General features: G+C 46.8%; 1 protein-coding gene and 1 pseudogene across 2 annotated transcripts; both read left to right on the forward strand.

Moving 5' to 3' along the window:
* The first annotated feature begins 12,930 nt into the window (after positions 1-12,930).
* Positions 12,931-26,997, forward strand: LOC123183085 (pentatricopeptide repeat-containing protein At5g56310). 2 transcript variants are annotated; one of them, XM_044595820.1, is made up of 11 exons: positions 12,931-14,698; positions 15,382-15,561; positions 15,672-15,876; positions 15,978-16,130; positions 16,237-16,609; positions 16,932-22,196; positions 22,324-22,381; positions 22,465-24,008; positions 24,378-26,232; positions 26,325-26,503; positions 26,594-26,997. In XM_044595820.1, the coding sequence occupies exon 1, from the start codon at positions 12,974-12,976 to the stop codon at positions 14,402-14,404; it is 1,431 nt and encodes a 476-aa protein (XP_044451755.1). In that variant the 5' UTR covers positions 12,931-12,973; the 3' UTR covers positions 14,405-14,698; positions 15,382-15,561; positions 15,672-15,876; positions 15,978-16,130; positions 16,237-16,609; positions 16,932-22,196; positions 22,324-22,381; positions 22,465-24,008; positions 24,378-26,232; positions 26,325-26,503; positions 26,594-26,997. The 2 variants fall into 2 exon arrangements, with proteins under 2 accessions (XP_044451755.1, XP_044451754.1); XM_044595819.1 differs by lacking the exon at positions 15,672-15,876 and having other exon boundaries at positions 16,262-16,609.
* A 41,581-nt stretch (positions 26,998-68,578) lies between these two features.
* Positions 68,579-72,089, forward strand: part of LOC123160933 (probable inactive poly [ADP-ribose] polymerase SRO3) — a 5,210-nt pseudogene continuing 1,699 nt past the window's right edge.

Genomic DNA, 72,089 nt, shown 5'->3' on the forward strand with positions numbered 1-72,089 from the left:
ATTTTTCTTCTTCTCTCCTCTATTCCTTTCTTCTTCTCCTCTTTTTTTTCTTCTTATTTTTCTTCGATCTTCTCCTCTATTCCTTTTCTTCTTCTTCTCTTTTTATTTCTTCTTCGTTTTCTTATGTTTTATCGGGTCTGTCGTCGTCGATATACCCCTCTCCCGATAACTTCAACACGAGGGGGGTCGATATACCCCCTCCCCGATAATATTATTTTCCCATGTACGTATGTCGTCTTTGTCGATATAACCCCCTCCCGATAACTTCAACACGTGGGGGGGTCAATATACCCCCTCCCCGATAACATTATTTTCCCATGTATGTATGTCGTCGTTGTCGATATATATAACTCCCTCCCAGATAAATTCGACATGATGGACGGTCGATATTTATACCCCCTCTCGACCGGGAGCACCCCCCGGCCCTCTCGCTCGACCAAAACTCTCGAGGACACCCAAACCCTAGAAAAAAACGATGTCGGTCTCCTACCCCCTCCCGCCGCGCCCCTACCCTTGAAGCGTTGCCGAGGCCACTCCAAACCCGGAATAAGCTAGGTCTACGTTTGCACTAATATATCCACCTGCTGTCATGTTTGTGTAATAATTGCCATGTTGTAATATTTGCAGAAACAATGGAGCACGGACGAGACGAGCAAGCAGAAGAGGTGTTGGGGGACATAATCTTAGACGGAGGTGATATCTTGTTGTATCTTAACGACAATGATGGTCTGGAAGAACAGGGTGAAGAAGCAGGCTACGGTCTGGATGTATCGGATGTTTGCTTTATAATATAAAGCGGGGGGAAACCCTTTATCGTAATTTCTCTGTTTTGATGTATATTAAGATAGCTATATTTATGCGGAATTTTACTCTTCGCTATATGTTGTTTGCAGGCAGGCAAATGCTATGGAAGAAGCCAAATTAAAATATCATGTATGTTCTCCACATTTTTCTCAAATGGTGTTTATGTTGGGATTTCCTGTTTTTAGTATATGAATGCTTATGGTGTGATTGGGTTGTTTGTAGAGGCATCACTTGCAGATAGTTGGATGAAAGTATCAGATGCGTGTTACTACATTTTTCCTGTATTATGCTCCGTTGATGTGCTAAAATGTTATGCAGCTACTAGATTTGACTGATTTTGTTATGTTGTGCATGCATCCATTGTTACATGTCCCAGGTTAACAAGAAACATTGTATCCCGATTTGTTTTTAACTAGGATGTGCCCTCCCATGGCACGATCTCTAAGTAACCTCCCTCTTTTTTGATCTATTTTACTTAGAAATCTGGATGTATACACAAAAAAAGGGGTACTGAAGTCACATAAACCCCTAGCTAGAAAAAAGAAGTTGCTGAAATTTTGCAATGATCTGTATTTTTTTCATGCTTCCGGTGGACAGATTATAAACATTGCGTGCTAGCTGGTAAACAAAGTAACTCAACCAATTTTGAAGTGTTGTGTTACTTGGTGCAATCTAACTCTTAAATTTTTACTAATTTTTCTTCTTACTGAAGATTAGTTCCCACACATGTAATAATGTGGAGGAATATGCAAATTTATGTTTGTGAGGCAAGCCATATACATATTTTACTGGTAATCATCATGGCTCGCTTCCTTCCGTCACTGGAATTCCAAAATTATTCCTCAATGCTTTAGTCTATGTAAATGCTACATGTAGATTTAAGTTTAATATAATATACCATGGACGCATAAAATAGATTATTCTGTAATTCCATCATTTGCATGGTCGAGGACAGATAACTGAAATTGTTCCAAAAATTATTTTCCTTTTTGCGTAACTGAAAATATGAAAATTATGGTTTGTTTAAGACAATGGCTTAAGTTTCCAGCTCAAATCATTTGTAGTCATACTGGAGAGTTCCCTGCTGTCACGAGCTTACACAAAATTTAGGATGTAGGAGTACAATTCATCAAGAGATAAAAAAGTAAAGAGGTATCAGTAGTAGCAGCCAGCTGAAGCGTCAGCTTGGTCAGGAGAAGGAGCATAGTTCCAATCCATAATATTAGTCACAAGAGGGAGCTCTCAGATGAAACATGTAAGATACAACTAAAAACTATAGATATATTTAGAAGGCCGAACCTTACGATTCTATCTACGACTAATGACATTTGTTTACCTACTGTTGTGAGATGAATCAAAACAAATGCACATGTGCGTTCTGATGAAGATTTTGCACAATCAAGGCATGGGTAATCGCTAGGTGGTGATGTTTCAGTTGAAGCTTTGCAAGGATGTCTACGGGTTATTATAACCATATGATCCATAAATTTGATTGTTCGTCTATTCTTCAAACTTTGAATGATATAAGTAGGAGGATTAATCTTTCATGTGTACCACTACAGTAATATCATTCTAATGTATAACTGTCAAAAGAGAATCATTTGTTTATTATTTTGCTGATCCTTTTAGGAGAGTTGGTTTGTGAATTAAAACATCAATTTTAGGCAATAGTTCCCGCAGCAACGCGCGGGAAATCATCTAGTTTCCTGAAATATGACATACATATTGCAGTAGAAACTATCTCTCGTCGTTACACGTTTCAGAAGAAACAAAGGAACAATCTTCTATAAGAGCAACTCTAGCAGACCTGCAAAACACGCAGACCCGCAAAATTTCAGCGAGTATGCGGGCTCGGCCCAATTTTCCGGCCAGAACAGAGCCTGCATACTCGCCCGGCCCGCAAATTTTTTTGCCGCGGCCTGCAAACCGCACGCCCTGACCGCTATATCTACGGTTCCGCGGCTCGTTTGCTGGTCCAAACCCTATCTCCCGCCGCCGCCGAGCCACGCGATTCCCCACCCCCTTCTCCACATTCCTCGCCACCGGCGACCACCGCCCCGCCTCCAGCCGCCATGTGGGGGCGCATGTGGAGCTCCGGACGCAGCTCCGCAGCAGATCCGGCGGCGGAAGGGACCCGGAGCGCGAGCGGCGCGTCCGTTCGGACGGCGCGAGGAAGCGCGGGGCCCGGAAGTGGACCAACCGCGGCCTGTCGCCGCCGGCGAGCTTCCAGCGGAGCGAGACGGAGGAGTAGGGCCGCCGGCGCGCGTCCTTCTCCTCCGCGAGGTCTTCATACGCCGGGAGCTCCTCCTCCTCCGGCGCGGGCCTTCTCGCCGTGAAGAGGGAGTGGTCGCAGGACGAGGAGGAACCGGACGAATTCGACTTCGTCCCCGTGAAGGAGGAGCCCGAGGAGCCCGCTCCGCTCGGCCGCCGCGGAGTCGTCGGGCCGGAAGACTACGTCGACGCCGTTGCGGCCGCCATCGCCGAGCGTATCGTGCGCGAGGAGGCGGAGCGCCGGCGCCACGCCGAGGAGCTCGAAGACCTCCAGTGGAGGCAGGCGGTCGCCGCCAACCTCGCCGCCAGGGAGAAGGCCGAGGAGTGGCGCCGCATCCGCGAGGAGCAGGCAGCGAAGTACGTCGACCTGTGCAGCTCCGGCCAGGAGGATTGAGCGTCCTTCTCCTCCACGGCGTCGTCCATTTGCCGCGACCTCGCCGCCGTCAGATCCGACCCCCCTCTAGTACTAGTATTAACGTAGTATGTAGTATGAACTATGTTTGTAGTGTGCTGATCATGTAAAATCTATGTATTATGTGATGAACTACTCGCGTCAACGAGGTGCAATTTCTCCCGCAAAAGTGTTTTTCCAAATTATGCAGTTTTAGATACGGTTTCTGTTCGGCCGCCCTAGTTTTCGACCTGCAAACGCGATCTTCGTGAAACCGCAAACGCATTTTGCGGGTCAACTTTTTGCGGGTTCTGCTAGACTTGCTCTAAACTGGGCAACCAGTAATTGCTGTTGCTACTTTACTATCTTCCATGGACCCATAAGCGATGGCCAGTGCAAATAAAGAACATACTGCATCGTTAGATTCAAAAAAAAAAATCGATATTTCTTGAATTTTTCAAATAATAATAATAATAATAAATTTCCAAATATTCTTAGAAACATGAACAATTTCTGAAATCCCGAACAGTTGTCTAAAATGCGAACACTTTTTCAAAAAGTTCGTACTTTTTTGGAAAAATACGAACAAATTTGAAACGCGGACATTTTTTCCAATTTCACAAATATATTTTGAAAACATGAAACTTTTTATAAAAAAGACATGCATTTTTTGAATTTTTTAAAATGGGAACATGTTTTGAACATTCAGAACAATTTTACTATATGTGTATTTTTTAAACTTGAATATTATTTTGAATTGGTGAATGTTTCACTAAAGCAATAATATTTTTTGAATTTGGAGCATTTTCTAAAATGCAACTTAAAAAAATATTGAATACTTTTGGAAAAACAAACATTTTTTAATAAATGGAAAATATTGAATACTTTTGGAAAAACAAACATTTTTTAATAAATGGGAACATTTTTTTATTTTAAGAAACTGAGGGTCTTTTTCCAGCTAGCTCATGTACCAATCAATCAATCCTTAGCTCAGCTTAATCCATCCATCCTTCAACCAGCTTATTACTACATGTAGTCTCGCACACGTATATAAATTGGTATAACTGTATGTAAAGGAGCAATGTGGGAGTATTTTAAATATTTGTGCTTTGAATTTCTGAACTAATTTCACTTTACACTACTAGAATCTGGTTCCACTTTACACTACTAGAATATGGATTTGTGCCGAGTTTTGAAACTTTGCTGAGTTTTTTTTCCTATCAAACACTCGACAAAGTTTCTATCTGCCGAGTTTGATTCAAAACTGGACTCGACAGTGATAAACAACTCTACAAACTTCATACTTTGCCTAGTTCCAACGAAAAATGACCCGGCGAGCAAAATAAACTCGGCAGAATATCAAGTTTGTCGAGTTCGTGACAGAAAAAACTCGACAAAGCCTGATAGTTAGGCCTCCCTATCGAGCAGACGACGGAGCCGTGATGACGGTTTTTATTTGCTGAGATTCGCCTAACGGAGACTCGCAACATTCTTTTATTTTCTATTTTTAAAATGGAAATTCCAGGGGTCACAGCTTTGCCGAGTTTCGGCTAGAAGAGACTCGACAATACTTTTCTTTTTCCCACTTTTTTATATGGAATTCCAGAGGTCATGGCTTTTGTCGAGTGCCCCATTGAATGAACTCCGCAAATATCCTCCAGTTCAAGGCAGGGTTTAATATAAGGTAAATCATGGGCGCGATTTAATAAACATTTATTTACATAATTATATTAACATAGGCAGGTAAATTGCAAGCTAACATGCTAAAAAATTTATATCTCATTGTAAAGCACGGACATTGTCCTAGTAAATAAAAAATCTCTAGCAGACCTTGAGTATTTTTAGATGTCCACGCCCTCATGTACGACAAAAGAAATCCCACATTGAGCAACCCCCGGTTTAGTCGAAGAAAAATAGAATATCTCCAAGTTGTTATCCATCCTCCATCGCCACGAAAAAAGACCAACCAAATCTCTTTGGACCGTAGCATCAAACGAAATCACCCTGTCAAAAAAAAAAGAGATGAAGAGCAAAAAATACAAACTCAGAAAAGACATACTAGAAATCCGACTTGCAAAAGAAAAAAAATGCACACAACAAAAGAGAGAGGATGAGGCCAATTAATTAATACCTCAGTACCAAAATATAGAATGTTTTTGATTTTGCATAAGGCATAAAAGCATCTTATATTTTGTTATGGATGGAGTAGCTACCTAGCCTACCTACGAGAAACACAAAATACACTAGATCCCCTTCATCGGTTAGTGTGCGCCAAAGGATGAGGTTTTTTCTTTTCTACAAATTGAAACCAGACCTGCATACAAATTACTGATAATGAGTACCCCACATAACACATAATCTGAAGGGGAAAACATACAAATTACTGATAATAAATCATCTTAATTTACTTAAAAAGAAAACATACAAACATACATTGACACTTTGCTAAGTTGTTTTTCTATCAAACACTCGGCAATGTTTCTATATGCCGAGTTTAATTCAAAATTGGAGTCGACAGGGATAAGCAACTCAGACAAACTTCATACTTTGCTTAGTTCCAATGAAAAACGACTCGACAAACAAAATAAACTCGGCAGAATCTCAAGTTTGTCGAGTTCTTGACAAAAAAAAACTCGACAAAGCCTGACAGTTAGGCCTCCCTGTTGAGCAGGCGACGGAGCCGTGATGATGGATTTTATTTGCCGAGATTCGGCTAACGGAGACTCGCAAACATTTTCTCTTTCGTATTTTTAAAAATGGGAATTCCAGGGGTCACAGCTTTGCTGAGTTTCGGCTAGACGAGACTCCGCAATACTTTTATTTATTTTTTAACTTTTTTATATGGAATTCCAGAGGTCATGGCTTTGCCGAGTGCCCGCTAGAATGAACTCCGCAAATATCCTCAAGTTCAAGGCAGGATTTAATATAAGGTAAATCATGGACACTATTTAATAAATATTTATTTACATAATCACATTAACATAGGCAGGTAAATTGCAAGTTAACGTAGTAGAATATTTACAACGGGGCAAGGCTTTTGGTGGCCGAGCATCAGGCAGGCCGCAATCCCGGTCGTCTGTATGGGCCTTGGGATCTGGAATGCGTCAGTGGATGATGGCAGATCAGCGCCAGGCCTACTCACATGTATACGGTCCGGGATACAGCTAGTTGCCGCATAGACGTATTCTGTTGGGCCCATCGCCCGCACCTGTCCGTCTGCGTAGGAAGACTCGATGGCCTGTACCCACAAAGCTGCCCCATGGCTTTTCCTTCGAATCAGCACAAGAAGGAGAATCTCGTCGTCCACCTCTCCCCAAACATTACCCCGTGCTCCTCTACCGTGCAGTGAGCACGGCAGGGACGCTACAGTACCATGCCTTTGGGCATCTATCAGCTGTTAGATGTAGTATAAATAACTCAGATCTATTTGCTACAGTGCGCAAACATTGCAAATGCTACAGAACCGAAACTGTACATTCCGCTACAGTGTGCAAACAGTAATTTCGGCTACAGTCACCCTGCCGTGCCTTGTGTGTTTACACTGTCCCGGGGTACTGTAGCATCCCTGCCGTGTCCGCTGCACGGTAGAGGAGCCGGTTTCCGGGATAAACCCCAGCCACAGAACAGATTTTGCCTCTCTGCCCTCTTCTCTCCCCCCTCGGGCGACGGCGGCGGGGTGCTGTCCGGCGAGATGTCCACCAACAGCGTCAACTGCATCTACTTTTTTTTCCTTAGGTCACCGTGTGTGCCTAATCCCCGTTCCAGATTGAATAAAGTTGACTGAGGGAGCTTGATTTGTACAGGTTCAGGCTCTCCGGAGCAATCGTCCTGTTCCACTCCAGCGGCCAAATCACCCGGATCTCACGTCATCTTCCACTCCGGTGGCGGCTCAACTCCAATCTGCACAACACCGGATCGTCCACGGATCTGGACGGGAAAAATCATTTTCTTCGTTGTTTCGGTCGGTGAGGCTGTATCACACGTCAATTACTTGTGCTTTTCTCCTAGCTATTGTTCATCAGTTTCAGATTTGAACTTTTTTGGTGATTTTTATTTTGTTCCATATATTCCTTTGGTACGGATGATCTAGCTGTATGGCTCGATCGAGATGCATATCACTTTTCTTGTTGAGTCCAAAATAGATTGCTCTCCTTTATTTTCTTGTAATCCCTTTCCATCTATATATTCCTTTTGTTCCTTCTGTACAGATGCGTTTTTCTTTTGTTTGCTTGTAATCCCCTTTAATTTGTCCGGACTGGATAGGTCTCTTCTCATCTTGTTGTTGTGCAGATCTGAATTTGCAGTGATGTATTTTTAGACAATATAGATAATTTTTTTATTCATACCCATGCTTATGTGCCAGACTGGCTTAATTTTTCTGATTTCTTAGATTCCTCTAACTTGGATAATCGATGGTTAATCGTAATGGAACTTGATAGTGGATTTGATGTTCTGATCTTGATGTGCTAATCCAAGGTTGATAATTATTTCATTCCTACCACTGATTTTAGTTTGTTTTGTTGACCCCTTTCCCAATACAGTCATAGACTTGAGCAACGTTGATGGTCAAATCCCTTGCCGGAAACGCTGGTTGGGGAGCTACAAGTGGCTGGACAAGAAGGTATTTCAGATTAAAATGTTCTGATCCAAAAAACCTTTAATTCAGAACATAGTATGCATGTGTCGGCCTTGTTCTTGGTCAGATTTTGAATACAACCACATTTCACTCCCGAAATCAGTATCATACAAAATCAAATTCCGTGGCTTCTGTGCCCCTTGTGCAAGAAACATTCTATGGGTTAGATATTTAGAAAAAATATGATGATGCATGGATGGGTTTTCTTTATTCACAAAATTAATTTTACATCTCTGAATGCATTGCCTGATTGGCTTGTTCTTTGTTCACTGGATAACTTACTTGGGAGCATCCTCTAATGAAGCGATTTTTTGTTCTGTTCTTGATCGGAACCATGCTGATATGGTTTGTATCCTGAACCCTGTTCTTGATCGGAACCATGCTAATATTGTAATATTGTAATCCTGAACCCTGAAGTTTCCTACTGTTGTGATCTTGTAATATTGCCTTCTGGCCAAATCAGCAAAATCCCTGGTTGAAGCTGCGCAAGCTCTGTTTCTTTGGCTGTTGTTCCCTGTCAGCAATCCATTCGACTCGGGTATATGTTTTGTTCCCTGTCAGCAATCCATTCGACTCGGGTATATGTTTTGTTCCCTGTCAGCAATCCATTCGACTCGGGTATATGTTTGCAATTATTGTAATGGATTTGTACCATCTGTGAACCAGGAATGTCAAATTGTTAAGGTGGGTGATGGGTATTACAATTATGCATGATTGCTACTTCTGTGCGTAGAACTTGATCTGTGTACTAGTCAAAACCAACACATGTTGTGTACGTGTTAGCTTTACAGGAAGAAAGTGCAATTGTCTTTTTTTTTTTTTGAGGAAGCAAGAAAGTGCAATTGTCGATGAGAGTAATATGTCGAGAAGGGAGATGGCCCAGTAGTCTAATGATTTCTGAAACGGAGTGTTCGAATCATCTTCGTCTGACAACCTATTGTTAATTGCTTTTCCCAACCGCGACCATCCATTCTTGGTGTACAAATCAATGGTTCGACTAAGGTTTTGGATTGGTCGTTTGATTAAGAAATTGGTTCGTCTACTTGGATAGAAGTTTGAGTTGCTGTAGCTACGTGCTAGTGAACTTACCACACTGAAAAGTGCAACGCCCTATGCAATGCTGATCAAACTGTGGTGTGGTGACATGACAACACAACACGGCTTAAAGTGCACCGGCCTGCGCAAAGCTGTTCACACCGGCCCTGGCGCTGTTTCACTTTCCGTCCCCACTGACGCGGTTTAAATCATTGTTTGGCGCTCTAACCGGCTTAATTAAGCTAAGTTATGCAGCCTGCCATGAATCTATTGGTGTGCCAATGACGAAGCTGTAGCATGTCAGATTGTCAGCACACATTTTCTTAGCAAATGAAACATCAACATATATAAACCATTAGCAGTTTATCACTAAACATGACGCTAAGCTATTTCGTGCAGAACACAGATAGAACCCAAGTGCCAAGTTACTCGTGATGCTTTTTAGAGCAAAAAACATTGTAGCACTTGCTAATCCCCATAGACAGTAGTATTAGCATGAAACAAAATAAAAGTAATCAGTGGAAGGTGGGCTATGGTGAACAAACTTGTGTCTTCCCCATGCACATGCAGCGGCGCGGCCACCATTGGCATTTTTCGATTTACAACCTATTATAACACATAGATATTGTCCTAGTAAATAAAAATAATCTAGAAGGCCTTGAGTATTTTTGGACGTCCACACCCTCATGTACGACAAAAGAAATCCCACGTTGAGCCGCCCCGGTTTATGATGGTCGAAGAAAAATAGAACAACTTTACGTTGTTATCTCATGCTGCAGGTGTTTCTTTTTTCACACACACTTGTAAGTTCATTCATATTCATAATAACAGGGACTAATTGCATCCACCCCACTTAATCATCTTAGTGGAAACCCGTTGGACAACACAAAGATAAGTGAGCTATCCCATTCAACCCGCTGGAACCACCTCACCACTTACACAGTTTTCCAAAAAAAAAAGACAAACCAACGACCGCGCTGTGAGCTCTCGCGGGCATAGGGTTCGAGCCGCCGCCCCTCTGCCTGGCCGCCGGCGGCGCGCTGCTCCTCCAGCCACCCCTCTTCTCCCTCACCCGCAAAAAAAAAAAGCTCGCCGGACCGATTCGTGCCAGCCCCGCTCACCTGAGCTCCGCCTCTGCAAGTGTCGACTCCCCTCCAACGCCCTCTGCCCCTCATGGCATCTCTCTCCACTCTTCTCCTCCATCCAAGATTTGGTGGTTCGACTCATATCCCAGTGAGTTTGCGTTTGCACACTGCATTGGTGTAAATGCTATATGCAAGAAAGGTGAACTGAAGATCCAAAGCTTTGTAGTTAAAATGATAGTTAGGTAGTACAAGGAAACAGGGCAGCCTGCAGCATGTTACATGTTCGTGTTCCTCTGAATAATACTAGTATTAGACAAGGACAGATTTCACTACATGTTAGTACTTGAGTGTTTGAAACAGCCAACGAAGTACTACTGTTTCACATGCTTTCAGGTGGATACTGAAATGTGCTCTCATCCGCTGTTTTGCTAGGCCTTTTTTTGTTCTCTTTCTTACTACAGTCGTTGATAAGATAATTTACAAGTACCTCAGCATGCTTTTCAGGGGCTCATAGATATATACTGATATATGTGCTTGTCTTACTCACAATGTATTTATTAAATTCTATCGTACAAGATGTTCCAATTCTCCTTAATTATTTTTACTTACAAGTACCGGACTGTTCTTACAAAGAAGACTATAGTTTGGGGGCAGAAAAGTGTTTATTTTCCTAGGTAGCAGCTTACAACTAGCTTGTTCATCCATTGAATAAATAGCTGTTGTCCATCTTGGTTGATGTGATTTTATTGCAGGAGTGAGCTTAGCAAGAGAGTGAATACTTTCTTGTTTTTCTGCTGCCTTTTCTTGTCCATCTTCTTATTCTTAATATAATATAATATAATATAAGCTTTTCTTGATAAGAAAATAGCACTCTACTTGATTGTATACTTGCAGGGCTCTTCAAAATGCATTCCAGAGGATTCAACATCTTGGAGATATTCGAAACGGGAAGAGAAAAAATGGCTCATGTCCACCATATTTAGAGCATTTAGCCTTCTGATGTGTTCACAAATTTTCTGTCATGTGGTGTTTATTAATGAAGTGATGTTCACTTCTGAAGCAAAAATGGTGTTGCAGTCTGGTTGCATGTAGCCTGAACCAAAGCTATATTCTTTTCAGGTGATTTCTAACTTGCAACTACAATTCACATATGCATGTTGTATACAGCCACGGTTCATATATGCATGTTGGGTACACCCTCTGTTTAAATTTGGACGTACTTTGTGAGTAGAATCTATTTTGTATATCTGCACATATACGTCACATATCTACATGTTGTATACCTTTGGGAAGTGGGAACCCACTTGATCCCACTTAACCCACGTAAGTTTTACTGGGTTGTTGGTTATAACCCACCAAAACCTGTTAGATTAAGTGAGATGTGGTGGGACTCCCGCTATCAATCCCATCTGCAGCCTGATTGTTCCATCATCGCCATGAAAAAAGAACAACCACATCTCTTTGGACCGTAGCTTCAACAAAATCACCCTGTCAAAAAACAAGATGAAGAACAAGAAGCATAAACTCAAAAAAGACATACTAGAAATCTGACTTGCAAAAAAAAATACACAACAAAAAAGAGAGGATGAGGCCAATTAACTACTACCTCCGCACCAAAATATAAGATGTTTTTGGTTTTGCATAAGGCATAAAAACATCTTATAGTTTGCTATGGATGAAGTAGCTACCTTGCCTACCTACGAGGAACACAAAAATACATTAATCCCCTTCGTCAGTTAGTGTGCATCAAAGGATGAGGTTTTTTCAGTTCTACAATATGTGCACCAAAGGATAAGGTTTTTTTAGTTCTATACAAATTGAAACCTGGCCTGCATACAAATTACTGATGATGAGTGCCCCCACATAACACATAATCTGAAGGGGAAAACATAGCTAAACGCACAATCCCACATACAAATTACTGATAATGAGTACCCCACATACAAATTACTTGGCCGAAAACATTGAGCTCCACGGGTATGCTGAACTATGAATCAAGACGATATTGTGAAATTAGTGCAAGCATGATCGAGCAATCCCCCGCACAAGCAAAAGGATCTAACGAGCGGCGACTAAATGGATGCAGGGAATGAAACCAAAAATATTGTCCGAAAAAATACTCAGATGAGAGCTGCAGGGTTGGGGAAATAGCTCGTTGTGCCTCCCGCCTGGCCGACGTCGATGACTGACTCTGACCTCATTGGCGAAACACCCGGTGGCGGGACGAAAAAACTCCACCGACCTCCTCTCCGTACCACTCTCTCTCCTTCCTCTTGCTGCTCCGCGACAACTAGCCTTCCTCTTCCTAGGGCTGCTCGCCGGCATCTTCCCGCTCTTCATAACATCACGCCAGCCCCTCGCCGCTACTCGCCAGCGACGGTGACTCTGCTCCGCCGCCTCCGCCTCTCCCCCCTCCCTTCTCCATTACAGAAATGATTTCTTTACACGGGTCGCCGATCAACCACCTTGGTCAAAACTGATTCGGGTACAGACCAACACCAGCTACGTCCCGACACGCGCCACATGAGACAAACAGAACGAGGAGCGCTAAGATTCGTGTACATCCGACGGCCATAAAAAACAGCCTGAAGTGAAAATAGAAACAGCCGTTTGATTCTTTTTTCAGCGTGGGAAACGTCTGAAATTTAGAAGTAGGAAAACTGCAAAACAATTCATGCGTGGATAAATGAAATATTCTCTAAAACGAGGTGCGGGCTACTTGCTCTGAACTTCGCATTCAAACAGGCGCAAATGGCCGCGTCATCTCTCCGCGGCGGCGGCGCCGCCGGCGCCGTAATCCGTGGCCGCGGCCACGTCAGCCTCTCCCTGCTGGCGGACCGCTGCTCCACCCTCCGCGGCCTGACCGTCGTCCACGCGGCCATGCTCGTCTCCGGCCGCATCGCCAACGACGCCTTCGCGGCTTCCCGCCTCCTGGACGCCTACGCCTCGCTCTCCCCTCCGGCCACCGTGCTCCGCCTCCTCTCCTCCCTCCCTTACGCCCCCAACTCATTCATGCTCAACACCTCCCTCCGCGCCCTCGCCTCCTCCCCCGACCCCGCCTCCGTCCTCGCCTTCTTCTCCCACCTCCGCCACTCCGCCGGCTCCTCCTACTCCCCCGGCAGGCACACCTTCCCCTTCCTCCTCAAGGCCTCCGCTCGCCTCGCTCTTCCTGTCTCCACGCAGATCCACGCGCTCGTCGTCAAGCACGGGCTCGATCGTGACACCTACGTTGCCAACGGCCTTGTCCGCGCCTACTCGGTGGCTGGACTCATTGGTGTCGCGCGGAAGGTGTTTGATGAATTGCCCGAGCGAAGCGTGGTGGTGTATACCACCATGGTCTCTGGCTATGCGCAGAATGGGCGGTACCAGGACGCCATGGGAGCCTTTGATGAGATGCTCAATGAGGGGTTCGAGCCTGGTGCAGTGGTGCTTGCATCGGTGCTGTCGGCCTGCGCACGGTCAGAGTCTGGTGGGCTCGTGATGGGGCGGCGTGTGCATGATATCATGGAGAGGAGGGGGATGGCGGCCCCTGCGGGGGTGATCCTTGGCACAGCATTAGTCGACATGTATGGAAAGAATGGGGCGATCGAGGAGGCTGTAACGGTGTTTAAGGGGATGCCGGAGCGGCATACAGCTACGTGGAACGCCCTGATCTCAGTGTTGGCGCACCATGGGCATGGCAAGGATGCGCTGGCGATGTTCGAGCAGATGCGCCGGGAGGGTGTGCCGCCGAATGCAACCACACTTGTCGGGGTTCTGTCAGCATACTGCCACACAGGGCTGCTCGACGAGGCCCGCAGAGTGTTCGCATCTATGGAGGACTTTGGGGTGACTCCGAGCATCCAACACTATGGGTGCATGGTTGACCTCCTCGGCCGAAGTGGACTTCTATTGGAGGCCGAAGAGATGATACGTGGGATGACATGCAAGGCTGATACTATGATCTGGGGGGCTTTGCTTACAGCCTGCAAGAGCCACGGCGACATTGATATCGCGGAACGGGCTGTGCAAGAGATGCTGAAACTGGACCCCAACAACCATGGCGTGTATGTGGTGCTGTCCAACATATATGCAGATGCTGGGAGGTGGCAGGACGTGGATAAACTTAGGAAAGTGATGAAGGATGCACGGTTGTCAAAGATACCCGGATCGAGCGCTGTTGCTGGCTGCAGTGCCGGCTGACCATGGCAGTGACGGAAGACGTGTGGGTTTCATTGCAGCTCAGTGCTGATCAGGAAGTTGCTTGCTGTTCATGAACAGATTGACTGCCAGTATTTTATCAACATCGTGAACTCAACCAACTTTTGCATCAGGGGGCTAGCAATACTAATTCTTTTTGGTGAGATACAGATGAGTTATTCACCGTTGGGACCAAATTCAGCATTACAGCAGCAAGCCATCGCCACATGCCATGAAAAATGGAATAGTGCATCAGAGAAGCCCCATAGAACTGCTTTTATTGCAAATAAGACCATCGTGAGTCACTAGATACACAATGATGGATAGTTTCTAGCACATCTTTTAATTTAATTAATTCCTTCCTACAATATGGAAATGTTCAGATCTTGCCATGTGTCCATAAAGAACAAGACAGGATGCAGGTTTATGTTTCCATGTATTGGAACAATGAAGAGAACTATGAAGCTGTAGATGTATTTTTTTTTAGTTTCTTTTGCAGATTGTTGGTTGATGCAATATTTAATTTGTATTCTGATTGATTGTCTCCAAATGATGGTAATATATTTTGGGCCATAGGTGAAGAGCATCTTTTGCCCAGTTTGTATATTCTCATCGAGTGCATTCACCATTGTACTGGTATAGTTATTTGTTCAGATGTATGCATTTTGTTGGTGTGATCCAGCATTCCTTAAAAGGGGTACGTATAGTGTCCTGCCATGCTAGATATTTGAGGTTTGGCTTTAATAAAAAACTTGGTTCTTTTAGTCAAATGCTCAATTTATTAGGTACAGTAATTGATTGTAGATAAACATAGCAATATTGATGCTCTGTTGTAGATTATTTCCCCCTTTTCTATTGCAGTAAGCACAGAGTGATATTTTGCTACAATTTTCCCTTTCTTCTTGCCTAGCCAGATGCTAATGCCTTCCTTGCAATGTGTACTCATCTTATAGCTAACTTTGCATGTCTTTTTTTGCCAGACGCTATTTTGTTTTGCCACTTCACTCCTGTCAAGCATAACACTGTCTTGGCGGAAGACGGCAAACCAGATGAATGCATATCATTCTAGAATCGAGAGCGACCAGTGAGCTTTTCAATATGATCGTTGGTTGACAATGAGCTATTTAACTGAAGTGGAAACATTTCCCGTTTTTCACAAGGTAATGTCACGATGCCAGCTCCTATGAAAATAAGGTCGATCAATACATCAATACGTCAATCTCAACTACACTACTTCTGCTGTATATCTGGACTCTTTTGGTCAATGCAGATGATGTAAGTCTGCACCATGACAGATACTTTGGCATTATGCCGTATGAAAAACATGCTTCTTCCATCCGGAACATGTGTGGTTATATTCAGATCATTGCTGCTATTGATATGCCTGAGTTGAATGGTGTACTTACACTCTTCCCCAAAGATGCCCCTGACAACAGGCATGCGCATATCATTGTCCCAGTAGGCTGGAGATCACAGTATACCTGCTCAGCTAAAGTTCCACAGGATTTTTCTCTTTGTGATGTGCATCAGCTAGATAACGTTGTACTTCTCTAACCCTCTTAACCTCCTGTTGCAGGACCCTGCGTTTGTATCTGCAGACGAAGTGCACCGGTTTTTTCACCCTGCCAGGTGACAAAGTATCTATGGAAACCAACGATGTGCTGTTGTCTCTCACCCTGCCAGCTAACAAAAGGTTGGTGCTGTGGAAACATTTCCAGCTCTCCACAAGGTAATGTCACTATGGCAGCTCCTATGAAAAATATTCTGTGATATGTGCTTCACTCTCAGTTACACGACTTCTGTTCTATATTTAGACTATTTCGTCATTAATGCAGCTGATTCAAGTCTGCACCATGACAGATACTTTGGCACTGCACCAAAGGAAAACATGCTTCTTCCATCCAGAGCCTGGGTGGTTATGTTCAGATCAACGCTGCTATTCATATGCTCGTCTTGAATGGTATATTTACACTCTTTTCCAAGATGCCCTCGACAACAGGCATGCGTAGATCATTGTTCCAGTTGGTTGGAGATCACAGTGGACCTGTTCAAGTAACCAGCCGCCCACAGAATTTTTCTCTTTGTGATGTTCATCAACAAATAACACTGTACCAAAGAAGTTCCACGGTTTGCCACCCTGCCGGCTGACAAAGTATCTATTTAAACAAAAGAAGTGCCGTCGCCTCTCACCCTGCCAGCTAAGAAAAGGTTGGTACTGTTCTCACTAAATAAGATAGATGTTGTTAGCCATGCTGACTGCGGATTTTTCTGCGTCATGGATTGCAGTCATAGATCTTGGCTCAGTAAACTGGCCTGGCAACAGTGAACAAATAGAAAACTTAGGTTGTTTCTCTGGTCCAGATTAGGTACATGTCGCATCAATGAAGTACTTTTGATTGATTGGTAACAAATTGGAACACATTAGGGATCAAGCATAAAAATACTTGGTAGCTTACAATAGGATGGGAGTACAAAAAGCACAATATCATTACACGGTTTCTTCATGGGTTTGCTTCTGTTCATGTTTCAGGATGCCTGCGTGATTGAGGAGAGCCCAAACATGAGCAAGGAATTCTCCTCCTTGCTCAAGCCGTTCCATGTGCACCTTGACACTGTCTGATGCCACGATATGGATGATGGTCTCGGCCCAGAATTCGGCCATCACCTTCCAGCGGAGAAACATCATCTTCTATCTTCTCCAGCTCTTTCCCCAGCTTCAAGCCTTTAACGAAGATGGTATCTAAAATGCTATTATTGGTGGAAGTGGAACTGAGGATTTGTATCCTCGGGGCTGTTGCTGCTTAATATGCGGATTGTGGTATCGTCATCGTTGTTGCTTCTGGAACCATGGAGGACAGTATCTTCATTGTTGCTGCTTTTGGAATCATTGACGACCTAGAGCAATCTATCCCTACTCGGCTTCCGCCTACAAAGCATCTGTCTTAGTTCCAGTTGCAGGCAACTGAAGTGAAACAGTGTGTCCGTAGAGTTCCCAGGAAGCAAATCTGGGAGGAAGTTCATCAAATGTGCACAATATCTGGATAAAAGTGACCGCAACTTGCTGGTAGTTATCTGTGTGGAGCTTTCTTTCCTTCAAAGACTCAGTGTTGCAGTATTCGAGGCCCCACTGCCCTGACTGGCTTCATTGCTAGCCTTGACTCGCCCCACTCCCCTGGCATCCTTTGCTCGCCGCCACCACCGCTACCACCGGCGGCCTCGAAGCCATCTGCCACGGAGAAGCTGGCAAGATGCAGTGGCCGCTGCCAAGCCCTCTGCAGGTCTACTGACGATGGACATGGTCAAGCTTGTCTTGCTGAAGAAATCTTGTGAACCCATCGATGAATCGACCGCCACCTCTGCTGCCCTGAAGAAGTACGGAGATTTGTACCAGCAGCCAGTCACGGCCTTGATGGACGCCGCCAACCCTGCTCGCAAGATGGGGAAGAAAGTTGATGTGACTGCGTCTTGAACCAAGGGTCCCCATGAAGATCAAGGATGAGGCTGCCCTTTGGGCTGGCGCCGGTGGGATGTCCACTGATTCGCTCACGAACATTGTAACTGCCTCCTAGGAGGATTGGAACCCAAACTCTCTCTTTCCAATGCAATGAAAAAAAAGAAAAGAAAAGAAAGCTGATGCGGCTGATGGGGAAGAAGCTCTGCTTGGGGAGGCTCTGGCAGTGGCTTGATCGGCTGCCTCTGCTAGTCTCCAGCGCCCCCACTGTTACCAATGTTAGATCTTCCACTTCGTTATCAGCTGCCCTCTGTTGGTCCCTGTCTCCGTTCCGCGTCACCCCCGTTCCTTGCTTAGTGTTGCTGCACCTCTGTATGCTGTGTTTGTGTCTTCAGAATTCAGATACTGGTGTCTGTTCACTACTGTTTGCAATGCCGGCTATCCCTTGGGCTGTTTGTTTGCCATTCGCGCAGACTGTTGTCCAACTGCTTTGCAACGCCCCCACCGCGATGATCCCTGCAATGTATATACAACTTATTAATTGGAACGTCAGAGGGTTAAACAACCTGGCTAGAAGGAGAGCGATTCAAAAATTTATTGCTGACCACAACTGCAACTTGGTCTGCCTCCAGGAGACTAAGTTGGCTGACCTCTCCCCTGCTCTGGTCACTGAGATCCCTGGCAGCAAGTTCTCTGCCAATGTCATTTTCAAACCGGTATTGGCATCCGAGGGGGCATCTTGGTGGCATGCCCTGATGATTTTGCTATTGTTCAGGACCACTTGACCTCAGGGACCAATTTCATCACAGGAACAATAACTGATAAATCTGCAATGCATCCTGGACAATTACTGCCGTCTATGGTCCTCAAGAGGATGCTGAGAAAGTTGCCTTCATTAACGAGCTCAAAAATATCAAGCAGCTTGTGCAGGCCGAATGGATGTTGCTCGGCGATTTCAACCTGTTAGCAAGCTGTCTGACAATAGCAATAACAGTGTCAATCTCAGAACGATGGGTCGTCTTAGGCGTGCAATTGAAGACTTGGAGCTCAGAGAGATGCCCCTCTCGGGGAGAAAATACACCTGGTCAAATGAGAGAGGAGAGTACTGTGCACACCAAAAGTGACAGAATCCTCTTCAGAAAGGATTGTGGGATCAACCATCTGCAGTATCACCTGATTCCTGCTTCGACAACAATCTCTTGCCACTGACCCATTATTCTCAAGAAGATGCACATTGGGCATTACAGGGGATTCATATTTGAGGCCTACTGGGCAAGTCTTAATGGTTTCAAAGATGTGGTCCAAAAGGCTTGGTGCAAGCCTGTTTTTTCAACTGGCGCTGTCAAGAATCTGCATATCAAGCTATCTAGGACCGCAAGAGTACTGAAGCAATGGAGTAACAGTCATGGACGAGAGCAGAGATTTAAGGAGAAGCTTGCAACAGAGGTGATTTTCCAATTGGATATTGCTCAGGAGGACAGGGAGTTGACTCATGTTGAAAGAGCATTTCACACCACCCTCAAAAACAGATTGCTTGGGTTTGCAGCAATTGACAGAGCTCGTTGGAGACAAAGATCAAGGGTTATCTGGATCAAATCTGGTGATGCTAATACCAGGTTATTCTACTTAAGGGCAAATGGGTGAAGGAGAAAAAAAATCACATGCCAGTGCTCTCCAATGACCATAGAATTCAGGTCAATGACCACCCTGAGAAAGCTCAAATTCTTCTGAACCATTTCAACTCTCTCCTGGGTGAACCTACTCCAAGTGTGTTGGGCCTCAATCTGGACTCTCTACAACTTCCCACTGCTAATCTGTTGCACCTAATGAGTTCTCCATGAATGAACTTAAGTTTACCTTTTTGCTTTGCCCGCTGAGAAAGCTCCTGGACCTGAATGCTGCATTGGGATTTTTTATAAGATCTGCTCTACTATTTGTCGGCATGGATCTGTTGAATGTTATTAACCAGTTGAGATTGCTCCAAGGTGATCATTGGCACTTATTAAACTCCGCAAACATTGCCCTCATCCCAAAGAAGGGGGCATATGTCTCTGCTGCTGATTACAGCCCATAAGCCGCATGCATAGTGTGGCTAAGATCCTAGGGAAGATGATTGCTACCAGGCCTGCTCTTGCCTTGCAATCTCTGGTGTCAAGCTGTCAAAGCGCATTTATCAAGAAGAGATCTATTCAAGACAACTTCCTGTTTTGTTAGAAACATTGTAAAGGAAGCCCACTGCAAGAAGAAACCCCTGCTGTTCCTCAAACTCTTCTTTGCCAAGGCTTTTGAAAACGTTCATTGAGATTATCTCCTTAACCTGCTCCAGGCTTTAGTTTCAGTGCTAGATGGAGGGATCTGATCTCCTCGTCACCTGCTACTTACACCTTTGGAGTGATCCTTAATGGAACCCCTGGGAAACCTTTCCATCACAGACGTGGGCTGCGACAGGGAGATCCGCTTGCCCCAATGCTCTTCATTCTAGCCCTCGAGCCACTGCAGTGAATCTTTGCCAAGGCTACTGAATGTAGACTTCTTTCGCCCGTCATGCATACAGCATCGAAGATGAGAGCCAGTTTCTATGTGGATAATGCTGCCTTCTTTTTAAACCCTTGCAAAAATGAAGTCAACAATGTCTCTGCTATCCTGAATTTTTTTTTGGATCAGCCTCTGGCCTCAAGATAAACCTAGCTAAATGCGTGGCCTTTCCGATCAGCTACCAGAGACTGGATCTCGGAGATATTCTCTCTGGATTTGGTGGTAAACTGGGGTCCTTCCCCTGTAGCTACCTGGCTCTCCCTCTTGGCACTATAGATCCCGCACAGGTTTAATTGTCAGCCTCTGCTGGATAAGTATTCGACCAGACTCAAACCATGGAAAGGCAAGCTTATGTCCCGCGAAGGACGCCTGGTCCTGGTCAATGCGATACTCTTGGCCCTTTCTACTTACTTTCTCACTTCTTTCATCCCTTCAAAGTGGTTGATCGAAAGGATTGATAAGGCCAGACGCAACTTCCTTCCTCTGGTGGTGTGAAGAGAGTGCCGATGGCAGTAAATGCCTTGTCAATTGGACAAAAGTATGTTCCCCGAAGGATTATGGTGGTCTTGGCATCAAGGATCTTGATCTGCACAGCCACGCCTTGTGACTGAGGTGGCTATGGTAGAGCTGGGACAACTCTGATCGACCATGGAAAGGTTTCCCAGTTCCTTGCAATGAGACTGACAGGCGCCTTTTTGCTGCTTGCACCGCTATCAACATCAAAACTGGCACACTAAAAGACCTTAAAAACCTCTCGGTCCGAGATGGAATTACGAATGCCAGATGGATGAGAGGCCTTCAGAAAATAAATTCTGAGCGCAATTTAACTCTTCCATCAGGATAGGAGCAGTTGTTCTCACTGGTCACCTGGGTGATGGCTAGGACGTTATAACCTGGAACCTCACTGCTAATAACTGCTACTCTGCTGGTTCTGCCTACAGCACTCAATTCCTTGGAAAGATCAAGGACCCTAGACTGCACAAGGTTTGGTCTGTGAAATCTGAAGGAAAAGTGTGCCTTTTCATTTGGCTGCTTCTCCAAAACAGGCTTTGGATGTCAGATAGATTAAGGGACGGGATGGCCACATGCTGTGGTGTGCCCTATGTGCGATCAGGTTGGTGTGGAAGTGCAGTTCACTTGACGCCGATTTGCCCTTTTGCCAAGCAAGTTTGGTGCGTTTTGGTTACTTCGCACGCAGCTGCTGCAGATGCTGCAACGATCAGTACCTCTATCTTCAACTGGTGGCACAAAACCTCAAGATCCACCAAGAACATCTCAGGTCACGGCCATCGTCTATGTTGCCTGGAATCTATGGAAAGAGAGAAACAGATGCATCTTCAAAAATGAGACTATCTTGGTTGAGGGGGTTGTAGCCCTGATTAGGGTTTAGGGTTGAGTAGGCATACCGCGAGTAGTCTGCTGCTGCCCTCTGATTGTTTTTCCTTTTTCTTGCAACCTCTACTCTGTACAATTTTTCCCTCTACTATATTGAATTGGCAGAGCTCCCGCTGTTGCCCGTAAAAAAAAAGTGCCAAATAAGCATAACTATGGTCTGACTCAGATTCTTTATTGTCCATGAGAACTCTCCAAGGACACCATTACACTCCAATGTTGTTTCTCCATTAGTTAAGAGGACCACAGATGCAAGATATCTGCAAACAAGAAACTATCTCGCTCTTGACCAGGCCAGGAACTACTTTGAACGTTTTACTCTTGAGTTTTCTTGGGAACTTAAGATTCAAGATGTAGTCGACAGGGTAACAGAGCAGAGAACCAAGATTGGCATGCAAGCAGCCTTCAATTACAGAGGTCTGTCCAATCTTATTTTGCCAATATCCAAACACATTAATGTTTGCCAAGAAAGTTTCCACTTTTCCAATATCTGGCCAGGTTAAACCTTATAAGAAACCAAATAATGAGTGGAACAAATTTGCAGGTTCCTCCCGGCGATAACTGCAAGCAAGCAAAATGGTGGCCCAGTCTGATAGTATCAGGTAAAATATAGCCTGTAGTACTTCTGCCAAAAGTAGAGCTCCCATAACCACACCTGTGATAGTAATATCAACCTCTCTTGCAGCAAATTCAATCACAGGGTCGTGTGTCTTCACTACAGGGGGATCTCCAAGCAGAGATAATCCGCCGATAGATATGAACATCACCTTGAGAGCCGCCATAATAAGGAAAGATCTCTCCATGTGACACAGCACTCCATATTTCGTGAAGAAGTCATACAAGAATCCCAGATCCATCTCGATGATATGAAATGCTCTGCTGTGGTTGTGGACTCCATCCTCTCCCGACAGCAAACCTTCGAGAACAAACCTGCGCGTCTCTGAAAGGGCGGCTTCAGAGCATTCCATCCCAAAGAGCTGGTGCTTGAGCAGGTGAGACAGAGCAAACAAGAGGCATACATCTTTCAGTCATGCGTCATGTAAATCCATGTCCTGGATTGTTGTCTGTTTTTACTTGGGTTCTGCAGGCTGTTCTCTTGGTACCTCTCCCCTGATCAACTTGGTGAAAAGACCGGACAATGTATCGGTAGGCCTTCATTGTAGCTGGATCAAAATATTCTTGAGCACCTCTGGCATGAACCTGATCCCTCATGTAGTCAACCACAACTTTGCTGGGTGAAGAGTTTGTGACCATCCGACCAGTAATTACTCTAACCAGATTGTTTAAGATTGCTAGGTCAAACAGAACAATAAAGGAGGGCAAGTAAATTGTTGATGCGATGGTTCTGGATAGTATGCCCCGTTGATGTGCTGGATAACGCTACAAGTAGCAAAAAGCAGCTGGAATATGATGGCGAAGTAGAAGCAGTACTGGAGCAGCTCGAAGAGGTAGCACCTCCACTTGCTGTTGTCGTCGAGGTCATAGGCGGTGACGGAGTTGGTGCAGCCGGAGACCAGCAGCAGGATCACAGCCCAGGCGTGGTACAGCCCGTTCTTAACTGGCGATGACATCATCAGGCCAAGCGTGTAGGTGATTATGGGGAAGGAGAGCGTGTAGGCCAGCGCTTGACATCATCAGGGCATCTTGGACGAGCCAGGAGCCAAGGATGAGCTACAGGAACAGCAGGATGGCTTCCAATGCCACGAAGGTTTCTATCCAGGTGACTATCTGTCCTGGGTCTTCGAGGTTGGAAGACATTGCCTTCTGCGCCCTCGTCGCGTCCTGCGGCTGGTCAGGACGATCCATGGTGTTTGGCATCGTGAAGTTAACCAACTTTTGTACCAGGGGGTTAGCAATACTAATTCATTTTGGTGAGATACAGAAGAGTTATTTACAGTTGGGACCAATCTCAGCATTACAGGCTACAGCAGCAAGCCATCGTCGTACGTGTCACAAAAAAAAAACCTCCCAGAAATCAAAGGAAGGGAGGGTCTATGCACGCGAACCATGAGCTCATCATCATTTCCAGCAGATACGGCTGCTAGCAATTAGCAAAGCAGTTCGTATTTATGGCATATGTTCAATCTGCATCATATCGTCCAGCAGAAGCTCCCCCTCCAGCTGCGATTTGTTGTCTTCAATATCTTCTGATAATTACATCGGAGTCATAAGATCGATCCATCATGCAACCATTTGCGGATAAAGGATAAAATGTACCTTGAAGTCCATGTAAGGAGCATTCTTCTCTAACCACTGCTTGTCCATCACAACAAGAAAAGCAACACAGTAGAGCAGATCTAGTATATTACATGTCAGTAAACCTGTAAATCAGATATTGGCTTTCTGTTGTTCCTCTGCAAGTTTGTTTTGATTACATGTATGCATGGTTTACGCCTAGGGTCACAAAAAAATTCATTGACATGATTTCTGCATATGGTTAAAAAGGTCTTAAAAATTCCGCGGAAACTTTTGCCAGAACTGATGTGCATGCCTTTTGGCCAAATACTATTTTGATTATTTACATGTAAAGTGTTCATACTCTTTTCTGTATACTCTTATCTTTTATGTTGTTTCTTTCTAACATCATCACTTCAGCAGAAGATGCCGTGCATCATGTAATGTAGCAACACGAAGAAGGCCACCATCAAGGCGAAGCTGCAAACACACAGAGCAGGTCTCGACTCCAAACCTATTTGTTATTTATTCACAGATCCCATAAACATTTTCTTAGTAATTTGAGATTTGTAAATATAATGCCTTAGTTTACAAGTCTGTTGCAAGAGGATGTGTAGGTGTAGCATCCTTTTTGTTTTCAATGTTTGACTTCATTCTCATATGGCTTTGGTTCTTAGATTATGCTTACAACTCAAGCCGGTTTCACCTGAATTTATCATACAACGTGGAACTAATTAGAGCTGAGTTCTTGATGCTTACTTTGTGCAACTGAAGAATAAAATAACTTAAGTTCCATCTGTGTCCCTGCTCCTTTTTGCAACGTTTGGTTTTGTTCTCTTCAACATTATTTGCTTCAACACGATATCAGTTTAGCTAAATGATTGGATCAGAGTAAAAATGGAGTTACAGCAATGGTCCGTGATGTCCTTTTCTGCCATGTTGGTTCCATGTATTTTGTTACATTCCTTTTGTTAGAATTCTGCATGCTCTTTTGCTTTGTTGTGAAAATTCTAGCTGTGTTGTGGGCCTGTGGCATAAGCCTTTCTTATGGGATGTGGTGAAGTTTCTGCTCCTCTGGAAGGTATCGTGTTATTTCCAGTGAGGTGCATACATTGACAGTAGTTTTGACAAGTAATGGCTTTTTATAATTATTCATATGGTAATTGCTAGGAACTTTGAGCTTCCAGTTCTAAGAGAGGCATTTGTATTTACTTAATTTAGCCTTCAATTTGTTTCGCTTCATTGCAAGAAATTTCTGATGCAAAAATGGATTTCCTCCTACATTTTCCTCAGCAGCCGCCACACTTTCTTTTGAGTTGCGACAATCGAAAAGTGCATCAGAGAAGCCCCCCATAAGTGCTCTTATTGCAAATAAGACCATTGTGCGTCATTAGATACACAATGATGGATAGTTTCTAGCACATCTTGGAATATAGTTATTATTTTCCTGCCTACAATAGAGTGGCATTTGTCCATGAAGAACAGAGTGCGTGTAGCGCAAGATAGGATGTACGTGTATGTTTTGATGTACGGAAACAATGAAGAAAACCATGAAGCTGTAGATGTATAATTTTTTTGGTTTTTCAAGATTATTGGTTGATGCAAATATTTAGTTTGTGTTCCGATGGATTGTCTCCAAATGTTGCTAATATTTTATGGACTATAGGCAAAGAACATCTTATGCCTAGCCCGTACATTCTCATCGACTATATTCACCGTTGTACTGGTATATGTTGTTTATTTAGATGTATGCATTTTGTTGGCATGATCCAACATTCCTAGAAAAGGGTAAGTATAGTGTCCTGTCATGCTAGATGCTTGCTGTTTGGCTTTAATCAAGAACTTTATTTTTTTACTTTGCTGCTCAATTTTTTAGGTACAGTAATGGCTTGTAGATAAACATAACGATATTGGTTATCTGTTGTTGATTCTTCCCCCCTTTTCTGTTGCAGTAAGCACAAAATTTTTGCTACGATTTCCCTTTCTTCCTGTCTTTGCAATGTTAATCGAGATTTTGTATTAATGAGCCTTGTCTAACGCTAATGCCTTCTTGCAATGTGTAGTTGCCATGATAGCTAACTTTGCATATCTTTTTGTGCCTGCTTGCAAGCCGGCCTCACTCCTGTCAAGCATATCACTGTCTTGGGGGAAGACTGCAACCCTGAAAAATGCATATCAGTCTAAGTCAAGAGCGGTCAATGAGCTTTTCAATATGGTCATTGGTTGACAACGGAGTAGCTATTGAACTGAATTAGAAACATTTCCAGTTCTCCACAAGGTAATGTCACTATGCCAGCTCCTATGAAATACGTGCTTCACTCTCCAGTACACTACTTATGTTGTATATTTGGACTCCTCTGGTCAACGCAGCTGATGCAGGTCTGCACCATGACAGATACTTTGGCATTGTGCGGAGCCTGGGTGGTTATATGCATACCATCGCTACTATTCATATGCCTGCGTTGAATGGTGTACTTACACTCTTCTCCAAAGGTGTCTCTGACAACAGGCATGTGTAGATCTAGAATTGTTCCAGTGGACCTGTTCAGGTAAACAGCCGGCCCGCAGGAATTCTCTTTGTGATGTTCATCAACAATATAATGTTGTACTTCTCTAACCCTCTTAACCTCCTGTTGCAGGACCCTGTATTTGTATCTGCAGACACCAAAAGGCACCCCGGTTTGTCACCCAGATAGGTGAAAAAGTACTAATGTAAACCAAATAAGTGCCATCATCTGTCACCCACTCACCCTGCTAGCTAACAAAAGGTTGGCACTGCTCCCACTAAAGAATGCGGATTATTCTGTGTCATGGACTGCGGCTGTAGATCTTTGTTCAGTAAACTGGCGTGACAATGGTGAACAAAAGAAAAACTTAGGTTAATGCTCTGGTCCAGATTAGGTACATGACCCACCAGTGAAGTACTTTTAATTGATTGGCAACAGCTTTTCAGGCACATTAGGGATAACACTTGCTAGCTTACAATAGGATGGGTGTACAAAAAGCACACTATCATTACACAGTTTCTTCAGGGGTTTGCTTCTGTTCACGTCTCAGAATGCATTTGTGATTGAGGAGAGCCTAGACATGAGTAAGGAACTCTCCTCCTTGCGCAAGCCGTTCCATGTGCACCTTGACACTGTCTGATGGCGCGATATAGATGATGGTCTCGGCTCAGAATTCGGCTACCACCTTCCAGCGGAGAACCTCATTTTTCTATCTTCTCCTCCAGCTCCTTCCTCAGCTTCAAGCCTTTAACGAATATATGGTAATCTTCGATGCTATTATTTGTGGAAGTGGAACTGTGGGGTTTGTATCCTCGGGGTTGTTGCCGCTTGATATGCTTCTGGAACCGTGGAGAGCAGTATGTTCATTGCTGCTACCTTCAGAATCATCGACAACTTTGAGCAATCTATCCATACTCGGCATCCCCTTCGAAGCATCTGTCTTACTTCCCATTGCACGCAACTGAAGAGAAACATTGTGTCCGTAGAGTTCCCAGGAAGCAAATCTGGGATGAAGGACATCAAATATGCGCAATATTTGGATAAGGTGACCGCAACTTGCTGATTGTTATCTGCGTGGAGCTTTTCTTCCTTCAAAGAGCAATGACTCCGATTCTGAACTGTACTGCATGAGAACTCTCCAAGGACATCATTACGCTCCAATGCTACGTACTTCTCCATTAGTTAGAGGACCGGTCCGCGTGGAGGACTGCATATGTGCTAGGTCGGGCTTGCAGTAGTGCAATAGGCCTTGGCTGCAAGTGGGTCCAAGAGACATGATAAAATGGATCAGCTTTTCTACATAGAGGGATCGAACAGAATATATTATTAGGCTGATGGCTTCTTCTTCCTTGGTTCGCTGCCTACCCCGACTTTCTGCTATTCCCAGTCTAAGCTCCATCTATTCCCCAATTACCTATCTACTCTCTATCTTGTATCCAAGTACTTGTGCTATTCTACACAGTGAGAGACAGGTTCGTGACAATTGATATTTAGAGCCACCGTTCCTTGCACTCTTCCAGCTTTGATCTGTAATTCCGACGAGAGGTTGGCAGTAGAACCCGTTCTGCTGCTGTAATACTGATCTTTCTGAGGTCAGATTGGTTGGAATTTGCTACTGAACAGGCTTCTGCACACCAGGTGTTTGATGAAATGTTGAACAACCGAGAGGCAACCATGAACTCTTTGCGTTACTGCAACCCATGTGCTCTACCCGTGCTTCACCAAGTGTTTGAGCCTCAAAGTTTGAGGTGTATGGGTATCATCTATCATGTGGTGGAGTTGTGCGTTTTTCAGGGAGCTGCTCGGGTGGAGGCAGTTGTCCAGCTCTGATCACGGCATGAGGCGACCCAAGCACGTGATGCCCTGACTGGCCGGGTCATCTACAATGGGTTTTGTTTCCTTGATGTTGACTATGCGTTGCTGTCCTGCACCGCCACTCCAGCAGTGCTCGAGGTCCACAACGAGGTGTCACTCACGCCAAGCAGCACGAGTGCCGCGACAAGGGCGTGCTCACCCCAGCAACAAGCTGGAGGTCACCCCCCAAGGCTAACCTCACCAAGGCAGCAAGCCACGACTGGGTGCCTGCGCCGGAGAGTATGCTCGAGGGTACTTCCGTGGTCGGCTTCAACCGCTTCGACTACTTCGGCACTCACCTCCGACAAGGAGGAGAAGACAGCCATGGAGATTATGCCGGAGATCAAGGCCACGCTTGACCGTGTGTTCTCAAAGGCTCCTCTGATCCTGACCGCGTCTTGGTCTACCGTTAACTCTGCTCCTCCACAGGCAGGCTTGGTTCCTCAACAAACTGGCACGACAAGTGTTCACGCCACACATGGTTTTGGTGGTATGGTATATAGGCGCCAAAACCATGTTGCCTGGGTTCGTTAGTGGCGCCACTGAGACTATCACTACAACGGCTGCGTTCGACATTGGCGTCATCGACATCATCAAGCTGTACGTCGCTGTGTTGAACAAGACTTTTCCGCCCTAGGTACTTACTATGGTCAATACCACCTCTGATGGACTTGCAGAAGAGCTACTACCACTGCCGTGGCCGCCGTTCGGGGGTAAAGGTGGGCCAATGCATCTGAAGGAGTCTTGCATGCATGCAGTCTGAAGGTGTCGTCGAGGATGAAGTCGACACCATGCACGCCAAGTTGGACATCACGACTCTGCCGTCAAGCAAGCACGTCGTGCACCCATCCAGTACATGCTTCGCTACCAGTCACTGACATGGGAAACAAACTTCAAGTGGATAATGGCTTGGCTTCTGATCCTGGAAGGAAGCTTCAGTCAAGTTTCCCAGTTTTGGTAGCAATTCTACCTGTTACTTCTGAGGTAGTATGTGTGTTGCCTGATGGGTTAGAGAATCATGATATTATACATGTAGCCAACACCCGCACTGGTTCTCCAAGATTGGTACTTGTGGTATTCTCATCAATTGTCAGTAATACAACATGCTATTGCTTGATGCCTTGGGGAGATTGTGGCATGGGAAGTTGGTGCTACTTGGTTGTACAAGGGCAGGGGTATGACCAATACAGTGGAGAGAAAGCTTAAGGTGTCAAGTTTATGGAAGTAGTAGTGCTCAGCAAGCTAATAGAAGGAGTTATTGAGTGGCTTTCAAGCAAGGAAAAAGGACCGCTGAGTATCTATCTTGGTTAGCTGCAGGGATTTATTTGCATATCCAGGCATGATGTGCTATTATGGGTCAGGTGCCAGTACAGAAATAAATGAGAGAATTCTGGAGCTGCAGCCAGATATGTATGTTCACAGAAAAAAGGATCTCATGGATTGTTTTTCTTTCACCTTGCCATGGGATCTGGTACATTTCAGCACATCATCTGCCAGACCTTGTGGCCCAACTTTTGGTTTGATCATGAGCAGAACCTTGATGTGTCGGTGGCGATTCTGGGACTTTTACTGCTATTGCAAGAACAAGATGGACTTGATCTTGCTACTGTTCATGAACCACTTGGTAGCTATCATTGCTTGCTGAGACATGTTTCAAGTTCTTGGAGATACAAGTACAATGGACCCCAGCGACTTCCTGCCTGTTCCTGAAATTTGTTCAGAACACAACAGTAGAGATAAAGAAAAGCAAATGGGATGGGCTTCAGATGCTGATAAGAAGACTGACTTGCATTATCCTTCAGGTTGTGGTCTCTATGGTTACTTGGCTAGTAATATATGGGAGTGAGTTGTTTGCAAGGTGTCCAGCTGATACTGTACTAGCAAGAAAATTATGTCACTGCTGGCCACCACTTTCTCCAGGGACGTACTATGCTACATGAGCTGATTAAATGGTTACTCGCTGGACCTTTCTATCTGACCAGCCAGTTGCTCTCTATATGTGTCTGACAGTAGTGTGGAACGTATAATTGTGCTCCGAATGTGTCCTGGACCACCATTTGGGTTGAAGTGGTGCTTTTGGCCTTTCCTTCCTGGGTGTCTGCATCCCAACTGTGTTCCGACAATTCAATTCTCACATCATCCTGATCAAGTTGGGTGCCTGGATAGTTTGTCTCTCGGCTTGATATGGGATCTGGGAGGCTCTTCAGGTCGAGCGGCTTGGGGGCATGCCTGTTTTCAAGGGGGAGGGAATCTCAGGGACCGGTGTCTGTGGAGAACTGCATATGTGCTAGGTCGGGCCTGCAATGGGCCTTGGTTGCAAATGGGTCAAGGAGACATGATAAAAAGGACGCCTTCTTCTTCCTCGGCTCCCTCCTTCCCCTCCCTCGTGGCAAGACACGTCTTTCTCCAATTTGCTTTGTTGGCAGTAATGGTACTGCTGAGGTTGAACTGGTCTTTGATAGGATGGGAAGAGAAATTATTGGTAAGTCTCTCATGACCACCCTTAGATGCGAACAGTGAGGCAACATGCCTCTGGATCAGGTTATTGAATCTGCACGGGGAAATCAGTCTACCCCGAGGGAGCCTGCTGCTCTTATCTCAAAGTAAGTACTGGTTTGTTGTGTCTGTTACGACTTACGACCAAGAGCATCGATCCAGAATCCTCAAAGCCATCCTACCAAGTTCATAGGATTGACACACATTATGGTAAGCAGTCTCATTCCTTGACCCTCCGCCGTAAAAACGGGCTTGCTGTTACTTCCTCCAGCAAGTCTGCAGACAGTGGTCTATGTTTGAAATAATTCTTTAGGATTAACATAATAGGATCTTGATCTCTAAATTAGAACACCTCTTATGTAGAAGATTTAGGAACTAACCGTGATTGTCTTGATCCATTAGCAGGCGGCATGGAGTACACACGCCAGGAGACCATGGCGTGGCACGACCGCCTTCATGCATACCATCAGCAGAGGGATCACCAGATGCAGCACGCTTTTCAGAAAATGGCGGCCGGCAGGTGTCCTCAATGGCCATCAGCAGAGGGTCCTCCAGCACAACCAACGTTGCTGACCTTTGAGGAGTTTGTGGCACAGAACGCTGGCCCCTCGCCGGTTAGTTCATCCCCAATCTATTCACTCAAAGCATATCATGCCTTTCAACACAGTCATATATCCCGTTAATATGTCTTTTCAACATCCAGGGAACCGGTGGATCAACCGTTGGCGGTGGTCTTCGCAGCACTCCCGAGTCACGGAGCCCGACCACTCCGATCCACGGAGGCGGAGGCGGAGGCGGTCTTGGTGGTACCGCTGCCGCTAGCAATGACGACCTGGGCTTCGGCGGTCTTGGCGGTGACGACCTCCGCGGTGCTCGACGTCCTGGCGCTTAAGCCTTTGGGTCACATTGTGGCGGTTCTCGATGCTAGGATACTTATATGCTTGTGATGTTTCTTATCTTATTGTTGTTTGTGATGTTTCTTATGATGTGTGATGATGAATTTGTTGTGTGATGCTGCTCCTTATTGTTACGTGATGCTGCTTCTTATATATGCTGTGTATATTCAAATGAATTGAGCTGAAAAGGAACAGGAAAAAGAAAAAAAAACTGGACAGAAACTATGCCGACGGCCTGGCCGTCAGCATAGGCCTGGCGTGAGCTCCCAGTGGCCGACACGTGGCAGGTCTATGCCGACGGCCTAGCCGTCGGCTTAGTTTGCAACTATGCCGACGGCTAGGCTGTCGGCATAGACCTGCCCCAGGAGCGCCCAGTTTCTGACACGTGGCATGTCTATGCCGACGGCCTAGCCGTCGGCATAGTTTCAAACTAAGCCGACGGCTAGGCCGTCGGCATAGACCTGCCCCAGGAGCAACGGCTTCTCGCCACGTGGTGAGAAGCCATTGGTCAACACTTGACGGCGGCCGCCGTTAGGCGATGACGTTGCCGACGGCCAGGGCCGTCGGCATAGATGTACGGCCACCGTCGGGATAGGGGCTATGCCGACGGCCTTTCTATGCCGACGGGCATCCTGGCTACGCCGACGGATATGTTGCCGACGGCCCTATGCCGACGGGGGCCGTCGGCATAGGCCTGTCCCGACGGCTAGTCAGGGCTATGCCGACGGCCCTAGCCGTCGACATAGGGTACGATTCCGGTAGTGGCACCCTGTAAGTCCCTTCGAAGCAGTTTGTGCAGTTGCCGCGTTCTGGACTGCTGCAACTCAGGCCCGACCCAGTCGATCAAGTCTTGGTGCACGAAGGATAAAACACACAGGATATCGATCCAGTAGGGAGGGAATGGAACAGATCATGCTTGGCCTTGGCGCCTTCTTCTTATCTCTCTGATTTTTCTGCTCCTCTATCTTTTTTCTTAGAAAAGGAGGATGACCCCTGACCTCTGCATCTGGGAGATGCATGCGGCCATTTTATTGATTATTCTCGAGGACCTTACAAAGTAGAACAACAATATGCTTGAATCCGCCATTTTGACAACATTTGCCGCTACTCCTATCCATATGATGAAGGGGTGCAAGCCGGGCCACAAGCCACATACTCATACCTCTCACCTAAGCCTAACATCCTTGGCGCCCCGGGCTTGCCCGGCGGCTGCCTCAGGCGGCGGCGAGGAGATGGGGCGAGGTGGGGAGGGGGACGCGGCGGCGCGGCTAGGGGTTCCCTCGCCGCCGCTGAGGTAGGCGACGCGGGGGTCACGAGGGGGTCGCGAGAGCAGTTGGTGGTGTGCGTCGTGGGATCTACGAGGGGGTCGCGAAAGGCTTCTCGATTTGGTGGTTGCCAACTCTACCTTGATATGTGCTCTTCACATCCTTGATTCTCTTCTCTGGATTGTAGTCCCTTCGTGATCCATGGTTTGGTGAATTAGTTCATACACCAGGAGCACTTGTATCCATTCATTCGTATTGTTCGGTTTTGATTTGTAACGACTTGATCCAGGGGTTGTGGGTTGTGACAATTGGTATTCAGAGCTGTTCAATCCACCCATTGTTTTCTCCAAATCCCAGAAATTTTCCACCAGATTTCGTGTCCCTTTCCACCGCTCACCACTTGTTCGACGAAATGGAAAGCCACTATGATCCGACCCAGAGTTGCATTTTGCAGGTCACCGTTACCAATACCAACCTTAAGTACTCGTTGACGGAGAAGGCATTAGGCCGGCTCTTTGATGTGTATGGGGTGAACGAGTTGTGCATGTTGCAACATCCCACACATCTAGAGGTGTTCATGGAGTTCCATTCATGGTACGAGGCAAGCCAAGTATGGGGTACCTTGCATGGGCGGTGCATCTATCATAGTTGTTGCCTTCTGCACATACAACATGCCCCTCCGTCCATCAGCGTCATCGCACTCTCCAACTTGCAGTCCGTCGCATGGACTTCGATTGTATGAAGATGGCACCTTCCTACCTCTGTACAGGCTGCAGTGCAAGGAGCATCGCCACTGCCCATCACCGAGCTCTATGGAGATGCCCAAGTGTCAACAGACATGGCCCTTGTTGATCCTGATCATGGCCCATGTCGGCGGCAACAATCATTGCTCAAAATCCGAGTGGCAAGGAAGCACACCTGGGTGATCATCACATGAATGGAAGAGCTTCCATGTCAGATGAAATTAAGCAGCAGCTGGGTGCGGTTATACCAATATGATGGACCAAATGGGTTGAGTGCCAAACCAAGTTGGACCACACCCGGAACCTTCTCCATCTTTTCCATCCATTACTTTGCTCGGCTGCAGTGGAGAAGAGCGTCAAGTTGGTGCATGTGAAGTGTTTGACGGGATTTCAAAGGTCAAAAACAATGTTGGTGCCACTCTCGTCCACTCCGCATGTTGCAAACTCAATCATCACCACAGCGTGCCAAGAAAAAGTGCAGAAACCAGCTGCAGATAGTCGTATTTGGGCTAGTCCACTTGTCCACGTGAGTTCACCGAAATGCCACATGAGCAGCTGCCCAAGTCCAATTCAAGGAACGAATGCAAATGGGTTGTGCAACGGACACGCAGTGGCTGTGTAGACTGACATGGTGGGAGTCAGTACTAGATAGCCGGGCACCATCTCCTGGGTCATCTCGGAAGTGTGGACAGCCGTGCACCACTGGAATGTCCCACCTTTGATTGGTTGGTCGTGCATGTGTGCATGGAGTACGTACGTAGCCCATCGAGCCTCCTTGCACGCGTCCAGCGAAGCGGACCCCCACCCTGTAAGAGTTGTAGAAGCACAACAGAGTCAAGTCTTCCAACTGAACTGCCGATGAGACACAACCAGCGTGAAGCCCGGCCGGCGTCGCCGCACTTGTGGTGGTGGCGGTGGCATGGCGGCCTCCGCCTCAGGTCGCTCACGCGGCGTAGGCTGGTGGCCATGAGGCACGTCATCGTCACGCAGCTCAGCTCGACGGAGGACGGATGAAGTTGACGAAGGAGGGAGCCTCGTACGGTTCACCGTCGGACGCATCGATCCACTCTTTAGCTGTGCCTACTTACTCATGGTGGAAGGCAACGAATGAAGACGGCGACCTCAAAGCTGAGAACATGCAGCTAGCATGCGGCCGTGCCTGTTGCAACTACACCACCGTTACGTCGATTAACAATCTCAAGCACCAACACGAGGTAGCCCCATCTCCATGGAACAAAACCAGTTTGGATTAAAAATGAGTGAGGCATGTATACCAAGAGACAAGAGTTTAAAATTTTGTTAGGGGAGAAACTCAGTATATAATAATTTAGAAAAAGAAGGTGGATGTCAACAATGGTGTTTCCCTTGGCTTCGCTAGATTACCTTGGCTTGTCGTGTAGAAAACAAAAACCCGCGGATGACAGTAAAAGGAAAAAACAATGCGCGTTTGGTGAAACAAAAGGCCCGTGTTATAAAATACTCCGTTGTGCTAATACTCTTCGTCTCCTCTTCGGCGTGATCTTCTTTGACGGCTTTCATAACAACTTTTGGTGGAGAAGTGTGAGTCCATGTTTCCATACAAAGTTGCCTACATATAATAAATAAATTTCATGCATTAAAAATAGGACCAATGTCATACACAATTGAAGAAAAACATCATTTTTCACCTCCTTGTGATTGGATCAGGGTTGCATTGTAGGACAGTACATGAAGATCTCACTCCAAGTGGGCTATCAAGAGATGATTTACTACACCAAAAGGCATTTTTAATAATATATAAAACATTGAACATTTGTAGAGATATTACAGAGAAGCAAACAAAGTTACCTAATCATCATAGGGCGAGGGCTGGCTGGTGGGACAGCCAATGAGGTCGTCGCTCCAAGAAGGCTACCAAGAGATGTTTGACTACAAAATATGCAGTGCATAAGGAGAAAACATTTCACATGTGTAGAGTTACTGAAGAGAAGCAAAATTAATTTACCTCCTCGTCCTAGGCGAGGAATGACTTGTGGGACAAGCAACGGAGACATCTAGGGCTGGCTATGATTCTCAACTCCAGGGCCGACTACACTTCAGTGTCGACTATCTATGAGTCTCAACCTCGGAACGACTCGTCGACTCATCGACTCGTACCTTGGTGATCGGACCAGGGAGCTCATGAGGGTCCGTTTCAGGTTAGCCTTTTATGTTCACATACAAAAACCTGATGGGATATTCATGATTGCCATGCTTGCTGCTTGATTAATCAGTGGACAATATCTTACCATCGCATAGATTAATATGCAACAAGAGGTCTCACATTATAGTTTCTTATCGTATATTTGGGGGGTGGGGGAGCATTGCCCCCCACCCCCAAATGCCCCATATTAGACCTCTAATTAGTGCCTGGTGTCTGTCTTGTTGCCCCATATTAGTAGTACCATTCATACTGAATTTGCCTTTCATGTTTCCTGCCGTGTGTTTCAATTTTTTATGTATAGATTGTAGGCACATGGTTTGTGAGCACTGAAAGCATTTGAATATGTTTTAAATTTTTACCTCTTTTCCCCATAAAATGTTTCAAATTTAAATGTGTATTATTGTCACCTTTTTTTCTCTTCTTATATGTAGCTGCCTGGACATGGCTGAAGCTGGAGCTGAATGGATTGAGTGTTTTGAACCGGGTGTGTACTTGAAGCTCAAGCAGCTCAGTGATGGGACACGGGACGTGAAGCTTATTCGTTTCAGGTAATGCATCCTACTCCTAACCTTTTATGTTCACATACAATTTTTTTTGTTATGATTTATTGTTTGCTCATCAAATGTGATTCTTTGATTGTCGTGTTTCCATCATATATTGTCCTTTTCTAGTCATGTTCACGTTGTTCGTATTAAGTTGTTTATTTTAGTTTAGTATATCTAAAAATGAGATATTACATAGATTAATATGCAACAAGAGGTCTGACATTATAGTTTCTTATCGTAAATTTGGGGGGTGGGGGGAGCATTGCCCCCCACCCCCCAAATGCCCCATATTAGACCTCTAATTAGTGCCTGGTGTCTGTCTTGTTGCCCCATATTAGTAGTACCATTCATACTGAATTTGCCTTTCATGTTTCCTGCCGTGTGTTTCAAATTTTTATGTATAGATTGTAGGTACATGGTTTGTGAGCACTGAAAGCATTTGAATATGTTTCAAATTTTTAACATGTTTCAAATTTAAATGTGTATTATTGTCACCTTTTTTTCTCTTCTTATATGTAGCTACCTGAACATGGCTGAAGCTGGAGCTGAATGGACGGAATGTTTTGAACCGGGTGTGTACTTGAAGCTCAAGCAGCTCAGTGATGGGACACGGGACGTGAAGCTTATCCGTTTCAGGTAATGCGTCCTACTCCTAACCTTTTATGTTCACATACAATATTTTGTTATGATTTATTGTTTGCTCATCAAATGTGATTCTTTGATTCCGTGTTTTCATAATATATTGTCCTTTTCTAGTCATGTTCATGTTGTTCGTATTAAGTTGTTTATTTTAGTTTAGTATATCTAAAAATGATATATTACATATGGATTTTTGCTACTAGACTTCACCGTTGTAGTATACCACTTTCTTCGTCTGGAATGCTCTCTTGGACACATACCACATTTACATTGTTCCAATCGATGTCGTACGCATGAACTTTGTACATGCATGTATTGTTTGGTACTTCTCAGTCTACCACTTCATGTTATGATGTACTCTGTCACTGACAACCAATTTATGACTGTTTCTGCTGGTCTCCATATTGCTCATGTCAAAGTTTTGTTATACTACTAATCCATTTCATGTTTCTAATATTTAAATCTGAAGAAAAAACTGGCGTTCTAATTTCCCTATGTCACTTCATACTGTATGATATCGAATGGTATCAATTTGGTAAGTTTGTTTTGATTTTTTTCCATTCCATATGATATTAGGTTGAATCATATAAATCCAATCAAAAAGATGTCTGTATCACTCGATGCAGAAGCTGATGGCATTGCCCTCTTGTAAAAAAAAATCTGTTCACTAATTTCCACATAAAAAATAATGTACACACTTTAGCTATTTATGGATGCTATATGATCACACTTATTTCATATAAAAAATTTCTTATATAAAAACGGTTGTGCCTAATAAGAATATATTTTGATATATAATATGTCCTGAATTGAGCTTGTAAAAAAATATTTTTTCTATTTCTAATTACATATATCAAATAGAGTTGTATTTATAAACCTAGATTAGAATGTTTAGTTATTTATGGACTATTTTTGTATGAAAACCGGCTTGCTACTTTCCTTGAGTTTTTATTCAAAGTCTTCTTCTGAGGGAAAAAACACTGGTGGAGTTATTTCTGTGTCTCTAGTCTGCAGTATGTCTCGTAGTTCCTTTTAGTCTCAAGCGTCGTGGGTAATGTACTTGATGTAAGTTGACAATGTTGTTATCGAGGTGCCTTTGGTTTGATAGATGTTCTCATTATTCCTTGGATCACCCGGTGATAAGATCATGGTGGTTTTTTTTAGGATCACCAACGTATCAAAACTTACTGAGTAGTACATTCAATTGTCACTAACTCACTAAGCTCCGTCGGGACAGCTGCCACATGGAAGAAATCTCCAGCTGAAGCCACCCTTTCTGCAAGGTTGTGTGCAAGCATATTCCAATCTCTGCTAATCCATCCAACCTGATGTGATCTGAAGGAACCCAAAATTTCCTTAATGTCAGCAATGATTGGAAAGAGGCTCTTCTGGTTTTTTGCCCCAAGGGACAGGGCCTTGACTAGGGGGACAGTCAGATTCCACTAGGATCGACCTGTTGAACAGTTTCGACGGTTCCCGCAGGCCGCACGTACGCCAGAGCCAGTCCCTCCGCTTCTTCCACCGTCTGGCATTGGTCGATCTTGCGTCCCATCAAGAAGGAAGGTACCCCATGATCATTCCTTGCAACAGCCCCACACACATTCGCACCCGATACAACATCAAAGGCAGCGTCGGTATTCAACTTCACTGAACCGCTTGGGGGAGGGAGCCATTTTCCTGGATTCTGTATCGGCGGGCACACTCTCTGATCCCCAAACAGATTCCTGCAGCAGATATCCTCATCAGATTCAGTGCAGCTTTGTGATCTTCTGATCTCCTTCTCATACTTAATCAGAAAAGAGAGAGGCCGCAATAGATTCCTTCCCATTACTGTGTACTATATTATCTCTTAGGAACCATGAGCGCCATAGCGGAGCAGTGATTTGTATCGGCCATCTGCATCACAAGGATTGAGGATGCCTTGGAGCCAGTCCTTGCTAGTATACCAGAGTTCATTTTCCTTGGGAAGCTCCCAGTTTTCTCGCATTGCATGGCGAAGAGCTTTACTCTTTGTGCACACTATCACGACATGATGCTCCTCCTCATCCATATTCCCACAAATATTACAGGTATTGTTCGCTTGCACTTGTTCACTTTGATAGCCAAAGTGTTTGTGGCCACTCTCCAAACAAAATCTTAATTTTCTCTGGCAGTTTTGCTTTCCAGATCAGGTCCCACATGCTTCGGTCATCGACGTTTGATGAGGAGCTACAAGTTTGAGGTCCTGTTCTTCTTTCATTCATAGCAAGCTTGTAAGCACTTCTTACCGTAAACACTCCGTCTTTTCCACATGCCAAGCCACACAATCCTCAACCTCCCCTCTTGGTATCCTTACCTTAATGATTTCTGCAGCATCACACGGGTTAAAAATCTGATCTATGAGCTCTTGGTTCCACCGTTTGGTGTCCTGATCAATGAGTTGGTTAACCCATCAACCTCGACCTGCGTGTGTAAGTTGCAACTTTGAGTCCCTCATTACGCGGTGGCGAAGGTGCCAAGCCAGATGCGCGACTTCTTGCGGGGCTCCCGAATCTCCGACACCCACTCGCCCCAGCTCCGCATGCGCACCCCGCGGTACGTCGGGTGCCGCCCGTCGTTGCGCGGCCGCTTCTTCTTGGACGACGCGGTGGTGGTCGTCGGGGACGGTGGCGAGGCCAGGGCCTCCACCGAGGACGAGGTGGTGGTCTCGGAGCCAGGGAGGACACCCGGTCGTGGCGGAACCCGGCATGACGACCCGTCGGCGTGTGGAAGTACGGGCGCAGGCCGCGCGCCCCGGCACCGCACCCGTGCGTGCGCTCGTCCATGGCGGAGGCGCCTGACAGGGAGGAGCTAGACGAGGCCGGGTGCGGAGGCGCGGAGAAGCGCGCGGACGCCGGCTGGCAAGGGAGCGGACGGGACGAAGTGGCGCGGGCACGGCCGGGACGACGTGGGCGTGGCCGGGGCGGAGGAGGAGCGCGCGGCGGCCGGGCGGAGCGGCGCGGGCGCGGCCGTGGAGTGGGGACTTGCCGGTCGCCGCTCGTCGGAGTCCTCTCCCCGTCGGCCGTCTGGACAGAACGGAGGAGCGAGCCCGGCTGCACCAGCGAGCAGGCCGGCTTCCGGGGGAGGGGCGGGAGTTGCCGCCGAGCTCGCGCAGCTGCACCTCCGGGACGCCTCCAAGCTCGCGCTGCCGCAGCTGCAGTCCACCTCTGGATCGTCTCCAAGCTCGCGTCGACAGGGAGGGAGGGGCAGCACGCTGGACGGCGGCGAGCGGCGCCGTGGCGAGGGCGGCGAGCAGCAAGAGGCCGTGCACCTGTCCGCGGCGCCGTGGCGAGGGCGGCGAGCAGCAGGAGGGCCGCGAGACATGGCGAGGGCGTGCGGACGAGTGGATAATTTTTCACCCCAAGACTAAATGTTTCGCCGGCAGCCCCCCTCCCCCCCAAGCGGCGAAAAAATGCCTCCTGAAGGGCTCAAAGAAGCTAGCTTTGACGGATTTAGGTGTGATTTATCTAGAAAAGGAAAACTGTACGAGGCAAGCCAACGGCAAGAAAGACAAACAGGATGACGCCGGACTGTTGGAAGCTGGCATGCTGGATCCATGGCGGGCTGGTGCTTTGCAGATGAACCGACACTACCGGAAAACGGGCCTACCCCGACGGCCAAACCTATGCCTACGGCTGCCGTCGGCCTAGTTGGAGCTATGCCGACAGCCCACACCTGGCCGTCGGCGTAGCCTAGCCGTCGGGTTACACCGATCTACGCCGACGGCAGCCGTCGACACAGAACGGCCGTCGACCTAGATGCAGAGATGCCGACAGCAGCCGTCGGCATAAATCAGCCGTCGGTATACCTGTGGGCCCGGCGACCCCGCCCGTGACAAGCGGCTAACGCCGTCAAACCTATGCCGACGGTCGGGACGGGCGGCCGTCGGCATATCTCCGCATGCCACGTCACCGATCCGCGGCTAAGGTATGCCGACGGCAGCTGTCGGCATAGGTGCCACGTCACCGATCCGCGGCACGGCGCCCACCAAAACCCTGCCGTCTCTATGCCGACGGCATAGCTATTTTTTTTACATGCGTTTTTTTGCATATGTTTTTATGCTTTTTTTACATATGTTTTTATGCTTTTTTTTAATATGTTTTTATGATTTTTTATGTATTATATGAATATATATGTAGTTTGTAATTTTTTCCATATATTTTGAATATATATATATATATATAGTTTGCATTTTTTTCGAGCACATTAATAATGTGCCGTCATGTTCTTTTGAATACAGGACCTTATATTTTATTAAAATCAAAAACAGCTATGCGACAGAAGTTTAGTGGCGCTTGCAAACGCCCGGCACCCGTCTCCGGAGTGTGACCCCCTCACATCCGCGGTGTGGCCCCCTCACGGGCGGCGCCGCCGCCAGCATCTGGAGGGCGGAAACAGCCGCATCGGGTCTATACGGAGGGGACGTTGCTCCCAAGTGTTTCTATGGGATGACCTACCACAACCGGGTGGTGTTGTGGCATGTCCGAAGAGGCGGCAGGCATCTCCGGGGCGTGGCCCCCCTAACGGACGGCGCCGCCGCCGGCACCTAGAGGGGGAAAACGGACGCATCGCGTCTACACGGAGAGGATGTAGCTGTCGGTTTGGCCCGGATGTTGCTCCCAGGTGTCCCTCTGAGCTGACCTGACACAACCGGGTGGAGAGGTCCACTGGTCAAAGCCCGTCCGTGGAAAGTCAAAGGGCTAGATCCCGTGGTCAAACGCTACAGGGTTAGGCGGGACGGGGGCCCTGGGGGGGGGGGGTAGCAATGCCACCGGAGCGTCGCCCCGGGCCCTCATACATGCGGGGTGGTGTGGTGGCATGTCCGAAGAGGCGGCACGCGTCTCCGGGGTGTGGCCCCCCTCACGGACGGCGATGACACGGTAGTAGACGTTTTGCGGTAACGATGCGGCGTGAATATTATTAAATACTCGGAGCGCGATTAAATCATGAGTTTTTTACACGACGTGGGCACATGTGCTATAGCACCGATGGTAATTTTCCATAATTTTTCGTGATGGAGAAGTATCTGAACACTTCCCTCTACGCGGATTACTCTTCGCGCGTCTACGACTGTGGCCGGCGGCCTCCGGGGGCTAGCATGCCGCCAAATCTTGCGTAAGCGGCTTCTCACAAGTCTGAAGGTGTTGTGGCGGTTGCAAACGCCCGACACGCGTCTCCGGGGCGTGGCCTCCCAGCTCACAGACGGCGCCGCCGGCGGCACCTGGAGGAGGGAAACGGACGCGTCGGGTCTATACGGAGGGGATGTAGCTGTGGGTTTGGCCCGGATGTTGCTCCCAGGTGTCCCTCTGTGCTGACCTGACACAACCGGGTGGAGAGGTCCACTGGTCAAAGCCCGCCCGTGGGAAGTCAAAGGGCTAGATCTCGTGGTCAACCGCACCAGGGTTAGGCGGGACGGGGGCCCTGGGGGGTAGCAATGCCAACGGAGCGTCGCACCGGCCCCTCATACATGCGGGGTGGTGTTGTGGCATGTCCGAAGAGGCGTCTCCGGGGTGTGGCCCCCCCTCACAGACAGCGATGACACAGTAGTAGACGTTCTGCGGTAACGGTGCGGCGTGAAAATTACTAAATACTCGGATCGTGATAAAATAATGAGTTTTTTACACAACGTGGGCACATGTGCTATAGGACCGATGATAATTTTTCATAATTTTTCGTGATGGAGAAGTATCCGAACAATTCCCTCTACGCAGATTGCCCCTCGCATGTCTACGACTATGGCCGGCGGCCTCCGTGGGCTAGCATGCCGCCAATCTTGCATACGCGGCTTCTCACAAGTCTGAAGGTGTTGTGGCGGTTGCAAACGCCCGGCACGCGTCTCCGGGGCGTGGCCTCCCAGCTCACGGACGGCGCCGCCGGCGGCACCTGGATGGGGGAAACGGACGCGTCGGGTCTACACGGAGGGGATGTAGCTGTGGGTTTGGCCCGGATGTTGCTCCCAGCACTAGTAGAAAACAGGGCTTTGGTCACAGGGCGGTATTCACATTAGTCCCGGTTCAGTCACGAACCGGGACGAATGTGTCCCGGTTCGTGCGGCTAAGGCATTAGTCCCGGTTCACCTGGGCCCTTTAGTCCCGGTTGGTGCCACGAACCGGGACTAAAGGGTGCGATGCCCATTAGTCCCGGTTGGTGACCTTTAGTCCCGGTTGGTGCCACCAACCGGTACCAATGGGCTTTGAGGCATTAGTACCGGTTCATGGCACGAACTGGTACTAAAGGTCCCATTTTCAAACTCTACCCCCCCCCTTGGACCGCCTTTTCAGTTTTAGAAAAAACAAAAGAAAATGATGGAAATGTCAAAAAAATAAAATAAAATAAGTTTCCCATGTGATATGTGGTCTAATTGTTGGGAAAATTTACAAATATGAATTTCGACTTTATTTGCAAAATCTCTCTGGAATTTGTAAAATGGGCATAACTTTTGCATACGAACTCGGATGAAAAAGTTTTTTATATGAAAAATCATCTACTCAATTTTTTGCATTTTGTTACTGTTTTTTTTGCATAGATGGATATGTGATGAATGGATATATGCATGTACAGATTGATGGTCAAGTTTGTGATAGATGGATGCATTGATGGATATTGGTCAAGTTTGTGAATTTGGACACTTAGTTTAAAATATGGATAGATGATATTGGTCAAGTTTTTTAATATGTGCATGTATAGATTGATGGATATTGGTCAAGTTTTGCATTTGTAGACACTTAGTTTAAAATATGGATGAATTGATGGATATTAGTTAGTTTTGTGTTTGGTCAAGTTAGTGTTAGATGGAAGCAATTCGAGGCACTTGGTTTCTAAAATACTTAATGAAGCTTTTTTATACAATTTGACAGGTTGTTTCATGTTCATTCATAATGTTGTGCCAATGCTTAATGTGAGGTGATGACCTAAATTTTTATCACTCGGTGGAATTAACAGGATTTGTGGTGTTCCATCTTCGTGGAGTGATCGTCGACGTTGGAGGTGTTTGTCCACGATCGTCCCTCCTTTGATCGACTACATCCTCTACATCGGAGGGTGAACAACAATTCCATGACCTCGTCCAGTTTTTTTCCATGTCACTAGATTAAATTTTCACATTAAGTTGCGTAACCTAGACGTCTCCTGTCCGAAAGGGTTGCATCGATAAATATGCATTCAATTGCATATTTATCATCGCATCTCTTTCGGATTGTCCAACGCTTTCCACGGACAGCCCGAGGATGTGTAGATTGGGTACGTTGTTCATGCTCTACCCCGTTCCGAGACAGGATTTCGGCGGCGCCTCCCTGTTGTTCTCCGGATGCACATTCTCTCGGCATTTTGCCCAGCGTGTATTTGGAGAACAGCGGGGAGGTGCTGCCGAAATTTTGTCTCGAAATGGGGTAGAGCATGGACAACGTACTCAATCTACACATTCTCGGGTGGGATTAGGACCCATCTTTACCTATTAGAACCCCGTTAAACATTTTCAAAATCCTCAAAAACCTAACAGAAAAAAGTTACGGGGCTTTTAAGATCTAGAGTGGAAAATATCGAAAAAACTTCAAACTTACTAGTGGCGCACCATTTGCTAGGTGCGCCACTAGTAACAGAAAAAAATATAGTTTCAACTTTTTTTTGGAAAAAATGTGGTCAAATCTGGTCAAACTGTGGTCAAACTGTGGTCAAACAATGGTCAAACTAATTATTCTAGAATATTAGTGTTACTAAATAATTATTTCAGTTATTTTGAATTTTGGTCAAATCTGGTCAAACTGTGGTCAAACAATGGTCAAACTAATTATTCTAGAATATTAGTGTTACTAAATAATTATTGCAGTTATTTTGAATTTTGGTCAAATCTGGTCAAACTGTGGTCAAACTAATTATTCAAGAAATATTAGTGTTACTAAATAATTATTGTTTTTTAAAACAATAGTTTCAAACTCAAACAGTGAAATGTGCTCAAGCAAAATTCCTGAGGGTTAATAGGATTGACATCTTACTATTGTCAGGAAAACAACAAGTGCTAACTTGGAAACGAGGGAGAATAGAACCCGGAAGTTAAGCGTGCTCAGGCTGGGGGAGTGGGAGGATGGGTGACCGTTCGGGAAGTTAGATGATTTGGAATGATGAGGGGTGATTAGAGATTAGAGGATAAATTGAGCAGTGATGAGGGGTGATGATTAGAGGTTAAAAAAATTCAGAAATTTGAAAATAAAAAAAAAATTCAAAAAAAATCATAAAATTTCCTTTAGTCCCGGTTCGTGTAAGAACCGGGACTAAAGGGGAGAGGCATTAGTAACGACCCTTTAGTCCCGGTTCAAAAACCGGGACTAAAGAGCCTTACCAACCGGGACAAAAGCCCCTTTTTCTACTAGTGCAGTTGTCCCTCTCTGCTGACCTGACACAACCGGGTGGAGAGGTCCACTAGTCAAAGCCCGTCCGTGCAAAGTCAAAGGGCTAGATCCCGTGGTCAAATGCTACAGGGTTAGGCGGGACGGGGGCCCTGGGGGGTAGCAATGCCACCGGAGCGTCGCACCAGCCCCTCATGCATGCGGGGTGGTGTTGTGGCATGTCCGAATAGCGGCACGCGTCTCCGGGGTGTGCCCCTCTCACGGACGGTGATGACACAGTAGTAGACGTTCTGCGGTAACGGTGCGGCGTGAAAATTATTAAATACTCAGATCGCGATAAAATCATGACTTTTTTACACGATGTGGGCACATGTGCTATAGGAACGATGGTAAATTTTTCATAATTTTTGATGATGGAGAAGTATCCGAACAATTCCCTCTACGCGGATTGCCCCTCGCATGTATACGACTATGGCCGGCGGCCTCCGTGGGCTAGCTTGCCGCCAATCTTGCGTATGCGGCTTGTCACAAGTCTGAAGGTGTTGTGGCGGTTGCAAACGCCCGGCACGCGTCTCCGGGGCGTGGCCTCCCAGCTCACGGACGGCGCCGCCGGCGGCACCTGGATGGGGGAAACGGACGCGTCGGGTCTACACGGAGGGGATGTAGCTGTGGGTTTGGCCCGGATGTTGCTCCCAGGTGTCCCTCTGTGCTGACCTGACACAACGGGGTGGAGAGGTCCACTGGTCAAAGCCCGTCCGTGCAAAGTCAAAGGGCTAGATCCCGTGGTCAAATGCTACAGGGTTAGGTAGGACGGGGGCCCTGGGGGGTAGCAATGCCACCGGAGCATCGTACCGGCCCCTCATGCATGCGGAGTGGTGTTGTGGCATGTCCGAAGAGCGGCACGCGTCTCCGGGGTGTGGCCCCCCTCACGGACGGTGATGACACAGTAGTAGACGTTCTGCGGTAACGGTGCGGCGTGAAAATTATTAAATACTCGGATCGCGATAAAATCATGACTTTTTTACACGACGTGGGCACATGTGCTATAGGAACGATGGTAATTTTTTCATAATTATTGGTGATGGAGAAGTATCCGAACAATTTCCTCTACGCGGATTGCCCCTCGCATGTATACGAATATGGCAGGCGGCCTCCGTGGGCTAGCTTGCCGCCAATCTTGCGTATGCGGCTTCTCACAAGTCTGAAGGTGTTGTGGCGGTTGCAAACGCCCGGCACGCGTCTCCGGGGCGTGGCCTCCCAGCTCACGGACGGCGCCGCCGGCGGCACCTGGATGGGAGAAACGGACGCGTCGGGTCTACACGGAGGGGATGTAGCTGTGGGTTTGGCCCGGATGTTGCTCCCAGGTGTCCCTCTGTGCTGACCTGACACAACGGGGTGGAGAGGTCCACTGGTCAAAGCCCGTCCGTGCAAAGTCAAAGGGCTAGATCCCGTGGTCAAATGCTACAGGGTTAGGTAGGACGGGGGCCCTGGGGGGTAGCAATGCCACCGGAGCATCGTACCGGCCCCTCATGCATGCGGGGTGGTGTTGTGGCATGTCCGAAGAGCGGCACGCGTCTCCGGGGTGTGGCCCCCCTCACGGACGGTGATGACACAGTAGTAGACGTTCTGCGGTAACGGTGCGGCGTGAAAATTATTAAATACTCGGATCGCGATAAAATCATGACTTTTTTACACGACGTGGGCACATGTGCTATAGGAACGATGGTAATTTTTTCATAATTATTGGTGACGGAGAAGTATCCGAACAATTCCCTCTACGCGGATTGCCCCTCGCATGTCTACGACTATGGCCGGCGGCCTCCGTGGGCTAGCATGTCGCCAGTCTTGCGTATGCGGCTTCTCACAAGTCTGAAGGTGTTGTGGCGGTTGCAAACGCCCGGCACGCGTCTCCGGGGCGTGGCCTCCCAGCTCACGGACGGCGCCGCCGGCGGCACCTGGATGGGGGAAACGGACGCGTCGGGTCTACACGGAGGGGATGTAGCTGTGGGTTTGGCCCGGATGTTGCTCCCAGGTGTCCCTCTGTGCTGACCTGACACAACCGGGTGGAGAGGTCCACTGGTCAAAGCCCGTCCGTGCAAAGTCAAAGGGCTAGATCCCGTGGTTAAATGCTACAGGGTTAGGCGGGACGGGGGCCCCGGGGGGTAGCAATGCCACCGGAGTGTCGCACCGGCCCCTCATACATGCGGGGTGGTGTTGTGGCATTTCCGAAGAAGTGGCACGCGTCTCCGGGGTGTGGCCGCCCTGATGCACGGCGATGACACGGTAGTAGACGTTCTGCGGTAACGGTGTGGCATGAAAATTATTAAATACTCGGGTCGTGATAAAATCATGACTTTTTTACACGACGTGGGCACATGTGCTATAGGAACGATGGTATTTTTCATAATTTTTGGTGATGGAGAAGTATCCGAACAATTCCCTCTACGCGGATTGCCCCTCACGGACGGCGCCGCCGCCGGCACGTGGAGGGGGGAAACGGACGCGTTGGGTCTACACGGAGGGGATGTAGCTGTGGTTTGGCCCGGATGTTGCTCCCAGGTGTCCCCGTGCGAAGCATCTCCCTCCGACGGACTTGGATCGGCCGCCGCCCCCACCCCCCGTCGACGACCCCTCCCCCTTCAGTCAGCTGACCTACTAAGCTCCAGATCGAGCACGCGAGGCGGCGGCCATGCGCTCCCAGACCCGCGACCAGGCCACGGCCTCGGCGGACGAACCTGCTCGAGTTCGGCGCCTCCCCTCCCCTCCCCTCTGTGTGGTTCCAGGAGAGGAGAGGGTCGAGCGGCGTTAAAAAAAATTAAAAATCCATATGAAATAATAATACATAAAAAAACATAAAAAGGAAAAATATAACTATAAAAAACATCAAAAAATGTATATGAAATAAAAAAACATAAAGAAGAAAAAAATATAAACTATTAAAAACATTAAAAAAATAAAAAAAATATAACTATGCCTACGGCTAAGCTGGCGGCATACGTGCCACGTGGCATCGCTACCTATGACGACGGCTTAGCCGTCGGCATAGTTCCCCTTATCCATCTGGTCGCCCCCTCCACCACTCATTCCTCCCCGACCCCAGAGCCCGACCCGCGCTGCCGCCGCTCCCCGTCGCCCGTGTAGCTCCCCGCCGCCCGCCCGCCGCCGCTCCACCCGCGCCACTCCCCTTCCCTCGCCCCTCCCCCTCCCCGCCTACATCCCCCTTCTCGCGCCGCCGCCACGCCGTCGCCACCTCGTCTCCGCGCGGCCGCGACCACCCCCCTCTCCGCCCCCTACCCCACCACCACCCTCGTCCCCCCGCCACCTCTCGCCGGCGCGGTCCACACCCATCCCCGATCCCGCGCCCTCCCTGTGTCCAACTGCCCCGACCCCGTGCTAGGGGGCGCGGGAGCTAGGAGGCCCCCCTCCACCGACGCCCTGCTGCGCCCCGGCCGGCCCCGTCCACCCTTCCCCGGCGGCTGCCCCCCGGCCTCCCTGCTGCCCGCTGCACCGGCAGCCAAGGTGAGCATTTTTTCAAATTTTTGCATTTTTTTACTATTTTTTGCATAGATGGATATGTGATGAATGGATATATGCATGTACAGATTGATGGTCAAGTTTGTGATAGATGGATGCATTGATGGATATTGGTCAAGTTTGTGAATTTGGACACTTAGTTTAAAATATGGATAGATGATATTGGTCAAGTTTTTTAATATGTGCATGTATAGATTGATGGATATTGGTCAAGTTTTGCATTTGTAGACACTTAGTTTAAAATATGGATGAATTGATGGATATTAGTTAGTTTTGTGTTTGGTCAAGTTAGTGTTAGATGGAAGCAATTCGAGGCACTTGGTTTCTAAAATACTTAATGAAGCTTTTTTATACAATTTGACAGGTTGTTTCATGTTCATTCATAATGTTGTGCCAATGCTTAATGTGAGGTGATGACCTAAATTTTTATCACTCGGTGGAATTAACAGGATTTGTGGTGTTCCATCTTCGTGGAGTGATCGTCGACGTTGGAGGTGTTTGTCCACGATCGTCCCTCCTTTGATCGACTACATCCTCTACATCGGAGGGTGAACAACAATTCCATGACCTCGTCCAGTTTTTTTCCATGTCACTAGATTAAATTTTCACATTAAGTTGCGTAACCTAGACGTCTCCCGTCCGAAGGGTTGCATCGATAAATATGCATTCAATTGCATATTTATCATCGCATCTCTTTCGGATTGTCCAACGCTTTCCACGGACAGCCCGAGGATGTGTAGATTGGGTACGTTGTTCATGCTCTACCCCGTTCCGAGACAGGATTTCGGCGGCGCCTCCCTGTTGTTCTCCGGATGCACATTCTCTCGGCATTTTGCCCAGCGTGTATTTGGAGAACAGCGGGGAGGTGCTGCCGAAATTTTGTCTCGAAATGGGGTAGAGCATGGACAACGTACTCAATCTACACATTCTCGGGTGGGATTAGGACCCATCTTTACCTATTAGAACCCCGTTAAACATTTTCAAAATCCTCAAAAACCTAACAGAAAAAAGTTACGGGGCTTTTAAGATCTAGAGTGGAAAATATCGAAAAAACTTCAAACTTACTAGTGGCGCACCATTTGCTAGGTGCGCCACTAGTAACAGAAAAAAATATAGTTTCAACTTTTTTTTGGAAAAAATGTGGTCAAATCTGGTCAAACTGTGGTCAAACTGTGGTCAAACAATGGTCAAACTAATTATTCTAGAATATTAGTGTTACTAAATAATTATTTCAGTTATTTTGAATTTTGGTCAAATCTGGTCAAACTGTGGTCAAACAATGGTCAAACTAATTATTCTAGAATATTAGTGTTACTAAATAATTATTGCAGTTATTTTGAATTTTGGTCAAATCTGGTCAAACTGTGGTCAAACTGTGGTCAAACTAATTATTCAAGAAATATTAGTGTTACTAAATAATTATTGTTTTTTAAAACAATAATTTCAAACTCAAACAGTGAAATGTGTCACTTCATGCTGAAGCAAAATTCCTGAGGGTTAATAGGATTGACATCTTACTATTGTCAGGAAAACAACAAGTGCTAACTTGGAAACGAGGGAGAATAGAACCCGGAAGTTAAGCGTGCTCAGGCTGGGGGAGTGGGAGGATGGGTGACCATTCGGGAAGTTATATGATTTGGAATGATGAGGGGTGATTAGAGATTAGAGGATAAATTGAGCAGTGATGAGGGGTGATGATTAGAGGTTAAAAAAATTCAGAAATTTGAAAATCAAAAAAAAAATTCAAAAAAAAATCATAAAATTTCCTTTAGTCTCGGTTCGTGTAAGAACCGGGACTAAAGGGGAGAGGCATTAGTAACGACCCTTTAGTCCCGGTTCAAAAACCGAGACTAAAGAGCCTTACCAACCGGGACAAAGGCCCCTTTTTCTACTAGTGCAGGTGTCCCTCTGTGCTGACCTGACACAACCGGGTGGAGAGGTCCACTAGTCAAAGCCCGTCCGTGCAAAGTCAAAGGGCTAGATCCTGTGGTCAAATGCTACAGGGTTAGGCGGGACGGGGGCCCTGGGGGGTAGCAATGCCACCGGAGCATCGCACCGGCCCCTCATGCATGCGGGGTGGTGTTGTGGCATGTCCGAAGAGCGGCACGCGTCTCCGGGGTGTGGCCCCCCTCACGGACGGTGATGACACAGTAGTAGACGTTCTGCGGTAACGGTGCGGCGTGAAAATTATTAAATACTCGGATCGCGATAAAATCATGACTTTTTTACACGACGTGGGCACATGTGCTGTAGGAACGATGGTAATTTTTTCATAATTATTGGTGATGGAGAAGTATCCGAACAATTCCCTCTACGCGGATTGCCCCACGCATGTCTACGACTATGGCCGGCGGCCTCCGTGGGCTAGCATGCCGCCAGTCTTGCGTATGCGGCTTCTCACAAGTCTGAAGGTGTTGTGGCGGTTGCAAACGCCCGGCACGCGTCTCCGGGGCGTGGCCTCCCAGCTCACGGACGGCGCCGCCGGCGGCACCTGGATGCGGGAAACGGACGCGTCGGGTCTACACGGAGGGGATGTAGCTGTGGGTTTGGCCCGGATGTTGCTCCCAGGTGTCCCTCTGTGCTGACCTGACACAACCGGGTGGAGAGGTCCACTAGTCAAAGCCCGTCCGTGCAAAGTCAAAGGGCTAGGTCCCGTGGTCAAATGCTACAGGGTTAGGCGGGACGGGGGCCCTGGCGGGTAGCAATGCCACCGGAGCATCGCACCGGCCCCTCATGCATGCGGGGTGGTGTTGTGGCATGTCCGAAGAGCGGCACGCGTCTCCGGGGTGTGGCCCCCCTCACGGACGGTGATGACACAGTAGTAGACATTCTGCGGTAACGGTGCGGCGTGAAAATTATTAAATACTTGGATCAAGATAAAATCATGACTTTTTTACACGACGTGGGCACATGTGCTATAGAAACGATGGTAATTTGTCATAATTATTGGTGATGGAGAAGTATCCGAATAATTCCCTCTACGCGGATTGCCCCTCGCATGTCTACGACTATGGCCGGCGGCCTCCGTGGGCTAGCATGCCGCCAGTCTTGCGTATGCGGCTTCTCAAAAGTCTGAAGGTGTTGTGGCGGTTGCAAACGCCCGGCACACGTCTCCGGGGCGTGGCCTCCCAGCTCACGGACGGCGCCCCCGGCGGCACCTGGATGGGGGAAACAGACGCGTCGGGTCTACACGGAGGGGGTGTAGCTGTGGGTTTGGCCCGGATGTTGCTCCCAGGTGTCCCTCTGTGCTGACCTGACACAACCGGGTGGAGAGGTCCACTGGTCAAAGCCCGTCCGTGCAAAGTCAAAGGGCTAGATCTCGTGGTGAAATGCTACAGGGTTAGGCGGGACGGGGGCCCCGGGGGGTAGCAATGCCACCGGAGCGTCGCACCGGCCCCTCATACATGCGGGGTGAAGTTGTGGCATTTCCGAAGAGGCGGCACGCGTCTCCGGGGTGTGGCCCCCCTCATGGACGGCGATGACACGGTAGTAGACGTTCTGCGGTAACGGTGCGGCGTGAAAATTATTAAATACTCGGATCGTGATAAAATCATGAGTTTTTTACACGACGTGGGCACATGTGCTATAGGAACGATGGTATTTTTCATAATTTTTGGTGATGGAGAAGTATCCGAACAATTCCCTCTACGCGGATTGCCCCTAACGGACGGCGCCGCCGCCGGCACGTGGAGGGGGGAAACGGACGCGTTGGGTCTACACGGAGGGGATGTAGCTGTGGTTTGGCTCGGATGTTGCTCCCAGGTGTCCCCGTGCGAAGCATATCCCTCCGACGGACTTGGATCCGCCGCCGCCCCCCCCCCCCCCCCCCCCCGTCGACGACCCCTCCCCCTTAAGTCAGCTGACCTACTAAGCTCCAGATCGAGCACGCGAGGCGGCGGCCATGCGCTCCCAGACCCGCGACCAGGCCACGGCCTCGGCGGACGAACCTGCTCGAGTTCGGCGCCTCCCCTCCCCTCCCCTCTGTGTGGTTCCAGGAGATGAGAGGGCCGAGCGGCGTTAAAAAAATTAAAAATCCATATGAAATAATAATACATAAAAAAACATAAAAAGGAAAATATAACTATAAAAAACATCAAAAAATTTATATGAAATAAAAAACATAAAGAAGAAAAAAAATATAAACTATTAAAAACATTAAAAAAATAAAAAAATATAACTATGCCTACGGCTAAGCTGTCGGCATACGTGCCACGTGGCATCGCTACCTATGACGACGGCTTAGCCGTCGGCATAGTTCCCCTTATCCATCCGGTCGCCCCTCCACCACTCATTCCTCCCCGACCCTAGAGCCCGACCCGCGCCGCCGCCAGAGCCCGACCCGCGCTGCCGCCGCTCCCCGTCGCCCGTGTCGCTCCCCGCCGCCCGCCCGCCGCCGCTCCACCCGCGCCACTCCCCTTCCCTCGCCCCTCGCCCCTCCCCCCTCCCCGCCTACATCCCCCTTCTCGCGCCGTCGCCACCTCGTCTCCGCGCCGCCGCGACCACCCCCCCCCTCCGCCCCCTCACCCCACCACCACCCCCGTCCCCCCGCCACCTCTCGCCGGCGCGGTCCACACCCATCCCCGATCCCACGCCCTCCCTGTGTCCAACTGCCCCGACCCCGTGCTAGGGGGTGCGGGAGCTAGGAGGCCCCCCTCCGCCGACGCCCTGCTGCGCCCCGGCCGGCCCCGTCCACCCTTCCCCGGCGGCTGCCCCCCGGCCTCCCTGCTGCCCGCTGCACCGGCAGCCAAGGTGAGCATTTTTTCAATTTTTTGCATTTTGTTACTGTTTTTTTTGCATAGATGGATATGTGATGAATGCATATATATGCATGTACAGATTGATGGTCAAGTTTGTGATAGATGGATGCATTGATGGATATTGGTCAAGTTTGTGAATTTGGACACTTAGTTTAAAATATGGATAGATGATATTGGTCAAGTTTTTGAATATGTGCTTGTATAGATTGATGGATATTGGTCAAGTTTTGCATTTGTAGACACTTAGTTTAAAATATGGATGAATTGATGGATATTAGTTAGTTTTGTGTTTGGTCAAGTTAGTGTTAGATGGAAGAAATTCGAGGCACTTGGTTTCTAAAATACTTAATGAAGCTTTTTTATACAATTTGACAGGTTGTTTCATGTTCATTCATAATGTTGTGCCAATGCTTAATGTGAGGTGATGACCTAAATTTTTATCACTCGGTGGAATTAATAGGATTTGTGGTGTTCCATCTTCGTGGAGTGATCGTCGACGTTGGAGGTGTTTGTCCACTATCGTCCCTCCTTTGATCGACTACATCCTCTACATCGGAGGGTGAGCAACAATTCCATGACCTCGTCCAGTTTTTTTCCATGTCACTAGATTAAATTTTCACATTAAGTTGCGTAACCTAGACGTCTCCCGTCCGAAAGGGTTGCATCGATAAATATGCATTCAATTGCATATTTATCATCGCATCTCTTTCGGATTGTCCAACGCTTTCCACGGACAGCGCGAGGATGTGTAGATTGGGTACGTTGTTCGTGCTCTACCCCGTTCCGAGACAAGATTTCGGCGGCGCCTCCCTGTTGTTCTCCGGATGCACATTCTCTCGGCATTTTGCCGAGACGTGTATTTGGAGAACGGCGGGGAGGTGCTGCCGAAATTTTGTCTCGGAATGGGGTAGAGCATGGACAACGTACTCAATCTACACATTCTCGGGTGGGATTAGGACCCATCTTTACCTATTAGAGACGTAGCTGGATTAAATGTCGTTTCTCGTCAACCTTGTAAAAAATAAAATATTGATGTGAGTAATTTAAATGAATCCTTAATTTTGTTGTGTGGCTTCCAATAAAGCAGAGATGGCAGATAATCAGTGGATGTATAGTGGGTTTTTCCGTCGGAATCAAGTAACAACAGAGTGATTCGAGAAAACTGATGTGTTTTTGAAAGAAATATTCCGTAGTCCAATGAGGATGGTGCCAGAATGCCCGTGTGCCATAATGTAAGAGACGTATCCGCAGAGATAAGAGTGAGATGACTAAGCACCTTCGCACGCATGGATTTATGCCCAACTTTAATATGCCGATAAACTTTGCCCAGCGGGACCGTGGTAGAGAGGAGGTGATATGACAACGCGTCGCTGGTTATGAGGACGATGGGGTTAGAGACATGCTAGATGATGTCTTTGCTGCACAGCCGACACCTCCGTCTCATTCAGCGAATGAACCGGAGGAGCCGGAGGAAACCGCAAAGGCCTTCCTGGAAATCTTGGCCTCGTCAATGAAACCTCTCTATGAGGGTGCCAAGCTGTCTGTGCTGGATGCCATCTCGCAACTGATGGCAGTCAAGGCTGAGTACGGCTGTAGCCGAGGTTGCTTCGAAGCATTTCTGGGAGTATGGGCTAACGAAGAAGATATGCGTGATAGTGATGATGAGACCGGTCGACAAATAGATTACAATAGTGATGATTCATATGGGTTCTAGAAAATGTAAGTTCTTTTAATGATCATCACAATAGTATGCTTAATGTGCTCTTCTGCTATTAATGTTTTTCCTGTATGCTTGTTTATTTGATATCCTTACTAATTGTTTATTCTCTTCTCAATGCAGGTTTGCTAATCATGGGCAAGTCCAGCGGCGCCAGTTTCCTCAGTAAATTCAAAGGACTTACTCGGAGTGGACGAGCCCACAAGGTTCCCTCCCGACTACGCGAGGATAACACCTCACAGGGAGGTGGAGGGGTCGGGGAGGAGACCATAGAGGAGGAGGCGGTGGGGGGAGAGCCCCTAGAGGAGGAGGAGGTGGAGGGAGAGGCAGTCGGGGCAAAAAACTCCGGGCCGTGTCCGAAATAGGAGGGTCTTCTTCGATGCCCTCCTATACAGAGGCACCTTCTGAGTCTGAGGAGGAGGAGTATGTTCCTGATGGCGAGGAATAGGAGGGTGAGGAGGAGGAGGGCGAGGAGGAGGAGGCCGAGGAGGAGGAGGCTGGGGAGGAGGGTGAGTTGGAGGGCGAGGAGGGTGGTGGAGGGGAGGTTGATCTCGAGTTGTGGGGTACCTTGCCACCGGGTGCTCCGCAGGGGTGGCTACGTGGTAATGCCGGACTACCTACACCACCTTCTATCGAGGCGCACAAGTGGCTCATTGAACCCGCGGGGACAGAGTAAGTGCCTCTCAATCATATTTTCAACACAAGACAACATTTTCTTATTGTACACATGGCAATCCTTTGATTCTTTTGCAGTAACTGGATCCTTCGTGGAAAGGGCCGTAAACCGAACGGCCTTATCACTATCATGTTGAAGGAGTTTTGGCCTGGCCTATTCTGCCCGCGGCCAGACAGGGACCCGCAGCTGCGGGTTTTGGCCATGAGCTGGGCCCACTACGAGGCTTGCAGCAACGCGGAGTACGGGACGGCCGCTAAGGCCGTGATCACCAAATTTTCGGTAAGTTCTCTTCTGAATCACTTGTCTTCAGTTTCGTTCATAGTTTATCATTGAATCACTCAACTCATGCCTTGTTTGCTTCTGGTTTATGCATGATTGCAGCAACTCTATAGAGTTCTTGATGAGCACAAGGCCAGAGCCGACGTGGTCTTGCTTGCGGCTGCGAAGAAGAAAGCTCGTCAGTTGCAGTACGAGGTGCGCTGGGTTGCCGTCTCACAGTACTACCACTCCTACCTGCACCAAAAGATGACCAAAACTCAAGCGCAGAAGCAACGACTTACCTTGAACAGGGAGCAGTTCATGATGGTAACTATTACTAACTTTCATTGTTTCAAGCAGTCAACTATATGTTTCGTGCTCACATGTCATGCTTCCAAAATTTGCATAGGTTGTTCCTCGTTGGTGCTATGGAAGGCATGACGGATGGGCGAGTTTGGTGGATAGGTGGCTCGGCGACGATGCAGAGTTTGCTGCCAAGAGCATCAAGGCCCGGGCTAACCGTGGAAAAGACGGGACACACGGCCAAGGAAACAGGAACCACTGGGGCTTCAAGGCCATGAAGGTATATCTATATGCATGATGCATTTTTGTTCTTCTTTACCGTCATGTTCTTATGTATGGCTAACTTCTGTTTGACGTTGCAGGAGGACAAGTTGAAGAGGCCGCTCTCAGACATTGAGTCGTGGAAGCTGGCCCGCGAGCGGAGTGATCCCAAGGAGGGCGAGAGCCAGTACTACGGCAAGACCGAGGAGCACCTGGAGTCTTACACTCAGCACTTTCAGAAGTTGCATCCGGATGTTCCTGTTCATGAGGTCGCCCAGTCTCAGATCGATGACACGGCGGTGGTGGCCATCCAGGGGAAGTCACATGGCCGGTATCCGTGTCTCGATGGCTTGATCACTCCTTCGATCTCGTACACACGGCTTCGGGCTACCAACCCGAGCCAGTTAGAGAGTACGGGGCGTTCATAGACTCCCTTAGCCCGCCAGCATGCTGTAAGTACTTCCCCTTTATCTTTTTCTCTCTAGCATTCTCAGTTTATTTTCAGCATTGCTCACTTAGAAACAACCTAAATTATGTAGGCATATAAGGCCTTTGTCGAGCATAGGAATCTCGAGGTGCGAGAGTACTTGCAACGAGTGAAGGCAAACGATGATTACAACCGTCAGATGATGGCGGTTAGTTTTGCCCTCTTAAAACCAAGCTAATTTTTTGCACTTTCATTCCTTCTGACCTTCTAGTTTGCTTGTTTAACTAACATCCAGGCTATGTTGGCGTCTTGGAGTAACCGCATGGATCCACCACAAATGGGACCCCCACCACCACCTGCAGGAGAACCCCCACACGTGCCCACGTTCGATCAATGGGTGGCACTAGGCAGTGATAGTCCGTTTAGTACATTTGCCTAACTACTGACAAACTAGTTCTCATTCATTCAACACTATCATATCATATTTACCGTTAGAATCTTCTCTCAAACATGTAGGGGACCGGTGGCTCGACTCCTGCTCCGTCGACCCCATTCACTCCGATCTTCGAGAGTGATGGTGGTCGCGGTGGCGGTTTTGGCGGTTGCGATTTTGGCGGAGGTGGTCTTGGCGGTGGTGGTTTTGGCGGAGGTGGTCTTGGTGGTGGTGGTTTTGGCGGTGGTGGTTTTGGCGGAGGTGGTCTTGCTTGATGTCGATGATGATTCCGTGCATGTGGCCGTCGTGCCATACCTTTCATGTTCCTACTTTTATGATGTTCCATGTCTTGCACTACTTTTATGTTCATGAACTTTCGCCGGTGATGATCTTTAGATGATGAACTTGACTATGTTTAAATGATGATGATGATGAACTTGAGTATGTTTAGATGATGAACTGTCATATTTCTGCATAATCCCATATTATTGTGCTTTGAAATGCTGTCAAATGAATTGAAAAAGAGAAAACAGGGAAAATAAAAAAAATAAAAAATAAAAACTATGCCTACGGCAAAGCCGTCGGCATATATAAGCCCAGGACATCCCAGGACGCACCACGTGGCAGAGCTATGCCTACGGCAAAGCCGTCGGCATGGATGGAAATCTATGCCGACGGCTTTGCCGTAGGCATAGCCCTGCCGCCAGGAGGCACCAGGGGACGACACGTGGCACGGCTATGCCTACGGCAAAGCCGTAGCCGTAGGCATAGATGAAACCAGGAGGCACCACGGAGTGCCACGTGGCAGAGGTATGCCGACGGCCAAGCTGTCGGCATACCTCTGCCACGTGGCATTCCGTGAATCGCTAGCTCTTTTGACGGCGCCGTCCGTTGCCGTCAGGCGAAAAACACTGCTGACGGCTAAACTATGCCGACGGCTGACGCCCGGCCGTCGGCATAGGCCCCTATGCCGACGGCTATACTACGCCGACAGTCTGACAAGACTACGCTGACGTGATCTACGCCGACGGGGCTATGCCGACGGCAGCCGTAGGCATAGATCTATGCCGACGGCAAAGGACCTATGCCGACGGCCCTGGGCTGTAGGCATAGGGCGCGAGTCCGGTAGTGCGACTAAGAGATTTGTGCACTGGCCCAACAAGAAGGTGCAGCGCTATTCTACACTCTTCTCAAAGTAATAGCTTATTGGATGCATACATCATCTGTTTTTCTTCCATTGACTCAGAACTACCTATTTATAAAGTAGTAATGTTTCTTCATGTCAAGGACATGTCGCTGACCTCTGCGAGCGAGCGATGATGGTGAGAGTCTGTAATAGAGAACGGACTTGAAAACAACGTCTTCCATTGTTAGAGGCGGTACCTTGTAGAGGCAAGGCCTATGGGGGCGGCATCTAGGCCCTGATGACGGCAACGGTAAGGTGTACATTAGGTACAAAGCTACACAACCTCACCTTCTATCTCGAGTTCTCAACAAAGACGGGTCAGGCACCAAGCTTCATCATACACAGGTATAAGATTTATTATCTCGCCACTCCCGGACACAGGACACCATACTCATCCGCAACCCTCGCTGACCAACAGGTTGTTCTTCCGGTGCAAAAGCACCAGAGTCGAGTTATGTCACCACCATGATGATGAACGGCGACCCGTCTTTGAAAATCAAACGAGCGGAAGCAGAATGACTCTTTTTATACCATAAGTAACATTTTATCTCCAGGATTTTATCGACTTTCTCGACTCCAGTCGCCCTTAGAATGTTCTTTTTTATATTTTCTATATTTCCTCCTCAATACCTGTCAGTATTGCATGTCGGATGTGCCATTGCTTATAGCGACAATCTTGAATTGGGGGACAGAGATAATGGGTGGAATAAGAAGAAGAAAAGTGAGTTAAACGTTAACAAAAATCGATAATGCTATCTGACGTGTACGAGGATCCTAAAGGTACATATTTGACATGTTTGATAATATTGCACAATTAGAGTATCTATGTCTTCGAGCCTGATTCTCAGACCTTGCGTTCTCCCGTTGCAACGCACGAGCCCTTTTTGTTAGTCTTTTCCCTAATAATAAAGCACAGATTGACTTCGTGGGTTCACCGTCACAATACGCTTTCGCCCAGTCGTAATACGCTTTTATAGTTCGTATAGACAAAATCGTATATAAACGAGGTGGTACTAATAACATGTTCGTCCGTCGTCCAACCTGGTTAGTTTTTCGTTCGGTTTCGTACGTTGAGAGCTTCAAAATTCCAATGGGCCAGATTTTTTATGGGCTGATAAAAAAATCAATATCCCCACCTGCCCTCACCTCCCGGACGCAGAGAGAAAAAAATGATTAGCGGTGGTGGGGCTGAGGTGCGGGTATCCTGGCGGCGCTGCGCGCGGGGGAGGGAGGGATCTCCCGGCGGCGGTGGGTGCAGGGCAGGCGGTAGCGCGTTCCTGGGGAAGGTCGTGGAGATTGGGGGTCGAGGGGAGGTCGGGATGGATAACTTCGCTACCAACCGACGAGAACGAGGGAGGCCGCTGATTTCCTTTTTTTAATAGGTCAAGGGCGGCTGACTACTAACAAAAACGACCTGTTAGCTAGCTAGCGTGCACGAATGTTGAATGTTCCTGTTTTTAGTTAAAGGTGTAGTTTAGATCCTTCACCAACTGGTAAATATCTCCCAGTCTGTAACATCGACGTGTTAGAAAATCTACAGCCGGAGTTAGAAAATCGAGCCCTCTAAACATTCGCGGACACACCCGATCAGTGAATTATGGAGATGAAGAGAGAGAGAAAATGAACAAATAAAGAAAGAGAAAACATGGTCCACAATGGGGGGGGGGGGGGGGGGGGGGAGGGCGTGCTACCTGGCGGACTGACCGGGTGCGTCTACAAGCCCTCATATCCTTCCTACATTTGTCGTCAATATGAGAGATTGCGGACATCCCCGAACGTGTAGGGATGATACGAGGGGTTCGATTGGTCTTTTTTTTTCCTTCTCTCCTTTTCGGTCACTGACCGGGCGTGTCCGCAAATGTTTGAGGAGGATATGGGATGCCCGGTTGTAGATGCTCTTAGTGTTTCACATGTGTTTATTCTCCGCAATGCTCCGAACTTTGCACACATTGTTGGATTTGGTGCTATATATTTTTGTTTTAAGGTTGAATTTGACTTTGTGTTTGCCCCTCGTAAACTCATACTGGCTGCTAGGGCGATGTGGTATATTTTTCACTAGGAATTGATGATCTAATCTACAACACCATAACATTTTTCTGATTCCTAAATCGTATCCATGAAAAACAAGACACTAGCAACAAACATTTTTATGAATAATTTTAATGTGGTACGCGTCATGATTAGCACACACGAGAGAAGCATGCATGCCTGAACAATGGATGAAGTATACCATATTTTTATTATGTGATGTCAGTAACTGAAAAGAAGAATTACGTGTATGATATTTTGATTATCACTATGGTAATCTAAGAATAAGGTTCTCCATCTGATTAGTTGACCAGGATTCACGTCCCAAGTTTCGAACTAGGGCCCTAAAGAATCATATTGTTAATTGATCCATCATTTTTTCATCATCAAACTTATTCTCTACGTGTCCAGCTTGATTAATGATAATTGGCGTTAGGCTTTGCAGCGAAGAATGTTAAAAAAATTTCTCCCGTTGGCTGGTGACATGGTGGGTTCATTCTCATTAAATTGGGAAGGCTGCAACAAGAACTCCGCGTTGCATGCGAAGACTCGACACGGATTTTAAAAAATTAAAAGAAGAAATAATCCGCTATTATAAGCAGTTGGGAACTCAGATTTGAAATTAAAAGAGGAAATAAATTCAGCAGAAAGAAAGGAATTAGAAGAAGAAATAAATTTCGTGTTCTATCTAATGGGAGAGATGCCCATTAATAAATGGGCACACGCTAATGTTGTACTCCACTTCTTGATAATGTTGTTTTCAACTTCCCGCGGTATATATAAATCAGTTTTCAATCTCCATGTCTATAATTTTATATGAATTATGAATTATTTAGAGCAGTGTGGAAGTCAGGTTTTTTGCCTGAAGTGTGAATGTAAAGTAAACAATTGATTGATTTCCAACCAATGGGAATGAACTTCACGAATATTGATTTTTGCTCTCTTTTATACTTGATGATTACAACAATAATTTTACTCTCGTTGGTTTGTTTTTTTGTACTATGATTCGATGGCCCTGGTCAAAGAACATGACGACATAGTTTACTGCCTGAAAAATGTCCAAGCTCATTGGCGACAGTGAAGTGTGTGTAGCTTATGTCCAGTCAAGAGCCTCATACCGTAACATAATTTGCATTAAGAGTTATTATTGTATGCGATAAATAAGGAAATGCACCACATGATATGTAAAGACATGATTTATGTTGAACCACGTGAAGTGAATGTGACGGTTGTTGCAACGCATGAGGAATTAGAAGTTGGTGTAGGAAGGGTTTTGAGTTTGTTTCTCCCGTTGCAACGCACGGGCATTTGTGCTAGTCTTTTCCCTAATAATAAAGCACGGATTGACTCCGTGGGTTCATCGTCACAATACACTTTTTTCCATGAATTTACGCTTTCAGTGTGAATTTAAAACATATATGCGAGGTGGTACTAATTCGGAAAACCGTGTGTAGTTTCGTCAGTCGATTTTCGTGGTCACCAGCGGCTCAACCGGCTGGGCCTCGACCTGAAGCGAGTACTTCCTTCGGGCCGCGTCCCTGTGGTTTTAGAAATCAACCCACGGTCCACCGTAGCCCAAACATAAGCGAAAAAAAGATTCGTACGCAGCCCTGACTCGCCCGTCGCTGAAATTGCTGCCCCGCACGAGGGTTTCTTCCGCCGCCGCGCCCCCATCCCTCCGCCGCCGCCGTCCCTCCACCCTCTGGTACCCGTCCTCGATCCGTGGTCACCAAATCTGGACGAGATCGGCAGGATCCGCCGCAGCTGCTCGTCGGCCATGAGGGGAGCACGGATGAGCTGCTCGTCGACGTCCATCCCGCAGCCCCGCCGACGACCGTGCCCAGCCTCCTCGACAGCGCGCCTCTCCAACCTGCCGCATGGTATGTCTCCCCTGTTGCATAGATGATTGACAAGCACCGCCACCGCCAAGATCTGTTGACTTGACCCCCTGCCCCATCTCCGCGGTTGTCAATGATTAAATGTTTCTGATTGCAGCCAAATTTTAGTAGGGGAAGGATGGATACCGCAAGGCTTTCATATGTGTTTTGATTTTGCGGATAGGGATTTCTAATATTCTGACAAGAGTCAAACTAGCAATCGTGAAGATGGAGAATTCATGCAACTCCATCTTACTTCAACCCTCAGGTTTGTCTTTGAGAATGGACTTTTAGGTCCCGCGTGCCTGCCTGGGCATCCGTTTATCATCACCGTCCATGCAAAACAGGAGTCTCAGGGATCTGTGCGCGCACTGCAATGGTGTTTGAATTAGCATACCTACATCAAACAGTAACACTAGGCTAAATGTATTGCAGCTGCCTAGGTTGTATAGGCTCCATCGACTGATTTGACCACACAACTTTAGCATCGAATCTTACTTCACCCAAATTAGATTCCAGTGCATGCTACTTCCGCGCATGCACACACTGTGCAAGGGCATGACTATTCACATCTGAGAACTCTGCCCACGTTTCTATGGTCAAAGTTTTACTGCATTGATGTGTCGCCAGCTTAGAAAAATGTTGTTGTACCTATGAGCCGCGCGGGGCGCTGCTGGCGTGGCGTCAAACTATACGACCGAACAAGCATTCGTGTCTGTTCTCCATTTTATCTTTTGTTGGGTTTACTCTCGCATGAAGGAACGCGAACAAACCGTCTATGAAGAACATGTTTCTGGCATGCGTTACACAGCACAGTCAAAAACAGTGACCGTCACGTCATATCTGAAGGAGACAGGCTAGTAGCAAAAACTGGTACTAGTACCTATACTGCTCAGTCCTATAGTACCTAAGCGCCTACCTGCACCACGTTCAGAAGAGTTAAATGGGCTGACAAAGCTGACTGATGCTGCAAATATAAGATTGCAATGTCTCTGCCAATAGCACAATATCACATAATTCGATCTCCATGAGAAGTAATGAAAAAAGAAGATCTCCCTGAAAATTACAAATAGAATTACAAATGTAATGTAGCTGCGGATGCATGCATGTTGTTGATCTGTAGGAGCCTAGCTGAAAGAAAAATAAAATCACAAGGGTCCAAAACTCAACTGGGAAACATAGCAATGAAAAATCATTAGGAGTACATAGTTCAAGAAGTCCATCTCAATTTGCATCGGTTGGTTATATGAACATAAAAAAAATGAAGTGTTACATTTAGCATTCGACACGTGATTATTTGGGCGCCGCCGCTCTCTCCAGCTGCGGCCCTGAAACTTTATCTTCACGCCCTCCCGGTGCGGCAGCAACGCGGTAGAGCAGGGGGCTCCAATATTTCTCCCCTACAGACCCTCGACGGACCGCACAGCCCTTTGATCTCCACTCCTACTTACTCAAATTGAATGAAGCTGGCACTTGCTGGGCACAGAAAAATAACTCCTTAAATTGAAGTCCGTTCACCTGTAGAATGGATGCTGGTCACTACGAAGTCAAGAGGCGGACGAACAACAGCCTCAACGTGTGGGTGCAGAAAAATAACTCCTCAAAATTGAAGTTCCAGAGTGGCGATTTACAGCCTTGGCAAATTCAAGCTTGATCAATGGTAGGTTCAAAAGTGGCGATGTAGGTTCTGGATTGTCATCTCATCACTAATACATCAGGTTCAACTTGACTCCTTGTAATGTCGTAAAGGTAGGCTGACAGGAGGGACTTGTTGTCGATCTAGCAATACATGAACCATGTGCAACTGGGAATGTTCAAAACACAGCAGCATTAGTAGAAACATATCCTACAAGGATTGTATGAAGCGGAATGCACAATAACTAAGCTGCGTACTCACGACGTCTGCATCCTGCACTGCGTGCTCATCGCTGAAGTTTCTGCAGAATGTAATTGCATGGAACCGTCAATACTGCCTGCAGGCAAACTCCATCAATTAACATTGTTCGTACCTCCAATGGAGTACATCGGTGTTTTCAGTACCTCACTGATACATGATGCCCCTGCGCTCCTTTGAATAATCAGAGAAATTTAACCCTCGACAAATCAATCCCGACCTGGAAAAGAATTGGGTTACGTTAAAATCGGAGATTGAATATTCTGGACGGCCAGTGTTGGGTCGCCCCGAATCGGGATCCCTCGACCAAAAACGGGGCTCGGGGAGATGAACATGAACGCCCTACCAGGTGTTTTAGAAATTACTTGGCAGCATCGCTGGTTCTCAGTCATGGCCCGGAGCAGATGGATCTCGGTGCAGGGAGGCAGACGGGGGGCAAACAATGAAGAAGGCCATCTACTGCAGGTACCTTCCTACCCACGCACACCAGGAGTACCTGCAGAGCTCGACGCGCTAGGGGCGGCTACGTTGGAAATGAATGAATAATAAGGAAGATGCACGCATGTTGAGCATAATATTGAGAGAGCGGAGGATCTTGGGGATTATAACATGCACTTCCGCATTAAACATATATGTGGGTCAATAAAATATACGCTAATCAATACTGCATTTTGATCAACTACCTCTCTACTATAAGCCGATTTTCTATCTTGTTTTTTTTTTGGCAAAAGCATTATGGTGTTTACTCATTAGCGAAGCATGGGCCGCAAGTTAAACACTGCATATATTCCCCCCACACAAAAATACATAATTTTGTTAGACGTTTTGTAAAGATGGTTGGCTTGAAAGAACAATTCTTCCTCATGTTAGGGACATTTGACTTTTTTTTTTGAGAAACAATAACAATTGGATTATGAGTGTCAGCGTGCAATGAATTTTTATCATGTTGTAACACACGACATAGATGTGATTTTTAATACTTCTGATGATTTTATATTACCATGATATTTAATAAATAGATCAAAAGTTATTCAAAAAAACATTGTCAATTAGATCAATTTACTCTAAATCATACTCCATGTCCTAAACTCACGCCGTGGTCCTTAAATTATGCATCTTTTCTGGTCATCAGTGACCTTTGTCCCTTCACATAGTTCCTTAACCACTAAATCGTGGTTCATAAGAACTGGTATTTTCTACGCCCGGTGCAACGCACGGGCATTGTACTAGTAGTCTTTCCCTAATCTCTTTCTAATAATAAAGTACGGATTGACTCCGTGGGTTCACCGTGACAATACGCTTCTTTTCGTGAATTCACGATTTCAGTTTGAATCTAAAACATATATCCGAGGTGGTACTATATATAGGGTCACGCTATTCGTCACCTGGGTGAGGAATAGTTATTCTTCACCCCCTCTCTATTTTGACATCAATGCACCGTATTTTTACGTTTCGTAAATTTTGTCTTATTTCATACGTAAAAAGAGAGCGTCAGAAAATATATATTTGCCGTAAAAAATATTTTATGTTACGTAAAGTTACGAACGTAAAAACATACATAAAATGCACCTGGGTAAGGAATAGTTATTCTTCACCCCCTCTCTATTTTGACATCAATGCACCATATTTTTACGTTTCGTAAATTTTGTCTTATTTCATACGTAAAAAGAGAGCGTCAGAAAATATATATTTGCCGTAAAAAATATTTTATGTTACGTAAAGTTACGAACGTAAAAACATACATAAAATGCGATATTTCTGGTCTTATAACCTATTTTTTTGTTTTCTTATACCAAATTTTACGTAGTGAATCAATATGAATGTAACTATTTGTATTCCAAATGTAATTTATTTATGAAGCGATCGTAAGATTACCTCGGACGAAGAATAACTTATTCTGCAACCTGGGTGATGAATATATATATATATATATATATATATATATATATATATATATATATATATATATATATACAAATGTTTAAAGCACGGATTGACTTTGTGGGTTCACCGTCATAATACACTTCTTCCCATAAATTTACGCTTTCGTTTTTTTTCTTCAATACATCTATATTTATTTTGGGCGCTGATAGGCGCCGGTGCGCCGGCCTAAATTTGGGCCGGTCGCCCCGCGGCAGTATGATTTAAGCGCTCGTGACCGTACGATTTGACCAGTTGTGCCCTCGCACATGTCTTTCCAGGTCCTCTGCGTGCTCTGTAGCCTCCCCACGCTCTTAAATCTCCATGCGCTTGCCCGCCTCGCTGTCGTAGCTCGCTGGGGCCGCTCGCCGGGGCCGCTCGGAACCAATCCGTGTCTAGCACCTCCCCGCACGCACCACTAGCTGCACACGTCTCCGGCCACGGTGGCGGCACCCTCCGCCGCATGCCGCACCCGCCGCTGCCCCGTTCGTCATCCGCTGCTAGCATCCTCTGTCGCCGGTTGCAACTTCTTCCACCGGGGATGTAGCATTTGTGCCGGACGGTTCCAGCAAAAAACACTAGTTCCACGCACCAACAAATCTCCCCATCGCTAGTTTTAGCTTCTCCTGCTGTTGGTTGCAGCTCCTGTGGAAGCTGGTTCCAGCAAAAATGGCTGCCGGTTACAGGTTCCGCCATGGCTGTCGTTGTAGCAGGTTGCCAGCTAGTGCCCCGCGTGCTCCCGCGTCTGTAACAAATTGGTCAGCCGGATCCAGCAAACCAGACTGCTGGTTCCAACATTTTTGGCGCCGTTGCCCGGCGTGCTCCACCGTCCGCAACAAATTGGTCGGCCGCTTCCAGCAAAATAGATCGCCGGTCAGAGCTATTCTCGTTGCTGGTTGCAACACACCGCGCCAACGGATCGAACTCCCTCGAGGCCTGTTGCAGCATCCACACACACTGGTTCCAGCTCCCTGCTTGAAGGTTGAAGCAAAAACAGGGCACGGTTCCAGCACACGGCGGCGTCGGGCATGGCAAGGCCGAGACTCCAGCTCCAGCATGCCTCGATGCCGGTGGTAGCAAAAATTCTCATCGTTTGTAGCAGACTACTTTGTTGATTGTGGGTTGGCTCATGGCCATCTTCAGTCTCCAGTCCGTCGCTGTGGGTTGGCTCCCCGCAGTAGTGCCCGGGTCACCTGGGCTTGGGCAGCAGCAATTTCAGGGGTCACAACATCTGGCCGGAGTGGAGGAGATGGAAGCATGGTTGGGCGGTGGCCATTGCTGCGTGGGCGAGCCGGGGATGAGAGACACGGAAAAAAGATGGAAGCTGTGGCTGTGGCGCTCCGCATGAGGATAACGAAGAAAAAAAATGGGTGGTTGGTGGGCCTAGTGGGTTGCGTGGCTTGCATAGGGTCAGCCGCGTGTTTTCTGCTGCGAGTCCGACTAGCGAGCGAGCGAGCGCGACCGGCTGAAGCTTCGGCCGACGCACCAGATACGAACATTTACCATTTATTTTCTATATTCAAGGTGGTACTAATCTATCTATATATCCCCGCCGCTCCGGGAGCCCCTCGCCGCCCCGCCGCCTTCGCGCTCGGCCTCGCCACCGGCCGCCCCGCCGCCGGATACCATCGCCGGACCTCCACGCCTCGCGTCCCTCTCCCTGCTCTCCCTCTTCTTCGTTTCCTTCCCCTCTGTTTCTCTCTCTCACGCAAGGGCTGCCTCAGTTATTAGTGGTAATGGTTGTCTCCGTGTTTTTTGTCTCATCAAATATGTGCCTAGGCCTCTATGTTAACCAATTCCAAAAACATGCCTGAAAAAATCTTGCTTGGACTTTTGAAGTTGTTCCGAGTGGAATGCTGGTCATAGATGCAACGCGCCGAGCTCCCGCAACCGCAGCAGAGGAGCCGGAACTTGCAGCAACATCTACGACACCCTCCCAACGAGCTGCAGGTAGGCCATGTCGTAGACGATGGCCCGACGACAACCACCAGGTATGCCCTCTGCTCCTTGCCCTTCACGCTGGAATCAACAAGTCCACATAATCTTCAGTGTTTCACAATTATGATCTGCTTCATGTTCTCTGATCCGGTTGTAATATGATAATTATTTATATGTATAAATATTGAGTTTTTTAGGGAATGTTGATGATTTCTGCCGGAGATTATGTTTCTACTTAATCATCAAACAAGGTGTTCGCTGGACGCAAGGATAACCTATCAAGTAAGGTGTTCGCGCACTAGGTTACATCTTACACATTTTTTTTCTGGTGAACTATTATCTACTCGAGGATAAATTATGGCTAACATGCATTTAATTATACTGTTGTTCGAAGGTGTAGTCAAATGGCAATACAAGTTATGGCTACAATGCTGCCAACGGCTACTACGGCGTCTTTATGGCTTCTGGAATATTGAACGTCAGGTTAGTGAAACAACAGTGAAAGGTTTTCTAAGGCTACTCATAATGGGAGTAACATATACTAGTATCACGCATATGATACTTGTATATGATACTACCTTCATAGTGCATAGTATTATAAAGTAGTATCATAGATGGCCATATTTATTGCCATGCATGACACAAAGTAGTATAACATTTAACATGATACAGTATCTACCTATGTTACTCTAACACTCTCTCTCACTACTAGGAAAAGGCCTGCTAGTGGCGCACCTGTTTTGGCTACTAATGGCGCACCTGTAGTGCGCCACTAGCATCTTTTACTAATGGCGCGTAGAAGTGCGCCATTATTAACATTTTTTTAAATTTTTTTCAGAATTTTTTTTTGTTTTTTTTTCTTAATCTCGGGTCACTATGGCTTAATCTCAAGCCAATATGCTTAATCTCAAGTCAAAGCGCACTCCATGGTCAAACTTCTCGAAAGGTCACCCATCCTCACACTACTCCAGCCCGAGCACGCTTAACTTCACAGTTCTATCCAACCCCAACACCAGCTCACTTCACAGGCACTTGTTGATATATTTATCATATCAATCCTATTAAACCTTGTTGATGTCTATGACTTTGTTCATGTTCATGAGTGTGATGAAATTTTGAAAAAATATTTCAAACTTCCCGGTCATATTACGCATCATATTTTGAAAAAAATTCCAATTTTTTTTTGAAACCAATTTTTTTTTCTATTACTAGTGGCGCACCTAGCAAATGGTGCGCCACTAGTAAGTTTGAATTTTTTTCATTTTTCCCCCTCTAGATCTTAAAAGCCCCGTATCTTTCATTCTGTTAGGTTTTTGGGGATTTTGAAGATGTTGAACAAAGTTCCCCCAGTTCAAATCGTATGTAACTTTTCGAGTAGATGATTTTTCATATATAAAACTTCTTAATCCGAGTTCGTACGCAAAAGTTATGCCCATTTTACAAATTCCAGAGAGATTTTGCAAATAAAGTCGAAATTCATATTTGTAAATTTTCCCAACAACTAGACCACATATCACACGGGAAACTTATTTTATTTTATTTTTTTGATATTTCCATCATTTTCTTTTATTTTTTCTAAAACTGAAAAGGCGGTCCGGGGGGGTTAGGGATAGTGCGCCATTACTAGTTTTGAAAAAAAATTGTTAGTAGTGGCGCACCGTGGATATGGTGCGCGATTAGTATTTGGACACTAATGGCGTACCAACACATGGTGTGCCATTAGTATATAGTAGTGGCGCACCACATGTGTGGTGCGTCATTAGTGTCCATATTATCTATAGCCTTTTTTCTAGTAGTGTCTCTTATTTAATTGTGTGTCATATAAGCATGTTTGCTAGTCCCAAGTGCATGTTACCGGTTATGTTACCCCCACTATGGCCAGCCTAAGATAATACTATATCTCTGGAACTAAAAACTAATTAATAATGTTGAATGGCATTACTAACTCTATATTTTGTTTGTCCTGCACAAATCTAGCACTTTCTGAGGTGTTGCCCAGAGCATGCTGTTGAACATGGAGGGTTTGAGCTAAGAAATACTTGCAGGCTGCCAATGTATTAATGGTTAGGCATTTTTGGATTTGTCATGTTTACATGTTTACCAGGGTAACCATAGCGGCTTCATTGCATCATACCCGAAACTGAGATCTCTGGGACGGTGCGAGGTGCTACTAGACCAGTAGATACAATTAATGATTATCTGTCAAGGCGACTCTCACATCATCCTGGGCTAGCTCCTCGACTTGGACAACAACAATTGTTGATCAAGTCTACTCAGCCATCGCCAATGCGATTGTTAGTAAATCAAGCATTCTTTTGAAGAATATTGTTCCAAGTACGTGAGAACCCGACTTTGCATGTGGCCGATTTAATTTGTTTACTGAAGAAATTAGTTTAAAAATGTTCACAGTTTTACATATGTTCACACTATTTTTGTTTCAAAAGAATAGGTTTGCATTTTTTAAAATCATAAAAATTCCCCCAAAAAGTTCCATTTTTACTAAAAAAATCATTTAGAAATGTACAAAAATATCAAAACATTCTTTAAACAAAAAACACATGTTAAAAATGTGTTTTTTTAAGAAATGTTCTAATTTTCATAAACATTTATTATTTTTAAAGAAGTGTTCCAATTTTTACGTAAACCTTAACTTCTATTAAAAATGAGGAAATTTTCATGTTTTCCAGAAAAGCCAAAAAGATGACTAACAAACTATTCCATGCAAAACTGCTCTTCCATCTTATGAAGAATGCTAAGTTGGCTTCTTCATGCCCAAAATTAATTGTACAAAAAGTAATAATCAGCTTTACCTTATTATCGATGTTTAATAAAATTGGATATATAAAATGGTGTACAATGAAATATGAAGCAGGTTGTGCCTCTTTTTTCGCCCGGTGCAAGGCGGCCAGCTTGGGGCAGGGCGGTGAGGCTGGAGGAGACGTACGGGCGGTGCACAAGGTCGTGCAGGGTCCCCGGTCCAGGGCGTTCCACAAATGCAGCAGGGCCAGCCGACGGGGGCAATGCCAAGTTCGCGTGGTATGGCGCTCCGTCGGCGGACGTGGCCGCGGCGGTGGAGCACGGGTTCGGCAGGACGGACAGCCAGGTCCTTGGCCATCGCGCGCACGGCGACGACGTCCACCTCTCGCCGCCTCAGTCTCCTTATGCCAGGTCAGGTCAGAGTTCTGAATTTGGGGTTTTGATCGATGGCAAGCATGAATATAGGCATATAGCTGTAGGATAATTTATCAGATACAGTTACCAATTCAGGATCTGTTCCAAATTGCATTCATATTATCCCTCCGTCCCATAATATAATTGATTCCATGTTATTTTAGCCTTTGGTTTCTATATCTTGATTCATACTCCTAGCTCAAAAATTAGGGGGAAACAAGTTTGCATGAACGGCAGTATTAGTTTATCTATGAATGAAGTAATTTGA

This window comes from Triticum aestivum, chromosome 1D (genome assembly GCF_018294505.1).
Source record: "Triticum aestivum cultivar Chinese Spring chromosome 1D, IWGSC CS RefSeq v2.1, whole genome shotgun sequence".
Lineage (NCBI taxonomy): Eukaryota > Viridiplantae > Streptophyta > Magnoliopsida > Poales > Poaceae > Triticum > Triticum aestivum.

Excerpts from the sequence above, each read along its gene's own strand:
- LOC123183085 (XM_044595820.1), top strand. The coding sequence starts at position 12,974 with ATGGCCGCGTCATCTCTCCGCGGCGGCGGCGCCGCCGGCGCCGTAATC.